General features: G+C 46.6%; 1 protein-coding gene across 1 annotated transcript; it reads left to right on the top strand.

The window, feature by feature from the left end:
* The first annotated feature begins 13,900 nt into the window (after positions 1 to 13,900).
* On the top strand, positions 13,901 to 54,096 carry Chmp4b (charged multivesicular body protein 4B). The gene is made up of 5 exons (XM_028775279.1): positions 13,901 to 14,230; positions 48,938 to 49,115; positions 50,726 to 50,840; positions 52,020 to 52,146; positions 53,254 to 54,096. Exons 1-5 carry the CDS (start codon positions 14,041 to 14,043, stop codon positions 53,316 to 53,318), a joined length of 675 nt encoding a protein of 224 aa, XP_028631112.1. The 5' UTR covers positions 13,901 to 14,040; the 3' UTR covers positions 53,319 to 54,096.
* Positions 54,097 to 55,760: the final 1,664 nt, after the last annotated feature.

Genomic DNA, 55,760 nt, shown 5'->3' with positions numbered 1-55,760 from the left:
GAGGTTTATACTTGTGTGTGGAACTTTAGAATCCTGGGCCTTCCCCCTATGCTCTGAATTCCCTAGATAGACGTCCCTACCCTGCCGGGCAGTGGTGGCGCACTCCTTTAATAATCCCAGCACTGGGGAGGCAGAGGCAGGTGGATCTCTGAGTTCGAGGCCAGCCTGGTCTTCAGAGTGAGTTCCAGGACAGCCAGGACTACACAGAGAAACCCTGTCTCGAGAAAACAACAACAACAACAAAAAAAGTCCTTCTCCCCATGTCCCTACTACCTCCAGTGGTCCTCTCCAGTCCAGATGGTCCAGGTGAGAGGCAAGCCAGACCATTGAGAGGTAGGAGGAGAAAAGGGTCCTAAATTCATGTTCCCCCTTTTCTCTTTACAGCCATCCTCTGGGCCACATTGTTTCTGTTATAGAAGGAGAAACTGAGGCCCAGAAGGACCAGGGCAGGGCACAGTAGAGTTGACTATTTGATCTGAGTTTTCTAGAAGCCTGGCATGATCCCCAGACCTCTGTGTTAAGTCCCAAGACTGGAGCTTGGAGCCACACCCGACTTCCCACATGCTTAAGGGGGTTAGGGGGTTACAAGAGGGACAAAGCCAGTGTGTCCCTGTTTGCAAAAGAGGCAGAGGACTGGTGGGGACAGGAATTCCTGAAGGAGAGGACGTTTGAGCCTTTGGTTTACTTGGATGGATGGATGGATGGATGGATGGATGGATGGATGGATGACTGACTTTCTGAGACAAGGCTTCACTCTGTATCTCAGGCTAGCCTAGAACTAACTATATAGTCCAGCCTGGCTTCAAACTCCTGAAAGTCATCTTATTGCAACCTCCTAAGTGTGACATTGAGGAGGCAGGTATGAAGTCTAGGGCTGGTGAATGGCCCAGGGTGACTAAACATTGTGGAAGGTGACATGGCTGGTTCTTTAAGCCTTCATGAGATGACACGACTAAGCTGTTCCTGCCACATAGTCTCAGTCTGTCAGGTGAGTGCTGTTGCTTTCCTGAGTGTGCAGCTGAGCAAGAAGAGGCACAGAAAGGCAGAGCTCTTTGGCCAAGCTCACAGAGCCAGTAAGTTGCATAGCCAGGAGTCAGCCAGCGTGGCCCGTCTGCACATGCTCCGAGCCTCCGAGCCACGTTGTGCTCCTGAAGTATGGGTTGGTGGTGAGTGAGAGAGGACCTTGGGTATTAAGGGATGTGGCTTTCATTCTCTACATACCAAGGAGTCATAGGAGGCAGAAAACCTGGCTTTAGACTGAAGCTTGGACATTGAAGGAGATGTTAACACCTCTGTATCCACACACCACTCGAGTTCTGTTCCCACCGGATGTGCACTCTCCTGTGGACGTTTGCTGGGAATCATGGGAAGTTGCATACTTGGCCATAAGCTTGGTTGGTATTGTTCCAAGCACTCAAGTTAGGAACTGCTTCTAATCCAGTTTTGCCGCTGAGATAGGGCAATGGGGGTATCAAGGGTTATCAGGCCAAAACCATGTGGCAGATAGTGTCAGAGGCAGGTCACAGAATAAGGCAATAGGACTGGGGAGGGGGGGGCTGGACAGCGTTGGAGTCTGACTGGCACACATACTCCTAGGCTAGCAGATAGGAGACTGAGCTCTGGAGAAAGAAAAGCTGTTCTTCAAGCATCATAGAGAATTGGTGTCAGGGGATCCAGCGTGGCTTGAAGAGCCCCAGGTTGCTGGACAGTGTAGTGTTAAGAGGCTGAGCATCCAGGTCCCACCCTAATCCAGAAAGACTGGCATCGGACAGGGCCGTGTTTGAATCCTGGCTCCGTCCCTTCCGGACTGTGAAGAATGCTTCTGAATCTCAGCTTCCCCGTTAGTGGGAAGAGCAGTGTCCTACGTGATGAGCTGATGCCGTAATTCAGGGGAATAAAGCAGGTAAACTGGAGAGCACAAATGGTGGGTTGAATCCAGTTGACAGACAGGCGTTCACCATGTTAGAAAAAGAGAAAAAAGACAGAAGGAGTTGCTGGGTGGTTGTGGCGCACGCCTTTAATCCCAGCACTTGGGAGGCAGAGGCAGGCGGATTTCTGAGTTTGAGGCCAGCCTGGTCTACAGAGTGCCAGGGCTATACAGAGAAACCCTGTCTCGGGGGAAAAAAAAAGACAGAAGGTATGGCTTAGGGGTAGACCATTTGTCTCACATGAATAGGGTCCCAGGTTCAATCCTCACCACTGCCAAATAAAGGTAAATAAATTAGTAAATACTCCCCCGGGGGCGGTGCACAGGTATAATGCTAGGACTCTGGAACCTGAGGCAGGGAGATACAAATTTGAGGTCAACTTGGATACTGAGTAAGTACACCTCCAATCTGAGCTATATAGCAAGAGCGTGTTCCAAATAGGCTTGATGTGGATGCTTTCGTTTGTTTGTTTTTTGAGACAGGGTTTCTCTGTGTAGCCCTGGCTGTCCTGGTGCTGATTGCTAAAGACCCGGCTGTCGAACTCATAGACATCCATCTGCCTCTGTCTTCCAAGTGCTGGGATTAGAAGAATGTGCTACCACTGTTCAGCAATGGCATATGCTTTAATCCTAGCACTCAGGGGACAGAGGTAGGCAGATCTCTAAGTTCAAAGCCAGCCAGGGCTATATATTTAGCCAGACATAGGTTGTTGTTTTCTTGGGGTTTTAGTTTGTTTGTTTGTTTGGTTTTTTTTGTTGTTGTTGTTTTTTTGGTTTTTCAAGACAGGGTTTCTCTGTGTAGTCCTGGCTGTTCTGGAACTCACTCTGTAGACCAGGCTGACCTTGATCTCAGAAATCCACCTGCCTCTGCCTCCCAAGTGCTGAGATTATTAAAGGAGTGCACCCAGCGGGTGTTTTTTGTTAAAAAACAAAACCAACCAACCAACAAAAAACAAACATAAAAGTATTACTAGTAGCCTGGTGTGGTAGCTCATACCTTTAATTTTAGCACTTGGGAGGCAGAGGCAAGTGAATCTATGTGAGTTTGAGGCCAGCCTGGTCTACATAGTGAGTTAGCCAGTGCTATATTTGTGAGCATCTGCCTCAAAGGTGGAAGAGGAGGAGGAGGAAGAAGAAGAGGGTGAAGAGAAGGGAAAGAAAAGAAGGAAGGGAGAGGGAGAGGAGGGAGGGCTGGCTGGAAGTGCTTTCTTAAAAAATGGGAAGCTCGGGATTCAATCCCCAGTACCGCATTAAACCAAGTGGTGGCGCACACGTGTAATCCCAATGTGGGTAGTGAAGGCAAGAGGTTGAGTACATTGAGATGGAAGCCAGCCTGGGATACATGAGACCCCGTCTCCAAATAATAAATGTCAAATTGTGAAATTAAAATAAACTGCAAATAAAATTAAAATGATGGTAAAAAGGCACTACGTTGGGCAAGCACGATAGACGTCTTTAAACCAGGAACGAGGCAAGGGTTCATTTCAGCGCGACCCCAGCGGGATACGGGAGGGCGGGCCAGAGCAACGCAGCAGGAAAAAGATGCGTTAGGTGCTCGCGAGGGGGCTCAGCACCTGCCGCGTGGTAAAAAGAGAGAACCACCCCCTGACAACCACACATTTGCAATCCTGTGTGCATGTGCACACACGTAAATAAATGAAACGAGAAAGAATTGCTCCAAGGCTTAGAAAGGGTAATGTAATCCCTAAACAATGAGACGGATACATACATTCTGTTCTTCAGTAGCAATTTAAAAAGCAGTTTTCGACAGGCAGTGGCGATGCACACCTTTAATTCCAGCCCTTGGGGGGGCAGAGGCAGGCTCGGATCTCTGTGAGTTCCAGGCCTGTCTGGTCTGGCTACACAGAGAAGCCCTGTCTCAGAAAAACAACTAAACAAACAAACAAAAAGCAAAAAGAAAGACAAAATAAAATTTAAATGTGGGCATGTCACTTAGAAATCTGGGTTTCGCTGGGCGGTGGTGATGCATGCCTTTAATCCCAGCACTTGGGAGGCAGAGGCAGGTGGATTTCTGAGTTCAAGGCTAGCCTGATCTACAGAGTGAGTTCCAGGACAGCCAGGGATACACAGAGAAACCCTGTCTCAAAAGAAAAAAAGAAAAAAGAAAAGAAAAAAGAAAGAAAAAAGAAATGTGGGTTTCTAGGGTAACGGGATTGGGTTATCTGACACAGTGGCTGCATATATGTAAATGTGTGGTGTGTAAATACAAATTACCCTTGACCCTGCTATTCCCTGCTGTGTCCCTGGCACGCCAACGGAGTGTTAGCTGCAGTTTACTATATAGAAGTATTTCTAAATTCCCAGGTCTTAAAAGGGACAGCATAAAAAACCAAACAAACAAAAAACAGCAAGGGATCCAGAAAGAGCCATCGGAGCCCCTCCTCCCTCCCGCAATGTCTCCTCCTAGCTTCTGGCTCACCAGGTAGTCAAAGACGACTGACCTTTTGCTTCTCCAGTCTCCACCTTTGCGTGCTAGGATTACAGTGAGAGCCACCACACACCCAGCCCCACGTGGCTTCTGATGTTCTGTGCTCAGTTTATAATTTATTTCTCTGTGGACCTGTAAGCTTGCGCGCCCCCCTCCCCTCCCCTCCCCCCTCCTCCCACCCTTTCCTAGCTGTCCATCAGCCTCAGCCTCTAAACTGGCCTCAGGTACTTACTCTCTTAAAACATAAATAGATATTAGTTTCAGCATTTGAGAGGCAGTGTGTGTACTCACTGTGAGTTCGAGGCCACCCCAGTCTACACAGTGAGCTCCAGGACAGCCAGGGCTACATAGTAAGGCTGTCTCACAACGATTTATTTTTACTATTAAACTGCATATGTATGGTGTGTCTATGTGGGTGTGTCATGCCATGGTCCGTGTGTAGAGGTCAGAGGACTGCTTCTGAGAGTCAGTTCTCTCCTTCCGCTGGGACCCAGGGATTGAATTTAGGATGTCAGGCTTAGCAGTAAGCACTTTTACCCACTGAGCAATATGGATTTCCTAGTTTCTTTGTGCTTCATTTCTGCTCTCTCCTTTTCCCTTTTTCTCCCTCTCCTTTTATTCTTCCTGTCCCTCCTGCCAGAAACATCCTGAACTTAGAATCGCTCAGTTCCCTTTGAACTGGCAGCAATCCTGCTGCCTTGCTTTCCCCAAGGGTAGCGATGACTGCCACACCCCACTGGCCTCCGTTTCTTTAGCAGCAAATTTAGAGGGTAGAATTGATCTACTTAGTGCCACGTTTTGTGCTTTGTACCTTACTTACATGGTACTAGATTTTTTATTTGGGGGCTTGCAAGATAGTGTAAGAACCCATGAAGAGGACCCCCAACTCAAGTCCCGATCAGCGCACACCCAAGGAGACACAAGAGACTGACTTGATGCAAAATAGCAAAAGGCAGTTTACTAACAAGGGCCCTTGGATCGAAACTCATCCCACGCAGGGGAGAGAATTTCGATGACGACCCCAGGAAGTTTAGAACTTTTATAGGGGGAGGCACAAGGGGGAAGGGAAAAGCAGGAAATTCTGGCGCGGTTACATATGATTGGATATTTTTTTTTTTTTTTGGTTTTTCGAGACAGGGTTTCTCTGTATAGCCTTGGCTGTCCTGGAACTCACTCTGTAGACCAGGCTGGCCTCGAACTCAGAAATCTGCCTGTCTCTGTCTCCCAAGTGCTGGGATTAAAGGCGTGCGCCACCACCACCCGGCTGGATATTTCAAACATCAGCACTTTGCGTAAGCAATCATTTTGACAGGCTGGATGGCCCACTATTTTTGACCATGAAGCCTCAGACCTTCTAGGATAAACACCAGGTGGCCCATTACTCACTTGGGCATGTTTAGACTGGTCAAGATATGTCTTTGGTTGTTTCTATATTTCTGGCCACCTCGTCCCTAGAGGGGCTTGATATTTTTATTATGGCTATTCTCAGCAAGCTCAGCAAGCCGTCCTGCGGTCTTTGCCAAGTTGTTTTAATTTTTACTCTTACAATAGATTAGTGGCTAAGAGCACTTGCTGCTTGTCTTAGGTTGCTGCAAGGAAACACCAAGATCAAAGGCAAGTTGGGGCCGGGCAGTGGTGGCGCATGCCTTTAATCCCAGCACTTGGGAGGCAGAGGCAGGCGGATTTGAGGCCAGCCTGGTCTACAGAGTGAGTTCCAGGACAGCCAGGGCTATACAGAGAAACCCTGTCTCGAAAAACCAAAAAAAAAAAAAGCAAGTTGGGGAGGAAAGAGTTTATTCTGCTTACATTTCCACATAGATGTTCATCACCAAAGGTGACGGGCAGGAATCTGGAGGCAGGAGATGAAGCAGAGGCGCTGAGGGGTGCTGCTTATTGGCTTGCTCCTTGTGACTTACTCAGCCTGGTTTTTTGTTTGTTTGTTTTCAAGACAGAGTTTTTCTATGTAGCCCTAGCTGTCCTGGAATCACTTTGTAAACAAGGCTGGCCTCGAACTCACAGAGATCTACCTGCCTACAGATTGTTGTGATTAAAGGTATGCACCACTACGTCTAACTCAGCCTGCTTTCTTATAGAACACAGGACCACAAGCCCAAGGATAGCACCACCCACAATGGGCTGAGCCCTCCCCATTGATAACTAACTGAGAAAATTACTTACAGCTGTATCTCTGGAAGTATTTCCTCAACTGAGACTCCTTCCTCTCTGACGGCTTGAGCTTGTGTCAAGTCTGATAAGCTATTTCTCTCCCCTGGGCAATGAGCCAATTCAAGCTGGATTAGATTAGATTAAGTTCGAGTTTATTGGGAAGCTGCTCTTGGGTGGGTTCATCTGCCCAAGATCCATCGGAGTCACCATGAAAAGGAGAGAGGAGAGGGGTAAGAGTAAGAGAGAGAACATGTGTGCAGAGAGAGATGAGAAGGAGAAGAGAGTTGGAGAAGACCAAAATGTCTGGGTTATGTAGGAAGGAGCTTCTGGGGCAAGGGCAGTGCAGCCCCTGGGCTGGAAAATTCAGGGTTGAGGGAAGGGTGTGCCAGGTAGGGTCTGGGGAATGCTGGGAGAACCTGGAGGCCATCTGCTTTGGTATGTGAAATATGCACCTCAGCACCCTGTGCCGGGATCTGAAACCAAGCAAGGTCAGCGGACAAAGCCAGCCAGTACAGCTGCTTTAGCGGAGAGCTTCGGTTTGCTCTCAGCACTTACAACTATCACAGCCATTGCCAGTTCTAGGAGATTGCAGAGCTAACTCCAGTTCCAGGTGATCTAACACCCTCTTGTGGTGTCTGTGAGCACCAGGCACACACATAGTGCACATACACACATTCAGACACTCATACACATAAAATCTTTTTATATATAAACTTTTTGTTATTTTGAGACAGGGTCTCTCTGCATAGCTCTGGTTTTCCTGGATCTCACTATGTAGATCAGGCTGGCCTCAGACTTACACTACTATGCCAGTTGTTCTAAGAACAAGTCTGTGTAGGAGGTCTCCTCTGTTAGCATTCCTTCTAGGCTCTGTCCAACAGTTACCTGGCAATAGCCAGGTTGGCTTGGCTTGCTATAAAAGGGGTTGTTTGGCCCCTCCTTGCTCTCTCTGACCCTTCTCTCTCACTGACCCCTTTCTTTCTCCCTCTCTCCCCTTCCCCCTCTCTCTCCACGTGTTCCTGGCCTGCTTCTCTTCTCCTCTCCTCTCCTCTCCTCTCCTCTCCTCTCCTCTCCTCTCCTCTCCTCTTCTTTCTCTCTCTCTCTCTCTCTCTGCCTCTACTTCCTCTCAACTTCCCTTCCCATGTCCCTAAATAAACTCTATTCTACTCTATACCCCTTTACCTCAGTAATACCTCAGCATGGGCCTGCTGAGGCACCCCTCCCACCTCACCATGCTCTACAAAAACATATCCTGGCTTCTTTTTATAAAACACAACATCCTCCATCAATCCCAATCTAACAAAAGGCAAAGACTTTTGCTCATAGACATAACTACGGTGCCTAGAACTGCCCAGGAATCCTTCAGTCAATATCTGTGGAATGAACAACACACTTTAAAAGAACAAGATTCAGGCTGCCTGTCCTCTAATCTTACCACAGGACAGCTAAGAGTGACTTTCCCCAGGTAGACTGTGCTACGTGGGCTGAGACATCGTCTGAGAAAGGAAACTTCAGTTGCCTAAAAGTAGAGCAGAGATTGTCTGGGAAAATGACTGAAGCGATAGCTTAGGAGTCCCAGCTCACAGAGCAGGTCTGGGTGGCCTAGGAGAACAGGTCGGGCCAGTCTTGCCTGCCCCAGGGAAGGAGGAGTGAAGGCTTCTGATATGGGTGCTCCCAACCCCCCCACAGCTTCAAGCTTGCCCTCGTTCTCAGGGCCTTAAGAGGTTCATGGAGGAGGGTAGGGTCTGCACTCAGAGTTAAGGGTCTGACCTTCTCTGGGGGTGTTTGGAGTTCGTTTAAGAGCTCAAGCCCTGAGACAGGCAACCGAAGCCCTTGTTCTTTCTCCAGTCACAGAGAGTGTACTGTGCCTGAGAAGGAAGGGGGTCTCTTCCAAAGTCTCACTGGGGCCAGATTGTTGTTACCTCTGTCCTTTCTTTAAGCCTAGCTTTGCAGAGAAGTCCTGAACACAGTGATCTGTATGATCCTTTGCGGAGGTAAAGAATGAACACGGTAAATACATCAATTGTGTGGTTTGTTGTTATAAAGTAGAAAGGAACAAAAAAGGGAGTGTGTGGAGGGAGGTGCCTGGGGGGGGGGGGAGGCAGGGAGGCTCATCCACATCACCAAGGGAAGCTCCGTGTGTGTGTGTGTGTGTGTGTGTGTGTGTGTACACGTGCGTGTGTGCCTGAGAGAGACAGAGAGAGAGCGCCTGAGTCTTTAGTGCAGCCTAGATAGATATATACCATATATAGAAAAAGTTTTGTTTATATATGTATGTCTATGTGCCTGTGGAGGACGGGGAGGGCCTCACATCCCTCTGCAATCACCGCTGGTTGTGAACTGCTGTTCACATGGTGAACATGGGTGTTGGGAACCGAATTCTGTCTTTTGCAAGAACAGCAGATGTTCGAACCTCTGAGCCATCTCTCCAGCCCCTTTTAGGAGTTTTTGCTTCACTGGGGATTCTGTCCAGGACCTTGGGCATATTAGACAATGATCCTTCCACTGAGCCACACTCCAACCTCAAAGTGGTTTGGTTTTGAGATGGGAGTCTCATGTAGCCCAAGCTGGCCTTGAACTCGATATATGGACAAGAGTGGATTTGAACTCCTTATCTTCCTTCCTTGGCCTCCTGAGTGCTGGGATTAGAGATATACATCGCTCTGCTTAGTTCTTGTTTCGAATTTCCTTTTGAGCCTTCGTTGATTACCATGCACAGAATGCAGGGAGTGAGGATGGAGAGGGGACAGTCTGTGTGTGTGTGTGTGTGTGTGTGTATGTGTGTGTGGTGTATCAGGTTCCTGTGGTACCTTAACAAGTGACAACAGACAGAGTGGCTTCAGCAATATGACATGTTTTGGTATAGTTTTGGAGATCAGAAGCTCATAATGCTTCTTGTTAAAGTCAAGGGTTGTGTTAATACCAGGGACTTTAGGGGAGGACAAATCTATTCATTGCTTTTCTGTCTTAAAAGCAAAAATTGAATTTTATTTATGTGTGTGGGTATGAACTCAGGTCCTCTGGCTTGGCCACAAGTGACTTAACTTACTGAGCAAGCACATCTCTGAATTCCTTTTTTTTTAAGGCAGAGTTTCTCTGTGTAGCCGTGGCTGTCCTGGAACTCACTCTGTAGACCAGGCTGGCCTCGAACTCACAGAAATCTGCCTACTCCTGCCTCCTGAGTGCTGAGATTGAAAACATGTGTCACCACCACCTGAGTTTTTCTGGATTCTTAAAGTCAGCATTTCTCGGCTTGGCCTGGCTTCATCTTCAAAGTCAGGAGGAGCGTCTTGTGTTCCTATCCTCCCTGTAATCACACCGTGTCTAACTGGATAATCCAGAATACCACTCCTCTCAAAACCTTTAGAGAACATTCTGGAGATAGGTATCTTTAGAAAGTTATTGTGGGACACACTTTAGGGTCTACTGCAATAGTCCAAGCAAGAGGTGATGGTGACCTGTCGTGGAGTAACAGCAGTGAAGAATGTGACAAGCGGTGGGGGTCTGGATTGCTTTGAGGGCTGAGCCCATAGAATGTTCTAAGGGGTTGAATATAGATCTTAGTCCATAGTAGAGCCCACCATAGTGGGGAGGGTATGGGTGTCTCTAGGCAAAGGTCATCTACTGGAGCCTGTGGGCCCATCCAGTGTGCTGTCACTTGGTTTACAGAGACTCAGTTGAACCCACCATTGCTTCAAAAAGAGGTCCCCTCCAGCACACATCTGACTCTCATCCCTCAGGTCCTACTGGATCACGTCTGTCCTATCCCCATCCCAACTCTCCAGGGAGGTCATTTCCACCATCATCCTTTGAGATGAGATCTCACTGTGTAGCCCTGTGAGACCTAGAACTCATTTTGTAGACAGGCTAGCCTCAAACTCAGAGAAATGACTGCCTCTGACTCCTGAGTGCTGGGATTAAGGATATAACCCAGCATACCTGGCTATATAAATTATTTTGGATGCGAAAGAAAAAGTTTTGTAGGGTCTGGGGATTGGTTTAGCTTAGTGGGATAGTGTTTTCTCAGCATATGGAAGGCCTCAAGTTCAATCCCTAGCACTGAAAATAATAAAGAAAAAAGCTATTCAGCTGGGCATGGTGGTTCATGTCTTTAATTCCAGCACTTGAGAGATGAAGGCAGAGAGATTGCCATGAGTTTTTGTGCCCGGGTCCTTTTGTTCAGGGTAACCCATGTTGTGGTCATTGTTTTCACAAGACTTTAAGTAAAAAAGATTCTTTGATTATATGGGTGTTTTGCATAGATGTACTATTTGTATTACATGTGCATCTGGTGTCTGAGGAAGTCAGAAGAGGGTGTTGGATCTCCTGGGGCTGGGGTTGCAGTTATAAGCCATCCGCACCACATGGGTGCTAGGAACTGAGCGTGGGAGAGCAGCCAGTGCTCTAGCCCTGTTTTTGACATAGCTTTTACAGAGGTGTTCATAGTTAAGAAAATTTTCAAAAGGACACACATTTGACCCAAAGGTCAGAACAATGGAACCCAACCGTCCCGTCCCAGTATTTAACCAATGTACTCTGTGAGTCTTGCTGTGGCAGGTAAATCCTCAGACAAGATGGCAGCTATCCGTGTGTCAGTGTGATGTATTCCGTATCCTAGGCAGACATCATGGATGTCTCGGTTTTTCTCCTTCTCCTCTTCTTCCTCCTCTTCCTCCTTCTCCTTCATCTTCTTTTTGAGAGAGACAGAACTTTGCTATGAAGGCCACATTATCCTGGAACTCATGGTCTCCTGTGTCATCCACTATAGACAGACACAGCACCCTTTTAAAAACAAAAGTCCCAGTACAGGTTCAAATTCTTTTTTTTTTTTTTTTTTTGGTTTTTCGAGACAGGGTTTCTCTGTATAGCCCGGGCTGTCCTGGAACTCACTCTGTAGACCAGGCTGGCCTCGAACTCAGAAATCCGCCTGCCTCTGCCTCCCGAGTGCTGGGATTAAAGGCGTGCGCCACCACCGCCCGGCCAGGTTCAAATTCTTCCCCAGAGACAGATGCCAATTGTGTGGGAAGAGTACTTAGGTTAAATCTGAGTTTTCTGCTAGAACCCCACCATGACTTTCTAGACTCCTAGAGTGTCTTACTATTATTGTGCTCAAAAGCAACTTGCGGAAGAAATGGTTTACTTGACTTATACTCTCATGTCGTTGTTCATCATGAAAGGAGGTCAGGACAGGGGCTCAAACAGCAGGACCTGGAGGCAGGAACTGATGCAGAGGCCGTGGAGTAACGCTGATCACTAGCTTGCTTCCTCATGGCTTGCTCAGCTTGCCTTGTTACAGACCCCAGGACCACCAACCCACGGGTGGCCTCACTCACAATAGGCTGGGCCCTTCCCCACTGACCATTAATTAAAATTAATGGTCCGGGCTTGTCTGCAGCTGGATCTTATGGAGGGATTTTCTCAGCAAATTCTCCCTCTTCTCAGATGACCCCAACTTGCTAGGACACAAAAACTCTGCTGTCAGCCAGTTTAGCTCGACAGCAGTGCTAGACTAGTCGTGAGGCCTGTGGCATCTGCCTGCCTGTTCATAGGTTTTAAGGACCATGGCAAATGCTCTGCTCTGACTGCCAGAGAGCAGTATGACTCAAAAAGTGGTGAAGGGGGCAGACAGCTTAGATCCAAATGGCTTGTGCCATCATCATCATTTTGCTTCACAGATGGATTCTATTTTTTTTTTAACTTTTAAAAAACATTACAAAATTTCTATTAGAGAACAGATACAAATGTGACTTGCCACTCATGGTGCTATAAACACAGCCCCTCAGCTAAAGGTTAAGTTTCGTGGATCCCAGCTTAGCTTTGAACTTGTTATGTAGCAGAGAATTGGGCTCTGTTATGAAGCAGACCTTGGGCACCAGACTTCTTGCCTCTGCTTCAAAGTGGTGAGAATACAGGCATGTGTGCTAGGGCCCCCTTCTGGTCCAGTAACAACCGACGGTCAGGAACACATACAGCAGAAGACTCCAGAGCCCGAGGCAGAACGAGGATATGTTTGATGCTAGCCAGGGCTATCTAAGAAGACCTTGTCTTGGGCTGGAGAGATGGCTCAGTGGTTAAGAGCACCATCTGATCTTCCAGAGGTCCTGAGTTCAATTCCCAGCAACCACATGGTGGCTCACAACCATCTGTAATGAGATCTGATGCTCTCTTCTGGTGTGTCTGAAGACAGCAACAGTGTACTCACATACATAAAATAAATAAATCTGAAGAAGAAGAGGAAGAAGAAGACCTTGTCTTACAACAAAACAGAAATTGACATAGGTCCTCCTAAAAGAGTCTATGAGTGATTTTTTTTTTTTTTCTGGTGACTAATGTCTAGCCAAGGCTGACCTGGAACTCACTCTGTGGTCCAGGTAGGACTCCTGGCCATTCTCTTATCTCTGCCTCTCAAGATCTGAGATTACAGGCAAGAATTGCCAAGCCCTGATTAAAATTCACATCTTTCTTTGAGTGCCCACAGCCTGCTGGGCACTCATCCTTTATATTTCTCACTCACAAATGTTTTTAAGAGGACCTGTGTGGCAATTTCAAATTTACAGTTTTGGAAAGTAAGAGGAAGTAACTGTCCAAATGAATATTCGAGGCTGATTTTGAAGCTTTGCTGTTGGATTCCACTGCCCAGGTGGTTAGTCTAGCTTAGGTTTCAGAAGGTCTCTTAGGTGAATAAATAGAATGGCACCTCATCCAAGTAGAGAGAACCGACTGGGGCTGGTAAAGTAAACTAGTTACGCAGTCAGCTTCCTGGGCTTGATTTGATTCACTTACATATAAATCAGGAACAGCATAGACCCAATTCTTCAGAAGCAGAGACAGGGCAGTCTCTGCTTCTTAGGAAGTTCAAGGCCAGCCTAGGCTACATGAAACTCTGGCTCCAAAACAGACACACAGAATAGGAACAGCATTATCTGTCATAAATTGCTTATGAGAATCGAATGTGATTATGCATGTAAAGCACGATGTTCCAGAGATCCTAGAATATGAGCGATGTTATTATCACTATTGCTTCAGGTGCTGGGAATTAGGTCCAGGGTTCTATCACGGAGCAGCACAACAAATTCCTCTTTTTGTAATAGTTATTCCTCCTCCTGTTCTTCCGCCGCTACAGAAGACATTCCAAAGAGACTACATTTTCCAGCATGCCACATCGCCCTTTGACCTCTGCGAGACTAAAAAGGTGCGCCACCGTACGCCAGGAGCCGGAAAACTCAGACTCCCGGCATGCAGAGCGCGGTCCTCCCTTAGACTCGAGGGGCTGCGGGCGCGTGGTGCTCTGGGAGCTGTAGTCAGCGGCGCGTTGCCCTGACGCCGGCTGGGCCCGGGCGTGGGGGCCTGTGGGAGGTGGCGCGGCCGGGCCCAGCTGCGGGGCGGAGGTGGAGGCGAGGCCTGCGGCTGCGGGGAGCGGCAGGCCGGGAGTGGGCGCGGGAGCCGAGCCGAGCCGAGCCGGAGTGGGCGCCGGAGGCCGGCGCGGCGAGCAGCAACCATGTCGGTGTTCGGAAAGCTGTTCGGGGCTGGAGGGGGTAAGGCGGGCAAGGGCGGCCCGACCCCCCAGGAGGCCATACAGCGGCTTCGGGACACGGAGGAGATGCTAAGCAAGAAGCAGGAGTTCTTGGAGAAGAAGATCGAACAGGAGCTGACGGCTGCCAAGAAACACGGCACCAAAAATAAGCGCGGTGAGGCGACCTGGGCCCCATCAGACTCTCTACTGGCTCTCCTAAGGCTCCCCAGGCCCGGACTCCACTTTGTCTAACTCGTTTCAGAGTCTCTTTCGACTCTGGAACTCTCCGGCTAGACTTCTTTCATTGCCTATCCGAGCCAGGGATCCCTTTCCATCTGACTCCTGGGTCTCCTTGAGCCGGCTCACTTCCATCATAAGACTCACTTCAAACTCTCCCTACCCTGTCAGGCCTCTTCTGACCCAGATCTCACAGCACTTTAACTCCGTGCTCAGTCTGTTCCACTCCATTGTATTCTTTTCTCTTTGGCCTCAGCCATCTTCCCAGCCACTGCCTCCACCCCCACCTTGGTTCATCTCTTTGCCCCACCCTATCATTTATGTGTTTCTTGGTCCACCTCTGCCCTCTCCTGAGCCCTTGGTGGCGTCTGAGCTGCCTTCTGCCTCTGACTTAGGAGTCTTCTTGAAAAGCCTCCTTTCTGGAGAGAAAAGAGAATTGGGGAGTGAGGAGACCCTCTGATCCCTGCTCGCTCTGTTCACTTGTTGAGTGTACTTGAACAAGTTTGAGTTCCACATCCACCAGCTAGGATCTGGCCTCTGTGAGACCTAAGATGTCGATAGCTCTGTGATTTTCAGAGCTTCCGTGTTGTGTTGTAAGCCTAACCCCCTGTGACTCACCACTTCCCTGTTCCTCCTGAACTAGAAATGACGAGGACTCTGCCTCCGTTGGCCCAGGCCTGTTGTTGATTGGTACTTGAAAGCTTCTTTGCTTCCTGTTTCGAGGCTGTCTAGGAAGTACCTTGTAGTTTTCCGAAGTGAGATGAATGTGAAAATGTGTGAATGACTGTACAGAAGGTCAAAATGCTCTGTGTGTTTTTGTCACAGTAATGTGAGCATGAATCATCGAATGACAGTTCTTCCCTTGAGAGTGGGCCAAAGGTGAGAAAAAAGTGTGTGTGTGTGGGGGGGGAGGAGGTTAGAAATCATGCAAACAAGTATTTAACCCAGAAGGTTACCAGCGAAATTTGTTCTGGGATTGTGAATTCTAACGGATTTACCCTCCTGAGAGTGTTTATAATATCCAGTAGATAGTAGGGGCTTAACTAACATGGTAAGCATTTGCTTGATTTTGTCTCATGATAGCCTGTCTTGAGGATGCTCCCTTACCAATATAATAGCAAACATTCTGGAAATCCTGAACACCCAGGGCATCCAGTCTTATTCATAGAGGGATACCAAACAGTGTCCACTTTAAAGAAAAGGTACTAGCTGTGCATGTTCTGAAGGCCTGTGAGCCCAGACTGGGAGATAGAGGCAGGAGGGGCAAGGTCATCCTTGTTTACAGAGCAATTTCAAGGCCAACCTGGCCAGCCAGAGAGGCATTGTCTCAAAAAGAGAGATGGTGTGGACAGGCAGACACTAAATGAAGAAACTAACTGTTTTGGCCATGTTAGTGATGAGCACTAGTGAGAACTAAAAAGCTGGTTCATAGTGAGCAGCAGGGTGCTGGTTTGGTCGGATGGTCAGGGTAACATCTTTGAGAAGTTAAAGTTTGAACTGAGGCCTTTTGAAGGACCCAGCTTGGGGGCTTTTTCTTGGCTGGAAGAATAGCATGGGAATGGCTGGAAAGTTGTCAAGACTGAAGAGGTTGGACGATTTCTGTATCTTTCTCGTGGTTGAGTGGTTGACGGAGAGTGAGGGAAGCCAAGGGAGGGGTGGACCTTGAATGCTAACAGAGTTTGGATTCTAAGTAGATGGAACGATTTTGAAGGGTATTCTGAAGCAAGTCCTAATTATTGGTAAGAGTTTTAAGCACCTGGCTGCTGTCTGGGAAGTTGCAGGCATCAGTGGACTGGACACCAGTTAGAGCTGTGGAGATGGAGAACAGGACTGTGTTCACTAATCAGCCCTTTTCTCTGACAACTGCCTTAATCAGGACCCTCTCTTCACCAGTGGTAATTAGAATCATGGGTTTTGCCAGTCTGCATGTTGGAAGCTTGTTTTTTCACCGTAGAGTAGAGGAGGGGCTCACCGTGCATCCTCTCCCGCCCCACAGACTCTGAGCACATTGTCTGCCGTACAGTAAGAGATCAGTAACTCAAGTCTCTGTCCAAGCTAGCTTAGTTTCTGTGGTCGTGGAGGTGACCGAACTGCCTTTCCAGACGCTGTAGAGAGACAGCTGACACACTGTGGAGAAGTGACTCAGTTGTAAAAAAAAAAAAAATGTTCAAAGTTCTCTGTCTTTTTGAGTTTGCCTGTGAGGACAGGAGCTGCTGCAAGCTTCCCTTCTTTCTATTGCCTTGAGGGCTGATGGTTATATTCTTGTCCTAGGACCTAACCACTTCCTCAGACGGTGCTGTGAGGTTTTACTACCACCACGTGCACACCATTCATTTCCCGACCTACTGCTGGCTGGGACTCTTGAGTGTCAGATGAGAAAACTTTGCCTGTCTTCCTGGGAGATGTCAGGATTGGGAATGTGGGGGTGGGAAGGGCCAGGAGTAATTTTAGAAGTCAGTGGTGAAGTGTGTTTAGACAGTTGAGGTTACAGGGGGAAGTTCTTGTTTGGAGGGGAGGAAGGGAGGGAGGCTCTGCAGTGGAAGGAGATTGAGGTAGGTCATAGAGGGTTTAGTGTGTTCCAGAGCAGCTCAAATGCCTCCCAGCTGGAGTCTGGGACAGGACAGGCTTTAAGTTATCTTGGAGACTGGCTGGTAGCCTTCGGATCTTACTCTGGACATGTTGAAGAGCCTTTGGTGCTTCTTTTATAGTAGAAGATCTTATCTATTTGGGCTTTTAAAGAACATTCCAGAAGCAATATAAGCTAAGCTGTGTAAACTGACCAGGGAGGGTCGGAGGTAGGAATTCAGTAACATAAAGACAGAATCTTAAAGACCCAGGTTTGAGTTGTAGCTTCCTTACTGACTAGCTGTGTGCTTGGGCAGGTTATTCTGTGACTTCCGCTCCTCTATAAGTCCTAGCATCAGCAGTACAGGATCAGGTATGCTGTGCATGCAAAGTTCTTAGCACAAAGCTTGCCATATGGGAAAGGATCAGTACTTGCTTGACATTATCATTACACAGGTACTAGCAGATGGGAATAAAGGCCCAGCACAGACATACGAAAAATGGACAAAGAAATACATATCTAGCCGGGCGGTGGTGGCGCACGCCTTTAATCCCAGCACTTGGGAGGCAGAGGCAGGCAGAGGCCAGCCTGGTCTACAGAGTGAGTTCCAGGACAGTCAGGACTACACAGAGAAACCCTGTCTCGAAAAACCAAAAAAAAAAAAGAAAAAAGAAAAAGGAAAAGAAATACATACTTAAGACCCGAAAAGGAGAGTTAGAAGAGACTTGGTGATTTTTTGGGATTATTGGAGTGAGCAGGACGGAGAGAGGAGGAAGATCATTTCCCGGCTTTTAGCTGGGGCAGCTGGATGTGTGGTGATGCACGGATCAAGTCTGCATGTCATACTAGGATAATCCTTTGAAGTCTGTAAAGTGCTTTCTCATGAGTATTACAGCATCCAGAACGACTATGGCTCCGTGAGGTGGGGTTTTCCAGACATGTTCACAGCTGTATCCCCGGCAGCATCTGGATTACAGTTAATACTCAGTAGGTATTTAGATACGGATGAGTATTGGATGACTAAAACCAGTCTTGGGGCTGGAGAGATGGCTCAGTTGGTAAAGTACCTGCCACACAAGCATGAGGACCTGAGTTCAGATCTCCAGCACCCATGAGAAGGGGTAGCGGTGTATCCAGCCGTGACACAGCTCGGGTGAGGCAGAGACAGGCAGATCCTTTAGTTTAGTGGCCACTCAGCTTTTCTGAATGTTAGAGCTCCAGGTTCAGTGAGTGTGATCCTGTCTCCAAAAATAAAGTGGTTAATAGAAGCTATTCAACTTTGACCATTCAACATTGACCTAGCATTTATATACATGTGCATATATGTGTTCACACAACTATACACAGGTGTGCACAAAAAGTATTTGTTAGGTATATCTATATATCCCAGTGTAGGGGGAGGAAAATGAGGCTTATGAAGTGATGTATCTCAACTCAGAGACTGGTTGACCAGAGACAATATGTGTTCTGTTTACTTCTGTGATTGCCATGGGCATCATCATGGCTGACATTGTCCCTCCACTCAGTACATATGCAAGGTGTATGCAGGGTGTGGGGCTGAGAAGGGAAAAATTGAGTCAGCACCATACTCTACCCATCAGAATATGTATCTGAGTCCAGAAGCTATCTTGGAGGTGTACACATTACAAAGATGGTACACTGCCCCTTGAAAGGACAACATGGAAGCCAGATTGGATTATTTGCGGTGTGTCCCAGGTAGTAGCTCCAGTAAGATGAGGAGAGCAAAATTTGGGTCACATGTTTTTTCCAAGTTCCTTTACCTTTAAGCTATATATTCATTCTTATGTTCTCTGGTCGTAGTCCCCCTGCTCAGAGCTAAGAGTCAGACATGACCAGGATATGGCCCTTGCCATCCAGAAGTTTATCCTCATTTGAGATGGCTGAGGTGAGGATTACCTAAGATATACATGACAGAATGGGACACGTGGCACTTGTCTGATAAAGTTACCACTGATCACATTTGTATTGTTTCATTGTTAACAGGAACCAGCCTCGGGCTAGGCCTATGGACAAGAACTAACTTTTTGAGCACCTGTATAGTCAGTACTCTGTTAGTTTTCTAAGAAAGATGTTCAGATGTCTAAGGGTCTCTTCTCTTGTCCCCTCCCCCTTTTTCCCAACCATCTTAAAGAAATTTATTTACTAATTGTTTATGTGTATGTATGTATACCTTTGTGTGTATATGTGCACCACATGTGTGCATGTGCTCTGGAAGACTGGGAGGGCACTAAATCACTTGGAACTGGAGTTATAGGCAGTTGTAAGCTGCCTAATGTGGGTATTAGGAACCAGGAGGCACCGTTACCACTGAGTTATCTCTCTAGCTTCTTCATTAAAAATTAAATTTTATCATCATCATCATCATCATTATCAGGACACTCATGGCACAGCATATGTGTAAAGACTACCTTTAGGAGTTGTTCTCTGCCGCTACTTTTCTGTGAGTTCTGGAACTCAAACTCTGGTCATCAGGCTTGTGTAGCAAGCCCCATGCCTGCTGAGCCATCTTTTTTTTTTTTAATAATTTTTTTTTATTGTTTGTTGTTGTTGTTGTTTGTTTTGTTTTTTTTTTGAGATGGTTTCTCTGTGTAGCCCTGGCTGTCCTGGAACTCACTCTGTAGACCAGGCTAGCCTCGAACTCTCGAACTCAGAAATCTGCCTGCCTCTGCCTCCCAAGTGCTGGGATTAAAGACGTGTGCCACCACTACCTGGCTGCTGAGCCATCTTGCAGCTCCTTGTTTTATTTTATTTTTTTTTCAGGGTGAGTATAAGCAGTGCAAGGGTGGGCCTTGCTTTGTATAGCCCAGGTTACCCTTGAACTTGTGGCCATTTGCCTCAGCCTCTTGAGTACAGGGACTCTTGAGTTACAGGTGGGCATCACCAGATTTTTAGTTTTTAGTGTGCATGCTTGTGTGCGTGTGTGTGAGCGCTCACATACACACAGACCAAAGGACAGCTTGATAGAGTTGGTTCTCTCCTTCCTCCATGTGAGTAGGGCTGGGGGCTGGGGGATTGAACTTGGAGCCTGAGGCTTCCAGGCAAGTGCTCTCTTACCTTTTGAGCCATCTTACTGGCCCCATTTCTTTTTATGTCATGGAAGCTAATTAAGGAAGCATCTACCTTAGCTCGTTCAGATTTTCTTTTTTCTTACTTTAATAAAGAAGAAAAGAGTTTGTAGAAAGGGCCCTTTTTAGTTACAATTATACAGTGGAGACTGATGGTTACACCCTGTGTACATTTCTTTAGATTCACGGAGGCAAGTCATTTATTGTTAAGTTCTGCTGAGAATGTGTGACCAATGCAGAGGCCAGGAGCGTATGTGAAATCTATCTTCATTAAGTTCTACTCATTGCTCAGACAAAGGTGGCATTCTCACATTTAGTAAAGTCACTCTAGGTCATTAGCATATGGGAAGGCGTCTTACTAAATTAATTGGATAGTGAATGTGGCCTTTTGTCCTTGAAATCACGATATCAGGTTAAAAGCCAAGTATCTTTTTTTTTTGTTGTTGATGTTTTTGAGGCAGGGTTTCTCTGTGTAGCCCTGGCTGTCCTGGAACTCACTCTGTACACCAGGCTGGCCTCGAACTCAGAAATCCGCCTGCCTCTGCCTCCCAAGTGCTGGGATTAAAGGCATGCGCCACCACCGCCCGGCCAGGGTCACAGTATCTTGATAATGAGTCTACCTGCTGGACTGTCCATCCCAGAGGCCCTGGTGGAAAACTTGAAACCCACCCAAGGAACTGAGCAGTGGAATTCCCCTTAGTGACACTTTAGCTTCTTGTTTGAAGACACAGTTTTATTTATTTCTTAAGACAGATGGAGCATCAGAGAGACCCTGTGTTGACTGTTCAAACATACTGGTGTCTTTGATTCAAATGACCAAAATCTCTTTTTCTTAAGAAGATTATGTGCATGTGTGTGCGTACATTTGGATATGTGGAGGCCAGAGGTCAGCTTTGAGTGTCATTCCTCAGGAGCTGTTTACTTGGTGTCATGAGACAGGGTCTTTCACTTGGGCCAGCCAGGCCTGTAAGCCTCAAGGGTACTTCTCTTTCCACCTCTCCAGTGATGGTAGTTACAAATATACTTCCCCACTCCCAGCTTTGCTTCTGATGAGTGCTGGGACTCTTAAGTCAGGTCCTCATGCATGATCTTTCCAGGCAGAGATAGGGGCTGGGGGCTGAGCTCACAAGACAGTTGTCTACCTCTGCCTCCCGAGTGCTGATACTATAGGTGTGTGCCACCATGTACTGTTTATAAAAGAGTGAAAGAGTGGAATATAATGGCCTCTACCTGTAATCCCAGAACTTGGGAGGTGAAGGCAGAAGAGGTTCCCAGCTAGCTTTAGTGAGACTCTATTTTAAAAACAAACAAACAAACAAACAAACAAACATCAGAGAGAATATTCAAAAGCAACTTTAGTGCCCCGTGTGTGTGTGTGTGTGTGTGTGTGTGTGTGTGTGTGTGCGCGCGTGCTAGTACATGTGTTTGGTCCCTGCACTCAGGAGGCTGAAACAGGAGGATTTCCATGAGTTTGAAGCCAGCCTGGGCTATGTAGCTAGTTCCAGACCATCCTGGACTACATAGTAAAGTCCTGTCTTCAAAAAACCAAAACCAACAGCTGCTTTAGGTTAGTCATTGAGGATGGGTGATTGTATAGGTTAGTCATTGAAGATGGGTGATTATATAGGTTAATTGTCGAGCATGGATGATTATATTTGGAAGGGAAATCTGAGCACAGCAAGAGGAAGCAGCAGTCTTAGCTGGGTATGGTACTGGCCAGCTTCTAATGTAGTGTGCTCAAGTCAGCAGGCATTTATTGTGCTCCTTATAAAGGAGGGAGTCAGCATAGTGGTCCAGGTGGACAGTTCCATGTCTGCATGCAGCCTCCCTCTGACCAGCAGTCCCTTGATGTACTCCTCGAGTCTCATTTCCCTTTAAAAGGGGAATGCTGTAGCTTCCTTCACAGGGCTCTTTGTAGAAGTAAATCAGCAATATGCGCTTCCTAGCAGAAGGGCCAGCACTTGGAAGGGATGTGTTTTCTTCCATGGCTTTCCACTCATAGTCTTCAGTAAGGGTGTAAAGATAAAAAGGTTCTGCTGTCTCCCTCCTGTGTGTATTCATAACTGGGCAAGGGCAGTACACTCAGCTACAAGGAATCACGATGAAAGGCGAACCATAGTAAGTATATGGATGAAATCTTAGAGGAAAACAGCAGGAGAGATGAGTCTTCTCTGGGCTTGGCTGGTTCATTTCACCCATTCACCCATCCAGTGCCCAGATTCCCTTTGCAGTATTCCTGTCAAGTGGTTAACCTTCTGTTTGCAGGATTTGTGTTAGGAGCTCTGGCCTGTAGTATGATCTAGTGTGTCTTGGATAACTCTGAATGGGAGATTACGTCTCCTACCTGGCTGAGAGCTGTCTTCCTGCAGGGCCTACATTGTTGGATCAGGTTGGATGGTACTCCTGTAGGGAAGCAGCCTGGGCTGAAGTCACAAAGCTTGGGGTCTAATACCAGACAACTGTGGACTGGAAAACAGGTGCAGGTTTGGCATCCTCGCTCGGGCTGCAGAGGGCAGGTCTGATCTCAGTACCATGGCTGATGGAGAACAGTGGTGTTTATGTTTCAAGTCTGCACTTCTCTAGAACAGACACATATTTCTGTTCCTTCCCTGTTACCCTCTGTGGATGGTCACCCAGTCAGTGGTGGGTGCCACCGAGTATTCCAGCAGAGATCGGAGCAGCATAGCCCAGAGCTTGCAGGGTCATACCATTTGTTTAGGTATTTAGTACAAATTCTTGGGCCAGATAATTCCCTTATCATCAAGCCAGATCTTCCTTCTCTCAATAAACAATTATGTTTGTTTATTTGTATATGTGTTTTTGTGTGTGTACATTCGAGAAAGGGAGAGAGGGAGGGAGGGAGAGAGAATTTACACACACACATACACACACACACACACACACACACACACACACACACACACACCCTGGGACTAGAACTCAGGGGTTGTGTGCTGAGCATATGTTGAGTTAAATTCTTAGCCACTTTCCAGCCCTTTAAGGAGTCTTAGCTGAAGGATTGAAATTGACATAAACACCTGACTGGTTTGACTCTTCTGTAGCTGGAATTCCCAGCTCTACCTCCTCCCTCTTCCTCACAGGCCAAAGGAAAGCTGTACCTCTCTTTGGTTGTGATGTTTAGATCAACAGTTTAGTGATATGAGTTAGCAGTAAAGGTGCTGAGTTTTGGGTCAGAAGACCTGAGTTCACAAGTCTGCCTCTGCCTCTGCCTCTGCCTTTTGGTAATCTGGGATCCTGCCAAAATTTTCTCATCTTTATGAGCATTGACTTCTTCAACTACAAAACTCAGAATACAGTATTTTTATATATTCTTGGTATCCAATATAGTCTATGGGAACATCTGGGAGATTGTTAGAAATGCAGACTTGGAGGTGTCCTTCTTATGTAGTTCATTTGCTGCTTGAAGTTTGCGGTGCACACATGTGCACATTATGGCGCTTGTGTGGAGGTTAGAGGATGGCTTTGGGGAGTCATCTCTCACTCTCCTCATTGGGCCTCGATCTCTGTTTCTGTGCTGCTCTGTGTACTTGCATACTGCAAGCTAGCAGGCTTGTGAGCTTCTGGCTACTGTGTTGTCTTCACCTTTATGAGATTACAGATGTTTACTACCACGTCTGGCTTTTTATGTGAGTCCTAGGGATTGGAACTGAAGTTGCTGGACTTGCATGGCGAGCCTTTGTTTTGTTTTATTTTATTTTATTTTTTTTTGGTTTTTCAAGACAGGGTTTCTCTGTGTAGCCCTGGCTGTCCTGGAACTCACTCTGTACACCAGGCTGGCCTCGAACTCAGAAATCTGCCTGCCTCTGCCTCCCAAGTGCTGGGACTAAAAGGCGTGCGCCACCACTGCCCGGCCACGGCGAGCACTTCTTACTCATGATCTATCTTGCTTGCTTTGTGGGGTTTTTGTTGTTGTTGTTTGATTTTGAGGCAGAGTCTCACTTAGTAGCATAGGCTGACCTTGAATTGGAAATTCTCCTTCCTTAGTCTCCCCAGTCCTGGGATTACTGATTTGTGCCATCAAGTCTGGAAAGCTTAAGGGGTTTCAAAACCAATTTGTGTATCCTACATCTTGGGGCACTTTGATGTTGCCATTTCCTTTTGAGATTGCACTCTTGCTGCTCAGCTGACCTGAACGCCTGGTCTTTGCTTCTGCTTCCCACACGCTAGGACTACAGGCATGTATCACCATGCCCAGTGATATTCCAAATCTTTTTGGTCTGAATACTTCATAGCTAGACATTTGTGTTTAATTTCAAGAGTCCTGTCTATTTTAAGTACTAACAACCGACTCTCATACCTTATGTATGTTAGCCAAGTACCCCACCCCTGAGCTACACTACACCCTTAGCCCTGTTTGGTTTTGAACTCTTGGTCTTTCTGCCTCTGTTTCTGGGGTGTTGGGATGACATACACCTGGTTTATGGGCGATGAGGATCAAACCCAGGGCCTTGTACATTACCCAAGCACTCTGCATGCCTAATCAACCCAAAAGGTCTTGTCTTTCTTCCTTCTTTCCTTCCTTCCTTTCCTCCCTTCAGTGCTACGCATTAAACTCAGTGTCTCAGATGGTAGGTGATTGATTCCTTTGAGGAACTACATCTCTAACCTTATCAGCTCTTTAAAATAGGGTTTCACTTAATTGTCTAGGCTATGCTTAAAGTTGTGATCCTCCTGCCTCAGACTCCCTGGGATTATAGGTCTGCACCATCAGGTTCTGTTCAGGTGTTCATTAAAAAGAAAGCAGCCAGTTCTAAAAAGAAAGTAGCCCAGAATTGGCTCCATCCCTATACTTGATGGATAAGCATGTTTTAGTTGGAGAGGTGTGTTAGATACTATCTTAGTTGCTAGGTAGATTGCAGGCAACAGTAGGTCACGTGGCTCCTGAGGAACTCAAAGTCTCCTTGAAGTGATAAACAGAAAGCCAGGGAGCAGTATGTTCTGTTCTAGAAGCATCTTCAGAAGTCTTGGTATACAGGGGTAGGAGCTAGATGGGAGGGGAGAAACCATCTAATTTATGTTTTATTAAATAGATATGGAGACTGATGGGATTTTAGTCAGAAAGGAACATTTAAATTTTTGAATTATCTTTGAATTAATAGAATTTTTATATATACTTTTAAAAGCCTATTTTTATTTTATATTTATGTCTGGATATTTTTATTGCATATACGTCTGTGCATGTGTGTAGTGCCCATGGAGGCTAGAAGAGGCTGTTAGATCTTCTAGAACCAGAGTTTCAGATGGTTATGAGCTGTTATATGGGTAGCAGAAACTGAACCTAGGTCCTCTGCAATTACTGGATCATCTCTCCAGCCCCAGTAGAAAAAATTTTTTTTAGACAGACAGACAGACAGACAGACAGACAGACAGACATGGTGGCTGGAGAGATGGCTCCACGGTTAAGAGCACTGATTGTTCTTCCAGAGGTCCTGAATTCAGTTCCCAGCAACCACATGGTGGTTCATAACCATCTATAATGGGGTCTGATCCCCTCTTCTGGAGTGTCCAAAGAGAGAACAGTGTACTTGTATACATAAAATAAATAAGTAATTCTTTAAAAAAAAAAAGACATAGATGTGTGTCCTGTGCTTTTTAAAAGCTGTGTCTTCATCAGATGCTCCAGTGATAGATGATGTAAGGATGGATCGATGTTTAACTCTGTTTAGTAATAAAAAATTAACATTGGGATCTATTTTAAGGCATTGCTTGTTCTAATGGTGAATTTACTTTTTTAATTCAGTTAGATCAATTAATAACAGTTTTTTTGCATCCTGCAAAAGGAAGTAGGATTTAAGACCCTAGGAATGGATTCTTTACTCTCTGTGTAAGCAAGAACTGTGGATTCTTTGTGATTCTAATAAGATCCAATAGTTGTAAACACAAAAACAGGACTTGTCTCTGTGTGGCCCTGCTGCTTTTCCCTTTTCAGACCCAGTGACTGAGGGGCTCTTTAGACAAAGCTACCTGACAGATGTTTGCTTGAGATTTCCCTACTAAAGTGAGACATTTCATCATCTTGATGTCCCAGGACTCATAGGACTTGGGGATAATGACTTGGGCAAGGCTGCCATTTAAAAACAAAAACAAAAACCAGACCAACAACATTGCTCTCTCTCTGTGTGTGCGTGCGCACATGCGTGTGCATGTGTGCGCCTGCCTGTCTGCCTGCCTGCCTGGTTGCTACTTGTGTGCTTGTGTGTGGGTACCTCTAGAGGCTAGAAGAGATACCTTGGAGCAGGAGTTACAGGCAATTGTGATCTACCTGATATAGGTGCTAGGGACTAAATTTGGGTCCTCTGTTAGAGCAGAAAGTGTTCCTAACCATTAAACATCTCTCCAGCCCCAAGGCTGACATTTAAAAGCTAAATGGTTGCTAATTTATTTCCTTTCTTCCCCTCCCCCCCCCCCCCCCCCCCCCCTTTTTTTTTTTTTTTTGAAATCGGTTTTTATTTTTATTTTTTTCCTTTTCTTTTTATACAGTGTCTCTCTACATAAAGTCCTACTAGAACTTACTATGTAGACCAGGCTGGCCTCTGCCTCTGGAGTACTAGGATTCTTTTTTTTTTTTTTTTTTTTTAAAGGAGACAATGGCTTTCATAACATTTTCCTACATATACATAATATCATACATCTACATAATATACATTACACAATGTCATACATATAATGTATTTTATTTGTTTATTTTATGTATGTGAGTACACTGTAGCTGTATCCAGACACACCAGAAGAGGGCATCAGATCCCATTACAGGTAGTTGTGAGCCACCATGTGGTTGCTGGGAATTGAACTCAGGACCTCTGGAAGAGCAGTCAGTGCTCTTAACCTCTGAGCCATCTCTCCAGCCCCAGTACTAGGATTCTTAATTTTTTTCTCAAGTGGATCCTTTGACTCTGGAGCATTTCTCCCATTAGAATTTGCATACAAGTAGCACATTGGCACTGATTGAGTGGCAAGTCTGGAGTTTGACGGTCTGGGCATCAAGTTACAATGCTGATTCTGTGGCCACGTCTTAGGAAGGAGTTCTTATCTGCCGGCCTGCTGTTCAGTTTGTTGCTCCTAGAGAAAACAGCTTGTGCTTTGCAGATTTGATCACTGTTTTGGTCTTTTCAACAACCCCATACATTGCACAGTGTCTCCCATTTTAGAGATGAGAAAGCTGAGACTTGGATTATATAAACTACTGCTACTGACTCAGGGCTGCCTGGCTTGGGCATTCTGAAGTAGACTGCATCACAGAGGCTCTGGTATCTTTGATGTTTTCATAAGACTAGAACTTTATCTCCTTGAACACTCAAATTATCAATATAATTGGGAATGAATTTTTTATAATAGTCCCTTCACAGCGTCAGCACCTACAGGCAATACTGGGTTTTATAGCATCCAAAGTATTGTCATATATGTAAAGTAAATAGAACAGATCAAACCCAGGGTATTGAGCCCAGAGCCTTGCACATGCTAGGCAAATGCTGTACTACTGAGCCATCAGGGTGTGATTTTTATTTTATCTGTCTGTCTATTTATATCTATTTGTTGGGACGGAGTCTCACTGTATAATATCACTCGGGTGGCTTGAAACTGCCATGTATATCAGGCTAGCCTTGAACTCACAGATACCTGCTTGCCTCTGCCTCCTGAGTACTGGGATTAAAGCTACACACCATTATGCCCAGCCTAGGTTGTGATTTTTAGCCTGATTATGCAGAAGAAGAAGAAACTGTCTCAGGCAATGCTCTTAATCACTGAGCTGTCTCTCTAGCCCCAGCTGGGACCCTTTAAAAAGTTGGATGACCCATTTCTAAATTAAAAATTAAAATGATCAGGAATAGCCAAGTGATAATAGTTGTACTTTTAGTACTGATAGATACTAAATAAATGCAGGTACAGAGTTTCCCAGCCAGTACCCAGTGAACATCCCTTGGAATGTATCTGACCTAACAGTGGGGAGTGGGCAGGCAGATGCTTGTATAAAGGTGACTCAGTTATCAGTGTAGGCAGTGATTGTGAGCACAGTGAGATCAGTGGAGTCCTGACTGAACCAACCCTGTGGGCTTAAGTAATTTGTACCCAGAGACTGGAGAGCACAGTGGGCCTGAAACCATGAACTGTCTCCACACTTGAAATGGAAATCTCTACACTCTGGAATACAAAGTCAGCAGGCTACCCAAGAGTCCTCAGTGCAGCTCTTTCAGCTGCTGTACACTAGGGTGTTTGTGATGAAAGAAGAGGCCTTTGGCTGGAAATAGGCTTCAAGTTCCTAGCATTAGTTGGTAAATGGTATACAAATCTAAAAGGGGTTTGAAATAATGGCCTTGAACTTGAGAATATGATTCTAGGGCTGCTCATCTCAAAACACTCAGCTTCTCTGACAAGAACCATTATTCTTAGTTCAGAGGTAAGAAGCAGAGAGGCCAGGCCACACAAATCATCCCAGAAAAAGAGCCAGCCATTACTAGGACAGGGGCTCCTGGATGGCATCCCAGGGTGGGCTGTTTGTTTCTGTTAGATGATGATGGCAAAGAAAAGAGGCTGGCAGTTTAAAGTTCCACCCAGCTCTGCAAACATTTTGAGCACACTGTGAAACTGTCTGCACGGGGCCATCTGGGACCCAGTTGTTATTCTCTAGAAGCGTCCAGCTATCTCTCAAATAAGGCACACTCCCATTGGCATTCAGTCACAGTCAGAGTATGGCAGGAGAAGGACTTCAAACTGGGAATCAGACGATTCCAGGGAGTATGTGTTTGTGGGGTGTTTCTGAGCTGGGTGTTGGTAGATGTATGGGGTGTAAAAGAATGAAAGAGTAGGACCATTCCAGGTAGAGATAGATGTGGAAGCAGAGTGCAGAGATTAGCATGTGCCCGCCATCTGTTCCCTGGGAGATGTCTGGAGGGTGATGAGAGTTATGGCCTGGAAAGGCAGGCCACAATCTGCCTCAGAAAGTTCTAGATGCTAAGTCAGAGAACCTGAATTGTGTTGGATTTGTGTCCTGTACATACTGAAGGCACTTTCTATACCCAGAGAGTGTGTGGGGACCACAGTTACCTCTCAGTAGCTTTTTATCCATCATCGCCTGTGAGGATAGCTAGGCTGGGAGCTGCTTGCTTTCTTGTAAGGGAAGTCCCAGCCATTTACATTTTCTCGTGACTTTGCCCTGGTTTTGTGCCCAGCACATTCTGGGCAGTTGAACAGAGGCAGAGTAGCTTTTCCCCCTTCTCTGAAGCTATTTCAGGTGACATGGCAAAGTAAGCAGGCTAATCCTTGCTGCTTAAACTGCCTTGATGCACCCTCATTAGCCAGCAGGCTCATGGCTTCCTGGTATGTTGTATAGCTCACTTTCAGCTACCTGGCTTATCCAGTTCATTGTGATCTTCAGAATTATTTAATTATGGGCTCAGAAATCACTTAGTGGTTTGGTTTGGTGGTGGTGGTGATAGTGGTGGTTGTTTTTTTTCCCAAAATAGTTTTTCTCTGTATAGCCCTAGCTGTCCTGGAACTCTGTAGACCAGGCTGGCCTCGAACTCAAGAGATCTACTAGCTTCTGCCTCCTGAGCACAGGGATTATAGGTGTGCACCACCACCAGTGAATCACTTAGTGTTTAAGGGCATTTGGTGGTGTTCAAGTTAATCCAAACCTAGTTCCCAGTACTTGGTAGCTCACAATCTCCTGTAACTTCAGCACACACACACACACACACACACACACACACACACAAATAAAAATAGTAAAAATAAAGCCAGGTGTTCTGGTGTACGCCTTTAATCTCAACACTTGAGAAGTAGAGGCAGGCAGATCGGTGATTTTGAAGCCAGCCTGATTTACATAGGAAGTTCTAGGGCAGCCAGGGTACATGGATAAATCCTGTCACTAAATAAGTAAGTAAATTAAAAAAAAAAAAAAAAGAATGGACCTGGGGTAGTGGCTGATGACGCCTTTAATTCCAACAGGGCAGGTGGAGCTCTGAGTTTGAGGCTAGTCTGGTCTATAGAGCAAGTACCAGGACAGGACAGCCATGGCTATATGGAGAAACCTTGTCTCAAAGAAACAAACAAACAAACAAAAAGTATATATATTATTTTGCATGTGTGTTCTTGTCTACATGTGTATATTTAACTGTGCGGATTGTGTGTGTGCCTGGCGGTCATGGAGGCCAACAGGTGTTGGATCCTCTGGAATTGGTGTTACAGGTGGGTGTGAGCCGCTGTGTGGGTGCTGGGAACTGAGTCTGCATCTTCTGCAGGAGCAACAAGTACACTTAACCATTAAGCCATCCTTCTAACCCTTTAAAAATTACTTAATTTTTCTTGTACCTTTATTTTTGATCCAAGTCAAGGTAGTTGCTTCTCTTAGATGAAATAACCTCTATTTCTGAAACTCTACATTTCCAATTCACTACAGACTTTTATCTCATTCACAAAAATGTCTGGGAACCTAGCTTTCTATGTTTCCAGCCCCTGAGTACTTCCTGTATCGCTCACTGAGGTCAGAGCCTTGGAGCCTCAAGTTACTGTGCCTCAGGTTCTGATTCTAATACTGGGTATCTTTGGGCAAGTGCCTTCTCACCGTGGGGCCTTTATTTTCTCAATAAAGGAAGATAAATTAAATGAGTGCTGAGGCTCCTTCATGCTCTACCATTCTCAGACTCAGCAAGAGCCACATTAGTGTAACCTCCAGAGAGCCAGGATTTGCTCCTAGCTGTTTGGCCTTGTGAAAAGATGAAGTAACTCAGCCTCCATTCTGTCGGCTGACAGTTGAGTCAGTACAGCCCTGCACATTGGAAAGTCGAGGGCAGCCACAGGCTGTTTTGTAGCAGGTGCTGAGCCTCTTCCATTTTGATTCTCTGATTTAAAGGCTAGAGCTGTTCCCCTGAGCCTGGATCCAGGCAACAGCACAGATTTGGGAGGGCATTTCCCCTGGCTCCCAAGCTTTTTTTTGAATCTGTAACAGGCTAGCCATTTGGTAAATCAAACACAGATTTTCATTTGGTCTGAGCAGCCTCAGGTCTTACTGAACAGAAAGCCAACAGTGATGAGTTTAGCGCTATGGATGCATCTCTTGACAGGATTTTACTTTTTCACTGACCCACCTGTGAGCTCAGCAGGTATAGAGGATTTGTCTCCTGTGTACGGATAACAGAAAAAGGGACCAGTTGTTAGAGATTTCCCTGCCTTGGATGTTTCTAATGAAATACTCTAATATAGAGTGGTGATGAGACACCACCTCTACTGGGGATGTTGGGGAGAGACTCGGGCTTTTCTCCAAAAGCCTTGGTGTTCGGTGTAAGTCCTAGCCACCACCATGAGCAGCTAAGCCTCTTAATATGGAAAACGTTTACCCTCTGCTTCTAAATTAGGATCCTAAAACCTCAAGTCCCAACTAGTGCCCGTTCTAGCAGCTCTCTTTATCAACCTGAACAGTACATTCTTGTCTTCTAAGATGGTTTGGAAAGTCAGAGAACTCGAACTCTTCTTGTCATACCCCAGGATATCCCAGGCCTAAGAGGCTTGGTGACTTGTTAACAGTGACAGCTCACTGCAGACACACTAGCAATGGAACCCACGGTGCCTCTTGTTGTTCCAGTGAGTTCTTCTGCCTGGGTGTTTTCTGACAGACAGACTAGCACTGTGTTCCCTACCCTGCCAGGATTGTTTTCAAATTAAAGTTGCTGCAGAAAGCCAGCTAACAGAAGAGATGCAATGAACAGTTGCTATTTGGGGGTTTGTTTTCTTTGGAGTTGTAAGTGGCTGTGGATGGGTTGGTGGACTGGCACAGCCTGGGTGGAGGACCACACACCCAGGGGCTGCTGCTGTTCCATCTCTACCTTGGGACAAGGCTGAGGAGGCACTGGCTTTCCCTCTGGCACACGCCCTCCCGTGCAGAGGGTCAGACGAACTCTCCCTTCTAACTCTTTTTTTTTTTTTTTTTTTTGGTTTTTGTTTTTTTCGAGACAGGGTTTCTCTGTGTAGCCCTGGCTGTCCTGGAACTCACTCTGTAGACCAGGCTGGCTTCGAACTCAGAAATCCACCTGCCTCTTCTAACTCTTGATTGGGAGGATTTAGAGACCTAAGAAAAAAGTTGGCATAGCGTATATAGTAGTTTTCTTTTTTTTTTTTTTTTGTTTTGTTTTGTTTTTCGAGACAGGGTTTCTCTGTATAGCCCGGGCTGTCCTGGAACTCACTCTGTAGACCAGGCTGGCCTCGAACTCAGAAATCCGCCTGCCTCTGCCTCCCGAGTGCTGGGATTAAAGGCGTGCGCCACCACCGCCCGGCGTAGTAGTTTTCTTTTTTAATTTTTAAAAATGATCATTTTTTTTAAATTTCATGTGCATTTGGTATTTTGCCAGCATGTGTGTTTGTATGAGGGCCGTGGATCTCCTGGAACTGGAGTTACCAGACAGTTATGAGCTGCCATGTGGGTGCTGTGAATTTGAACCATCTCATCTTTCCAACCGTGTGCGTGTGTGTTTGTGCTAGTGTTATAATGAAAATGTACATTATTTATAGTAAAGCAGATGAAACCGAAGAGTAGACTCTTTCCCCCCTTTAAGCTGTCTTGACCTCCTAGCCAGCCACTTAGGACACGGGAGGAGATCCACAGGTGTTTCTTACACTCTTGCAGTGCAGGCTGCTAGGTGTTGTAGGGAGCTCAGAAATGATTAATGCTGTTGTCTTAGACTTCTAGCCTGTGGGTTGTGACTACAGTCCAATGGAGGAATCCAGAAGGGCTGAGAGGTTCTACATGAAGGGTTGGTTACCTCTTGTTGTGAGTTAAGTTAGGAATTTATGTAGACATGGGTATTATCCCCCCTTACAACCCCCTGCCCCAAGTCCTTTCATTATTTGTAGATACTTTCCCACTTCAGCCTCTTTCAGCTGGTTCTTTTTCCCCTTAGATAAAATAATAATATTTTTTTTACAGGTATGAGTACTTTACCTGCATGTACGTCTGTGCACCACGTGCATGTGGTGCCCGTGGAGGCCAAAAGAGGGCTTTGCAGTCCCTGAAGTCAGTGCTCTGAGTCACTGAGCCATTTCTTTGGCCTGCCAGCTGGTTCTTTGCACTCTGGTGCTCTATGAAGTGCAGGCTCTGTCTCAGGGCTGTGTTGTTTCTCCACCTTGCCTTCCTCTGGCAAGTCGGCGGGCACAACAGCATTCAGCCCCTCTTCTCTCGGCCCCAGGCTCCCAGACGCTGACTTCTCTCTCTAGGTCTTCAGACTGTGAGACCGCTTATCTGAGATAATTTTGGTTTGAATGTCTCTGCTTTCTTTCGATACTTTAAAACAAAGTTTTCTTTTTTCTTAAGTGAAAAAAAGACCCAAGAGCAACTTGGGCCAGAAGATCCAGTTTTTTGAAATACAGTGGAAGTTTTAACTGCTGACAGGGTATATGGCTTTGTGGTCAGTGGGAGTAAAGAAGGCAACTAGATTTCCTGGTGACCCATGTTTTAAAAGGCTCCTGAGGTGGAGTCAGTGCGGGAGGCAGCAGCCTGGGCTGCCCGAAAACTGCCACCTTATCTAGGCACACATGTAGGCGGTAGATAGAGAAGACGGGTAATGGCTCCATCTGGCTGAACGTTACTCAGGTTCTAATGAGTCCCCAACTCTTAGAAATAAAAAGACCAAGTAGCCATTCCATTTTACAGACAAGAGAACTAAGACTTGTGGCCAGAGCCAGATTTCAAGTCATGAATTGGGAGAGAGTGGTACCGAGGAGTGGGGTGGATAACATGGCAGGTGTATCCCTTCTGTCTTAGTCAGGGTTTTACTGCTGTGAACAGACACTGAGACCAAGGCAACTCTTATAAAAACAACATTTAATTGGGGCTGGCTTACAGATTCAGAGGTTCAGTCCATTATCATAAGGGCAGGAGCATAGCAGTGTCCAGGCAGGCATGGTGCAGCAGGAGCTGAGAGTTCTGCATCTTCTTCCAAAGGCAAACAGGGAGCCTAGCTTCCAGGAAGCTAGGAAGAGGGTCTTAAAACTCATGCCCACAGTGACACACCTTCTTCAAGGCTACACCTCCAAATAGTGCCACTCTGTGGGCCAAACATACACAAACCACTACACCTCTACTTCCAGAATTTGGAGTCAGGAATAGCCAAGTGCTGAGGCTGTAGGGCAGGCAAGGACGACTGTCAGTTATCTGAGAGGCAGGCTCAGGGAGCCATGGCCATACCATCTGAAATGAAAGATTACAAATGGCTGGAGGATGTTCATGGCTCGTCTGTCGACTGAGCCTCATCTCCAGCCACTGGCTGTGTTTTAGTTGTGGTTAAAATGTATATAACACAGAAGATAAAACTCGTCGTTTTAGCAGGTAGTAAGTGTTCAGCTCTGTGACATAAAGTACACTTACACTGTTAAACTGCTGTTTCCTCTTTTTATTTTTATTTTCTAAAACTTGTTATGTGTTTGGCATTTTGCCTGCATGTATGTCTGTGAGGGTGTCAAGTCCTCTAGAACTGGAGTTACAGATAATTGTGAACTGCTGTATGGGTTCTGGGAATTGGACTTGGGTCAATTGGAAGTACAGTCAGTGCTTTTAACTGCAGAGCCATCTCTCCAATTCCTGTGTTTACTTTTTTTTTTTAATTTTGAAATTTTTACTTTATTTTACTTTTACATATATGAATACTTTGCCTTCTTGTGCACATGTGTGCCATGTGCATGTCTGGTGCCCAGGCAGGCCAAAAGAGGGCGTTAGCTCCTCTGGGACTGTCATTACAGATGGATGTCAGGCACCATGTAGATGCTGAGAATTGAACCCGTGTCTGTTGGAAGAGCAGCCAGTGATCTAGAAAGCTGAGCCATCTCTCTAGTCCCTCTGTTTATTAAGTAAAACTGTTCTTATGTTTGATGCCTTCCTGTTTTTAAGATGAGTTGCTTCTCAAAATGGGACGCAGTAGTGAAAGGTTCTGGAGTTAGAGGAACTGAGCTGGAGTTTAGGCACCATCACTGGCTAAGTGCAATTGTTTTGGTTTTCCCTTGACATAGGGGCTCATTACCCCAGGCAGACTTGGAACTTCCCGAGGATGGCCTTGAATCAAGAGAGCCTTCTGGTCGGGCGGTGGTGGTGCACACCTTTAATCCCAGCACTTGGGAGGCAGAGGCAGGCGGATTTCTGAGTTCGAGGCCAGCCTGGTCTACAGAGTGAGTTCCAGAACAGCCCGGGCTACACAGAGAAACCCTGGCTCGGAAAAAAACAAAAAAAAAAACAAAACCAAAAAACAACAACAAAAAAGAGAGTCTTCTGCTTCCACCTCCTGAGTATGGGGACTGCAAGCAGAGGCACTGCTACTCTTGTTACAGGTACTGGCATTGGTTACTCCACAGCAAAAGGGTTTACTGACTCGCATGGCTGTGAGAAAGGGCAAGGTGGGGCTGGGCTCTCTTCTGCCAGTTACCACCATTCTCTTGACTCCCTTGTAAGTCTAGTCATTGTCTAGCTGGCCAGTATGGTTTATAGTTTTGTTCCTGGAAATTCCTCCTACCTCTTAATCTCCCATCGCAGTTAGAAAACTCAAAGAGGATTCTGATTGGGTGCTAGATTCATGTGTTCATGACTAGCCAATCACTACAAACCGAAGCTTGTGAGGTCTGTGGATAACAGGCCTACCCCACCCTGTGATAGGGAAGCGGTCTGATTGCAGACTGGGCCGTTAAGGGCTTTAAGCTCGTAGGAAACTGTTGTCCATCTCATCTCTCCTGTTTCCAGATCTGGCATATTGCCCTGCTCAGGTTTTCCCTCCTAGCTCAAGCAGGGCGTGTAGGGAAGGCAGGAGGCCCTGGTTCTGCTCCTAGGCCCCCTCCTTCAGTGGTTACCAGTCCGGATCTGCGCTTCCAGCCCAGGGCTTCAACTTCCTATGCATGAGTGTATGTCTCTGAGCACTTGCTGTGTACCAGGGACCCTGAGGAAGTGGGACATTGCCTGCCCCTCAGTGTACATATTCTAGTTAAGCTGTATGCAGAATAAAAGGAAGACAAGCATCAGGACTCTGAGGTTTTGCCCTATTTTTGTATGGACCAAGCAAGCACAGGCTGCCTTCCCAGGAGAAAGTCCCCACCCCATCCCCAGCCCCCTGCTTCGCCTGCAGCCATTTGGACAGGGGACTGTGTCTGTGCTTTCCCTGTGACTGGGTGACTCGGATGGACGAGCTAGCTTGAGATCTTGCTTCACTCTTCTAACAGTTGTACACACCGGAAGCCTTTTTTGCTGACATTCCGCTGTCCTTACTTCCACACAAGCGTTCCCAGCCCCCAGCGCTCGCTCGGTTGTTAGCTCAGTTTCCAGGGTGCTCGCGCTCATGCTTGCTCAGGCAGAGGGGGGCTTCTGTTGGCATGGATTCAGCTGGAAGCAGAGAAAGAGAAGCCAGTTGGAAGAGAAACAGTACATCCCAGCCTGGGAACGGAAACCATGGGCCGGTAGTTTGTTTCTGTCCCAGTCCAGGCTAGTCACCCAGGATAAGGGCATTTAGCCCAGGCCTGACTTGTAAGAAGAGCGGGTGCTTGCTGGCTTCTTTCTTTCCTGTCTTTTATGTCTTTTACGGTTTTCTCTTTTCTTTCTTTTCTTTTCTCTCCTTCCTTCCTTCCTTTTTTGAGAGAGAGAGAGAGAGAGAGAGAGAGAGAGAGAGAGAGAGAGAGAGAGAGAAAGAGAAAGAAAGAGTGAGTTTCTCTGTGTAGCCCTGGCTATCCTAGAATTTACTCTGTAGACCAGGCTGGCCTTGAACTCACAGAGCTCCATCTGGCCCTGCCTTCCAAGTACTGGGATTAAAGTTGTGTGCCACCTGGCCCAGCCACCACACTCTTTTTAAAAGCATTTTCTTAGCCTTGCCTTGCTGTGGTGGTGTTTGATCACTGCAGTTGGAACCAAGATAACAATTACTTTAAATTCTCTTACTTATAACTTGTTTTCTGTGAGGAATTTGTGTCGTAATTATGTTTGTTTTTTCTTTTGGCTGCTTTAAAGTTTTTTTTTTTTTTTTTTTTTGCTTATCTCTGTTTTGAGCACCAGTTTTTTTTTTTTCTTTTTTTTAATTTTTTTTTTTTTAGAGACAGGGTTTCTCTGTATAGCCTTGGCTGTCCTGGAACTCACTCTGTAGACCAGGCTGGCCTCGAACTCAGAAATCCACCTGCCTCTGCCTCCCAAGTGCTGGGATTAAAGGTGTGCCGCCACCACTGCACGGCAAGCACTTTTATTTTTTTATGCTTTGAGATAGGGGTGTGTGTGTGGGCGTGTGTGTATACATTATTTTTTGAAAGTTTTTTTCACCTAGTACCAGGTTTGTTCCTTTTCAGCTAGTTTTTGCTGTTGTGTGTTCATGTTTACCAGTCTCTCCCTGCAGTAGGAATCCTCTTGTAGACCTGTCTAATAATTTAAATCTCTAGTAGCTCAGTTTGATTACGAAGTACCTTCTGTGACTGTAATATTTGAACATAGAGCATAGGTAAACCTGGTTGTTGTTGTTGTTGTTGAGACAGAGTCTTGTTGTCTAAAGTGTTTACTGGCCTGATACTTAATGATATAGCACAGTCTACTTAAACTTGAAGCAATCCTGTCTCAGCTTCTCAAGTGCTAAGATTATAGGTATGACTGGGTTGTAACAGTTATAATTATCTTAGTGTCCTGGCTGTGGTTGTGGATATCCTTGGTTGTTAGGGTGATTGCCTCAAATGTAGGAAGGCTGGGTTATTACCTCAGAATTATATATTACTTCAGAATTATATAAACTAGATATAGTGGTTCTGCCCGTAATCCACCTGTATCCTAGTATACAGAAGGTAGCTGCAGGAAGAGCAGAAGTTCAAGGTCATCCTTAGTTATCTGATGAGTTTGAGGGTAGCCTGGGGTATCTAAGACCCCAGGCTGGAGAGATGGCTCAGTGATCAAGAGCACTTTGGCATAGGACCCAGGTTCGATTCTCAGCACCCATATGGCAGCTCACACCTGTCTGTAACTGTAATTCTAAGGGATCTGGTGCTCTTCTGACCTTTGCAGGCTCCTGCATGCACGGGTGCACATACACAGACAAACACACATTTAAGTATATACATAAATACATAAAAATAAAACAAATAAATAACAAAAAATAAAAAAAAACCCACTCTCAAAACAAAAGTGTCTTCCAGTTCTTGTGTCTGTGCTTATGCTAGATTACTTTGTAATTTGCTAAGGTATTTCTGTATATTATGGTTATTACCCCAACTTTTGTACATAATCAGAAACTTTTGGTTGACTGGTAAGTGTAAACTTTTCCTTGTTCGATACTATATTTCTGTATTCCTGTAGAAGTTTTTTCTTGGGAACTGTTTGTCCTTTTAAAGTCTGTTGGGAATGGCTGAGCAAATGCCAGCACTCAGGAGTCTGAGGTGTAAGGCTTGTGAGTGTGGCTAGCCTGAACTCCATGTTGAGGGCTTATCTTAAAAACCCCACAGTGGGTGTTTGTATGGCTGTAATATAACCCAGCACTTGGGTTACGCAGAAGGGGAGCTCAAGGTAGTTCTGGGCTACTTGAGAACCCCTTAAACTTGAAAAGAAATGGCTAGGGATGGGGGTATAGTTTGGTGCTAGAACATGTATGAGGTACTGGGTTCAGTTACTAGTACATGGAGGAGAAAAAAAAGAGCAAAGAAAGCTGTGGCAGGGGAAAAAAGAAAGCTCTCGGGGGAGGGGTTCAGAGAGGTCGGCAGTGCTGGAAGTGTGAGTGAGAAGTCCAGGAGGGATCTGTCTCACCTCGCTCCTTCCAGTGTCAACTGTGGCCAGCACTAAATCTGTGTGCTGACTTCCTCTGCCCAGCTGGAGTCTGATCTTTTCCAGACACAGGTTGTGAAACCAGTCAAGACGAGAGGCTGCTAATACCTCACATGTGATTATGTGACATAATCAGGAAGTAGTGTGTGAGTGTTAACTACATTTCAGGATGATACACATTTATCAGGAGAGTTTTATCTTTGTGTTTGTTTTAGTTAGTGGAAATCTCAGAACTTTGTGAGCTCCTATATCGCTTAAGTTGGAGGAAGACTCAGGGAGAGAATATCTGTTCTCCACTCCCATGCCTTTCCTGGGGAGGCGAGGCCTTGAGATGGGGGGTCCTACTTGTGACATATTTTGGTGATGGCACAGTCGGAGCCAGATGCCACTTACAGGACCACAGGGTGTGTTGCAGGTGCTCTCGGGAGCCAAGTGTCCCTCAGAGATCAGAGAGCGTTGTGTTTTCCATTCAGAACATTGTACCTAGATTCTTCCTGTGTGTTACCTTTAATGCTGTGACCTCTAGCAAGGTCTTGAGCTTGTTTTCAGTTGTACATAGCCTTAACTGCCTGAAGGCAGGCTGTTTCCTCCAGAGGTAAGCGACTGTTCAGAATTGTCAGGGAGCGGATGGGCTGTCGTGAACTGGAAGGTACATGCCTCTTTTAAAGCTGGGCATGGATAGTGCCCACCTGTAACCCCAGGGTTTAGAGGACTCTGAGGCAAGGGGGATCGAGAATTCAAGGCCAGAAACTTAGTTTCTGTAGTGAGGCCGTGCCGAAAAATAATCAGTGATAGATGGAAAAGTAACTGCTGGCTGCTGCTTCGCTCTAACAGACTGGTGCCAGGCTGCAGAGTGGGCTCCATGTTGCTAGATATTTAGATTTGCAGAGGGAGTGCCAAATGTGAATTTTGGGGTAAAATACATAAATGTAAATTTACTTATTAAGACCTTTTGTCTGTTTTTTATTTTATTTTTTTAAGACAGGGTCTCATGTAAGTTAGCTGATGCTAAGCCTCCCGTGTAGCTGAGGGTGACCTTGAACTTCTGGTCTTTACTGCTCCTACCTCCCAAGTTCGGAGATTACAGGTGTGAGTTGCATAGCAAGCATTTGTCTGTTTATTTTTATGAATTTGTTTTTCTTCCTTGAGGTTAGGTCTCACTTTTGAAGTTCACACTGGCCTTCAAGTCAAAATCTTTCTTCCTCAGACTTAAGAGTGCTGGGAGAACCGCCTTGTAGCACTGCATCTGGCTCTGACACATTTTAATTAAGGCCTGGAATAGCCAAGACCTGTTCGTGGGCTGTACAGGTTCTCAGTTTAAACGTCTGAACGTTGTTGTTTAAGTGGAATTCAGTGTGGCTGGTAAAGGAAAGGACCTTGGCTTTAGGTAGAGTCTCAACAGTCAGGGATAGGCTACTTTCTTTCCTAAGATCTTAGCTCTCTGTCCTGTCCAGAGTTATCACCAAGGCTACTTCTTGGTTGCCAATGTCTAGGAAGTGAACTCCCTTTGGGTCAGGTATATGTGGCTCAGTGGAGAGCACTTGACTAGCACATACATGTCCCCAAACTCAAGAACAATAACAAAAAGCCCTACTTCTTCCTGCCCAGACAGAACCCTGATGTAGCAGAGCCACGTGAAAACATTAGCCACCCTATTAGGAGTAGGAGATGTCTGCCACACTGGCCTCTGAACCCTTTCCTTTGGTGGGTGATTTCCCTCTGCCTCTCCTTTGTGTCTTTGGCCATTGCTTATCACAGTCTAGAGCAGTCTCCTTTTACTGTCTCTGCCCCTTCCTCCAGGTGTAGTCACAGGATAGCCAGGCCCACTGTCCCTTAATGAACCACTGGACCTTGTGGTTTCAGAGTTGAAGGAATCCCAGTGAGAAGTGACATGGAGAGAAGTGTGTGGGCAAGTGGCAGTTTGAGAACAAAGCTCTTCCCTCCCAGAGCAGAGGTCAGTTTAGACCCTTGGGAAGGGTAAGAGGATTGAGGGTAGTGATGACAGGCAAGGATGAGACCCAGCCTAGCTGGTCATCCACTGCCTCCATGCCACACAGAAAAGTGGGCTCTGCCTGTGGGGAGGCATACAGGAGCACACCTTCATTACCTTGATGCTTGCACAGAGGCCCCTTGTTAGCCTGGCTCAGGTCACTAACCTATTTGGAGAGATGCTAATGTGCTGGGGTTTAGCATATAATTTTTTTTTTAACCAACCTACTGAGAAGTAATTTTTTTGTCTAGTCAGGGAATTTTACTGCTTGCTGTCTTGGATTGCCAGATGGTAGTTTCTGGGCAGACTGAGTCTCCCCTGACGTCTTGGTGCCAGACTTTCAGAGTCTGGGTGCAGAAGGCAAAGCGATGGCTGAATCAGAAACAGGCAGCTGCCTGTCTTTCTCCACAGAGATAGTCAGGCGGCCTGATTTTGATTCTCTGCCTGCTACTTTTTTTTTTTTTTTACTATTACACTGATTTGTGTGTATGTGCACATGGGCACTCACATGCCAGTGTGCCGGTATCGGTCAGGACACCCTGTATGGACGGTTCTCCTGTTAGCATCTGGGTCTCAGAGACTGAACTCCTGTTGTCAGGCTTAGTAGTAAGCATCTTTTTTTTTTTTTTTTTTTTTTCTGTTTTTCGAGACAGTGTTTCTCTGTGTAGCCCTGGCTGTCCTGGAACTCACTCTGTAGACCAGGCTGGCCTCAAACTCAGAAATCCGCCTGCCTCTGCCTCCCAAGTGCTGGGATTAAAGGTGTGCGCCACCACCGCCCAACCAGAGTGGTCTGTTAACTTGGCCTGCTCTTGCTCAGCATCAGGGCCAGAGTCCATCTGGTAGCCAGCCCCATGATCCCTTTATGTCCTAGTGATAGTTGACTTTAGCCAAGGGTTGGGAGTGCTTATGCTGGCATTGGCAAGAGTGATAAGATGTTTTTGTATGTGATGCGTGTGTGGGCGTGGGTCCGGATGTGTGCTGGTGCAGGCTGGCGCGTGCTGGTGTGGGTGCCCAGGTATGTGGAGGCCAGAGATCAGTGTCAGGTCTCTTCCTTAGTTTTTGAGGCGGGGTCCTCAGTGAACCTAGCGTTGACTGATTCAGCTAAGCTACTTGGCCATGATCTCCAAGGACCCACCACCCTCCATCTCTGCAGCCCTAGGCTACAGGTGTACGCATCTGGAGTTTTATGTGCTTGCTGGGTACAGAGCCCAGCTACTCATGCTTATGCAGAAAGAACTTTGTTTTTTTCCAAGCTGTAAGGTTTGTCTGGGTTTTGTTTTTCAAGACAGGGTTTTTCTATATAGCATTGGCTGTCCTGGAACTCTCTGTAGACCAGGCTGGCCTCCAACTCACAGAGATTCACCTGCCTCTGCCTCCCAAGTACTGGGGTTAAAGACGTGCACCACTACTCCTCAGGGCCAAGCTATGTTTTACAAATATTGACATGTCTATGTCTGTGTATGCACATGTATACTGTTTTGATTTTTTTTTTAATCGTGGGGCTGATGATTATATTTTCCTGTTAAAATAGGCTCTGGCCAGAAGTTCTACAGTTACACATGCCAGTGACAGTTTTCTGAGCACTTACTACATGTCAGACTCTGTGCTCAGCGTGTCACATACGATCTAATTTTGACCAGTACAATAACCTCTTGAGATTGGTGTTGTCACCATGAGGATTAGTGAGGCCAATTGGCTCAGTGTGATAATAGTGAGGCTGGACCAGGAAGCTGGCCACCATTGTCTTAACATGCTGTAAGCCGGCAGATCCTGTCTGCGAGACCATGCTGGCTTTTCCTCCAGTTTTACACAGAGCACACAGTGTGCCATTTCAGTGCCTCTGGGTGGTTCAGCATTCTGTAAGGTTGTTAATTGTGAGGCTTATTTCTTTCCTCTTTGTCTGTGTTAAACAGATAAGAGGCTCTTTTTCCTCTAGAATCTCCTTTGCAGAGAGTACTGTACTCACTGTGTGTTTGCTGATGAAGTCAGCAGGGTTTTGGACTCCCATTTCCTGGTCATATGCAAGTACTTATTTTACCATCTCTCAATGGAGTGCATTAGCTCCAGGCCATGGAGAGCAAATTAGGGGAGCAGGGAGGTACATCACGAGAATGAGGCTGCTTGGAAACACGTGCCTGTGCTTCTGGCCTGAACTCCCCAGCTGTGGGAATAAATACAGTGATGTCAGGATATCATCCCATGGCTGGTGCGAGTCTGAAACAAAGCAGCCTGTCTGGGCTTTAAAGGTATATTTTGGCTTCTGAAATTTAAAAAAAAAAAAAGTTGCATTTGTTAGAGAGGGAGATCAACTTGAAGGGAAGGAGTCTGTCTTTCCACCGTATGAGTCCTCTCGACCTAAGTCAGACCGTCAGGCTGTTGCCTGCTGACCAATCCCACTGTCACTGGACCTGGCTTCTGAGGAGTTTTGTGTTCACTTAAAGCCCAAGCTGGTCCTGCTGCCTCTATGCAGGGTCTGAGAATGAGAAGTGACCCAGTCTGACGGGGCTGCAGCACCTACTCAGACAAAATATCCCTGACCTTGGTCAAATGATAACTCTGTGTTTTTATCTGATTTGTTTTCTTCAAACAGGGCCTTATTCTGTTACCCAGGCCAGCATGGGATCACATATGTAAGCCACTATGACTGGCTTCTTTTTTTTCCTGAGGACTTAGGAGAACAAGCTGTGTTGTTTTTCAGTTCTTCCATGGGTCAGCAGAAATCTTAAATAAGATTTGCAAAGGGCAGAATTTAGGACCAAGGTGAGGGGAGCTGGGGATGGTTCCACAGGTAAGAACCGTTCTGGCCGAGGTCCAGAGCTCAGTTCCCAGCACTCACTCACCCTGGGCACATCCCACCACCTTATCTCCAGTCCAGGGGATCCAACACCCGCCTCTAGCTAGCTAATAGAAGAGAGTGTGGGCTTTGGATAACTGGATTTTGACTTTCGTGTTTTGTCTTGCTCTCATACATAGGACAGATGACAGATGAACCCCTGCCCTGCTTTCAGTAAGACAGCCAGTCCTCTGATTTCTAGCTGTGGTCTCCTAGCTCAGGGTTCTCAGAAAATCTTCCATTTGCAGCACAGTGCGGCAAGAACCCTTCAAAGACTGCTGGAGTTGATGAAGCAAGCCTTCTTAGCTGCCTGTGGCTCGCTGCATTTCTGGGGAAATACCCTCTGGAGTGTGCTGGTGTTTGTTGTGTGGTTTGTGCTGATTGGGAAAGAAGTGCACACACCCCTCCCCCCACCGCATCGTACTTTCCTGGGTGTAGATCCTAACTTTTGGAGGGACTGCAGACACTGCCATTCATTATATGAGAGCTGGTTCCTGAACCCCCCTTTTCCATGCTGAGGCTCTCAGCCCATGGGGAGTGTGTAGGCATGCTCTCTCCACATCAAGTGAGACGCTTTGGGCCGTCTCACCTGTACTGAGTGTGGAGTCATCAGAGCAGGTGGACCTCTCTTCTTCAGGAGAATCTAGTTGACCTTGGCCTAGAAGAAAGGAAGTCCTCTCTAGTTGTTCCAAACTGACACAATCCAATGTGGTCATTGGCGGATGCCTTGTAGAAGAGGTTTCTAGTCCTGGGTGAATGCTTCTCCACCAGTCGCTCTGCTTCTTAGGGTATCTCTTGCATGCTGTCTTCTAAATAGCTGTTAGGAGGTCTAATGAAGCAACTGTCTGGAGACCAATGTTTATTTCAACATGGTTGCAGTTGCTTTTGCTTCAGCTTTCAGAGCCAATAAAGCTGGTTATTAGATTCTGTAATTGCTGCTGTAATTACTCTGTTGGAACTGGCAAAGGCATAATTAAATATGGAGATTTCACAGACTTTTTCTCATCTGAAAGCACCCTCTTAAACTTCTGTTAGTAGGGTTAAATTTAGGCTATTAGAGCCAGTGTGTTTATATATGACCCTGAGCTCTGTAGCAGAAGATGGACTTCTTGGATGCTTCCTCTCTGAAGACTTGGCTCTGATGAACAGCTGTTCCTTAGCCTCCAACTTGTTTCTTTAATCCAACCATCCAGAATTTGGAGAGGCTGGCAAGCCATTACAAGCCAGTTTGTATTTATTTATGTAAATACTGGGCTTCGGCTGTATGGACTTTGGCTATGTAGAAAAGCGAGTCTGGTTGGAAATCTGGTTAGAGCTGGGTTTGGTGGCTCATACCTATAATCCCGTCAGCACCTGAGAGGCTGAGACAGGGTGATTGCTGAGAGTTCGGGGCCAAACTGGACTATTATTGAATTCCAAGCTAGCCTGAGCTATGGTATAAGTTGTCTCAGACTCCCTACCTCAAATAGCTACCCAGGTGGAATGAAGGGAGTTTTCCTTGGCAGTGTTCAGAAAGAAGCATCATTGGGCCATGGAACACCAGGTTCCCCAGGTCCCCTCCACTGAGCTCCCACGTCTGTGAGGTGTAGGAAGTGAAGTGGGTGATACCTGTGTTTGCACATGTTCTTGTGGGCCAGTGCTGACCAAATGGGTTGCTTTATTTGCAAAACATATTTGGGGGGTTTCTCTGAGTGTACCCTTTCTTCCGTAGCTATCAGGTAATTGAAAAATACAGAGGTTAGATGGGATAGGAAAGAAAAAAAACATCCACAGTCCCTGCCATACACCAGCCTGAGGAGCTCACTGCTTTCTAGGCTAAGCTTCATAAGCTTGCAGAAGGAGGGTGACCCTGGAGGCTAGGGTGTTTGCTGGGGACCTTTCCGTAGTTTTTGCATACTTACCTTATAGTGAGGGGCTTGCAAGAGATCCTGTTGTATGAACCAAGAGGACAGAGAGAAGTGTACCCCACCGGAAGACTCCTATATAGAATATATATCTCCCTCCAGTTACACTGATAAACTTAATTGTAAGTGGACAGTATCATTAAATAAAAAGTGCATTTAGTATACCTTACATAGCTACCTTAAATGTTAGGATAGGACCATTCGTATATGAAAACACAATAAAATACATGAACTTAAAGATTCAACTTGGCATATATTAAGTATCTGCATACTAGTCCTTGTGTTAGTTGTTGGTCTGCAAAGATGGGTAGAACCATTTAGGAATTACTTGAAGTCACTTTTGAGTTTGTGGTATTGGCGAACAGTAGGCACAAGTTGGGAGTGGCTGAGTTGTTCCCTCTGCACATAACAGAAGATGACCCTGGAGAGTGTTTCCCCCTTTTTGCCCCCAGGTCTTCCTGTTAGGCTGGGATCTGGAGTTTCTATACCATGACAGGCAGGATGCTGGAGGATTGAGTGACATAAGAAATAACTACCACACAAACAGCCTTTTAGATGCCAGAATGTTCTGTAGCCGCGCGTGTGTGCACACGTGTCCACATTTGTCTGTCTGTCCATCTGTTCCTGTCCCTTGGTACTAGAGATTAAACAGGTACTCAGCCATGGAGCTATATTCCTGACTCTTTTGTAGATAAATTCTATTCTCATGTGAGCCCTGAGTCCTGGGGATGGCTAGGAGGTAGAATCTGAGAAAGGAGCATCTGTGAAATGTCAGGCCTTCCCTGAGCAGGCCTGACCTCACTGGATGACGGGATAGGGTTTCTGTCACAAGGGAAGTAGCCCTAGTCATGGATGGCTTTAAGGGCCTCTCTCAGGGTAACTTCTTGCTGCTGTGGTTGTTGAAGATGGCAGTTCCAGCCAGGTACTAGGGTTCCCAGGACTACACTTATGGTGTAAATCCATCCCTTGCCTAGGCAGGACTCTGAGGGTAGATAGAAGCTGAAGTGTGGGCAGAGAGAGCTACGGAAAGTTTTTAAGCAGAAATGGTTGGATTTATTCTCCTTGGTCACTTGTTACTGGGCTGGGTGACTCCCTCCAGGGCAGGAGCCTTCTGTTTTGATTAGGTGGGAGGCTGAACAATGTGGCACAGCGCTGGCTTTGGATCCCACACCCTGTGTAAGTTCCTCCCTGGGGATCCGGGGCTGAGGAGCAGAACTGCTCTGAACTTCAGTTTCCTCGTCTGCTGAAACCTTGTAAGGTTGTTGTTCTGAGGCACTGACAGTGCACACGTGAGAATGTTCAACAAGGTGCTGTGTCGGCCTTCTCAGTTATTCTAATCGGATCCCGTAGCTTTTCAAACTGTACTGAGGGCAGTGCGTTGTTCTTCTTGTTTGTTTCAAGTTCTCAGAGTGCAGTGGTTCTCAGCCTTCCTAACGCTGCGACCCTTTAATGCAGTTCCTCATGCTGTGGTGACCCCCAACCAGAACATTTTTTTGAGGCTGCTTCATAACATATTTTGCTACTGTTATGAATTGTAAATGTCTGATATGTGATAGGTTGAGAATCACTGTTCTGTTCCTCTCTCTGAGGGAGTTGACTTCACTGCAGTGCTAGGGGTTGAGCCCAGGGCCTCGTGCGTGCCCTGACATTGGATTATGCCCTCAGTCTTTTTGTTTGTTTGTTTGTTTTCGAGACAGGATTTCTCTGTGTAGCCCTGGCTGTCCTGGAACTCACTCTGTAGACCAGGCTGGCCTTGAACTCAGAAATCCGCCTGCCTTTCCCCCCCCCAAGTGCTGGGATTAAAGGCGTGCACCACCACCGCCTGGCCTATGACCTCAGTCTTAATCAATTTAAAAGTTCTAATTATGCCTGGCATGATGGCATACACATCTAGCACTCAGGAGGCAGAGTTACGGGTAGTCAGATTTTTGGGTTTGAGGCCAGCCCAGTCTACAGAGCGAGTTCCAGGGCAGCCAGGGCTCCACAGAGAAAAACCGTCTCAAAAAAAACAAAAAAACAAAAAAACAAAAAAAAAAAAAAATTTTATGTCTTTTTTTTTTTTTTTTTTGAGGAGGCCAAACTATTGTTCTTGGTAAGTGGTTCTTAGGACAGATGCCTGGGCTGACAGTCATGTGTCTTCAGCCTCCAGCCATTGGGACACAGTGCTGCTATCTACAAAGATCTCAGTGGAGAAGTAAGTGCACAACAGAGTTATTTATAAATAAATAAATAAATAAATAAATAAATAACCAACCTTACAGTGTTTCAAGTAACTTTACAGTTCTCTCTTGGTGTTCGCAACTATCCCATGAAGCATGCGTCCTGCAGGCTGTAAGGTACACACTGGAAGTGGAAGGAATATGTTAACTTGTGTGACAAACAAAGAAACCACTTATGTAGAGCAGGTGATTGTGAGGTGCAGCCTGTGGAGATGGCATTGGTGCCCCTCCTGTATGAGGGAGCGTGCTTACAAGCCTGCACATAAATGCAGCTTCCCTGACCCGCCCAGTCCAACTGCTGCTCCTGCTAGAGCCTGCTGGGCTGCCTTTCTAGACTGTAAGGGGAAGGAGTCTGGGTTTCAGTGGGGAGATGCAGTTTGGTCCTAGCTCTGCCCTAGATAGATTGACCTTATTGACTCGCTTGTCTTGACTGGATCTCAGACAAAGTGATCTGTTTCTATACAGACTGAGAGCTAAGAAAGCAGAGGCCATCGATCTGACCAAATGGTCAAACTCCTTCCAGATTTGTCCATGGCAGGAGGCCCATCTAAAATTGTGTTGTGTGTTTCTTATTAGAGAATGGAGTACTCACCGACTCTAGGCATGTGGCTCTTGAGTTTTGTTCATTTAACTTCCAGACAGAAATTACTGGTCAGAGCACTGTGCTGTATGCTGTGCTCTCCTGCTGTCTTACTTTCAGAGCAGAACAGTTTACAGGATTGTTGGCTTTTGTATAGCATAACATTTTAACCCAAACTCATCTAGTATTTGCTACAGTCAATTGTTATTTTTGTCATTTAGTTGGTATGGAATGATGCTTTATAATAATTAGAGTTATGGTTTTTTGGATGTGATACCTGCTTTACTAATGTGCTAGGCCGCTCTGTGTGCTAAGACACTCTGTGCTAGGCCGCTCTGTATGCTAGGCCCTGTTCACTCCTCACAGTGAGTGTAGCAGGGAAACTAAGCCTCTCACCTCTGCCTGTGAGCTGTAGTTTGACTCTGAAACATGTTCTTACTCTGAGGGCCCGTCTGTACTTTGATTTTTGCAGCAGATGTGGTTCTCAGAGAATTTAAATTTGTGTGCTTCATCCTTGTCTGCATTGTGAGGCGTGTGAACTTTGTGTGTTTTCTTAGAACGTTGAATGTGCTCCTGGGTAGTTGTTACTAGCCATCTTACAGAGGCGGCTACAGCTGAGGCGTGTACTCTTGGGAGAGGGTTCTGTGTCCTCTCTAACATCATACCGTACCATGCACTCAAGTCTGCTCCCTCCCCTCTAGCTGCCCTGCAGGCTCTGAAGCGCAAGAAGAGGTATGAGAAGCAGCTGGCACAGATTGATGGCACCCTGTCAACCATCGAGTTCCAGCGGGAGGCCCTAGAGAATGCCAACACCAACACGGAGGTGCTCAAGAACATGGGCTATGCCGCCAAGGCCATGAAGGCTGCCCATGACAACATGTATGTGCTGCTGCTGGGTAGGGGTGTCTCCAGGGGAATGTTGCATGGTGTCACCCTCTTTGGAGCTTGAGTGGATTGTGCCACCTTTAGTTCCATATAGAGTTTAGGAAAGGAAAGGAAAGTTTTCTTGTTGTTTCACCTGGTTCTAGGTTACTGTGACAGGCAAAGTTTCAAGTTGGGAATGTCCTGAGAAGGTCTTCTCAGCCACCTCTGTTCATCAGATTGGAAAAGCCTGTGTCACAGAGAGGGAAGCCACCTGTGCTGCTGTATTCTGAGTGTGAACAGGACTGGGCCCTGGCATCTGTGCTTCCTCCTAGGGCTTTGAATCTATTCTGAGTCTACTCTGAGGATGGTTTTTGCCTCTCCCTTCTCTCAGGCTATGGCTGTGCTGTTCCTGCACTCTGCAGTCCTTCCTTCCCCAGGACAGTGACTTCTCTTGCAGCTGGCCTGAGGACTAGAGACCAGTCTGTTCTGCTTGGAAATGGCAGGGATCTTTCTAAGGAAAAACTGCACCTATTTTAGTTTTTTGACACTTTAGCCATCACAGAGGGGCGCTTGGAGCACTTGCTGCTTTGACTGCTCAGCCATGCTCTAGCATAGGGATCTGCAGAGTGCAGCCTCTGGCCTGCCCATGGCGGTTCCCCTCCTTTACCTACTGCCTGGAGCTGCTTTGCTCTAAAGCAGAGTCGAGTGTTAGCAGTCTCTATGAACCACATTAAAAGATTTGTTAGTGAGCTGGAAAAACCTGAAGCTCTTTGCTCTCAAGACAGGAGGTGCAGGAGCATTGCCATCCACAAGTGAGGTGTGGGAGCATTGCCCTCCACAGGTGAGGTGTGGGAGCATTGCCCTCCACAGGTGAGGTGCGGGAGGTGCTGCTCGGGCCACGGCCTCATCTCTTTAACCAAGGAGAGTAAGAGTGTGTGCAGACCATCCTGAATAACTGTGTGTGACACAGTGTGTCGAACTCCACACATTTGCCTTGCCTTTGGGACCTAATAGAGGGGCTAGTCAGGTGACTTGGCTATGTTTTCTGGTTTGCCCTCCTGTTCAGAGTTGCTTTGGGCGTTGAAGAAGAGGTCTTGGTGCAAGAGTTAAAAGTCCTGCAGTTGTCACCCTATTTGGAACTTGAGTGGATCTTACCTGATGTGTTTACAAATCCTGATGTGTGTTTGTGTGTGTGGGGGGGTGGCTTTGACTCCACCCATCTGCCAAGCCTCGTTTCCTTGGCTGTTGGACTAAGTGATGGCTAAGGGTACTTCCGTCCGCTTGATTCTTTGATTCTCAATTTTACATTTATTCTGAGTGTGAGTGCCCACACCTGTGTGGATGTGGGGGCGGGGGTGGTCAGAGGACAACTTTGTAGAGTCAGCTCTTTCCTTCCACCTTTATGTGGGCTCTAGAGTAAGAGCTGATGACCAGGCTTGTCCAGCAGGCACATAACTGATTGAGCTGTCTCACCAATTTTAAAGGGAAGGAGGAAGGCAGTAATAACGGGCCGTTTTCTAGAGGAGACTTGCTACTGTGTGCGAGAAGCAGATGGTATGTGGCAGGATTCACTCTGGGCTCAGACCAGTCCTGCTAATATGATAACGTGTCCATTTCATTTTCAGGGACATTGATAAAGTAGATGAGTTAATGCAGGACATTGCTGACCAGCAAGAACTTGCAGAGGAGATTTCCACAGCTATCTCCAAACCTGTGGGCTTTGGAGAAGAGTTTGATGAGGTGAGTGGCTCCAAGACAGTCATCTGTGTCTCTGGGTGACAGATTTCAGGCTCAGATACCAACAGGGCACAGTGTGCACATCCTTGGGTTCTGGATTTGTTTGTTTAGGTTTTTTGATCCAAGGTTTCTCTGTGTAGTCCTGACTGTCCTAGAACTCACTCTGTAGTCCAGGCTAGCCTCTGCCTGCCTCTGCCTCCCAAGTGCTAGGGACTAAAGGCATATGCCACCACCACTTGGCTGGATTCTGGACTTTAAAATAACAATTTTAATGTAGTTTATGCTTGGCATAGTGGCACATGTGTTTAATCCTAGCACTCAGGAGGCAGAGGCAGGGCCTCTGTGGTCCTGCAGAGGCCAAAGTGGTCTACATAGAGAGTTCCAGGGCATTCACAATGACAGTGAGATCTTATCTTAAAAACAAAAAGGAGTTCGAGGCCAGCCTGGTCTACAGAGTGAGTTCTAGGACAGCCAGGCTTACACAGAGAAACCCTGTCTCGAAAAACAAAAGCAAAAAACCAAAAACATAAAAACAAACAAACAAAAAAACCTAAAAGAAGAAGAAAGAAAACAGATAAATTTTATTTTATGTTTATGGCTATTTTGCCTGAATGTGTATCTGTACACAATTTGCATGCCCTGGAGGCTAGAAGGGGTTGTGGGCGCCCACTTGGTGGCCAGCGACTCTCTGTGACCCCAGCCCTAGAGGATCCATGCCTTCTGTTGGGGGCACTGCATGCACACAGCACACAGACACAAATGCCAGCAAAGCACCCAGACACTTAAACACTAACAAACAAAACGGGAAAGGAGCAGCTCTGGGCTGATGGTTCATCAAGTCCAGGCTTCTAATCCAGCAGCTTAGGAGTCTGGGCTGGAGGACAGCAAGCCTGAAGCACAGAGCATGGGCAGTTTCAGAACCTGTCCCAAAATTTCAAAAGGTAGACAAGGTTGAGTATATAGCTCAGTGGTAAAACACTTACCTAGCATATGTGGGGTTCTGGGTTCAGCACCTGATGCTTCTCTTGAAAAGGAATGAAAGAAAAGATACAGTCCTTCCCAGGAAGCTCATAGATGGGGCCCCAGATGTGTGTGCACACTAGTGATCCCCTCAGAAGGCTCACTGGGCATCAAGGGGAAGCGTGGCTGCTGGGAGTCTCACTTCCTTCCTTCCCTTTGCAGGATGAGCTCATGGCAGAGCTTGAGGAACTTGAACAAGAGGAGCTGGATAAGAATTTGTTGGAGATCAGTGGGCCCGAAACAGTCCCCCTACCAAATGTCCCCTCTGTAGCCCTACCATCCAAACCCGGTGAGTGTGCCCACAGTCAGGACACACCCTCGCGCATGTGAAGGGGGTGATCTCATGGTCAGTTGACTTCAGTCTGGGTTCTGAGCCAAAGAGCCTGTGTTGTGATGGCCACAGTGCCAGTGTCATATGTCTTTTCCTGGTGTCTCCAGAAAAGGATTCCCTAACCTCAGCACAGTGACATAGCCAGATCATTCTTGGGTGGCAGTGGGGCTGACTTCCCACCAGATGCCAGTAGCAGCCACCGCCACACAAAGGTGTATCAGCTACTGTGTCTCCAGGCACTTCATGTCCCGTGTGGGGTTGGGAGTGGGAATTAAAAGCCTCTGTTCTAGTGAGGGAGGTTAAAAGGATTAGAGGGAGGAGGAATGGGGGAACTGATATAATTGTTTTTTTAATTTTAAAAAGTTTGAAAAAGAGAAAAAAGGAGGCTCTGTTCTAAAATGATTTTTCTTACCACCAAAATGCAGGAACATTCTGGGCACTGTGCACTACTATTGGAACTTAAGTCTTGCCCCAGCTAGGACCCCATGCTGTTTGCTCTCAGGGAAGGAAGCAACTCTAGCTAGTTGGAGACCTGCTTCTGTAAAACCCTCATTTCCCTGCCTGCATTTTCTCCCTCTTCCCCTCCTCGAGTGTTCACTCCTCACAGAAATGCCCCACACAAAGCTCCCAGAAAGTCAGAACTGCCAATCTAGAGTGGAACAAAGGGCCTGTCAGCAGAGTGTGGGGGCATTTCCCTCCCCTCCCCCTCCTCCTTCCCTCTGCCATGGTAAAGAGGAAAGCCCCCTGGCTCTTCAGTGGCTCTTCAGCTGCTATTCGTCTGTCAGAGGCAGTCTAGCAAAGCATGGCTCCAGAAACTCCAAGTGGAGTCAGCTTGGCAAGGATGGCATCTCTTGGGAGGGATGCTCCCGTCTGCTTTACAGCTGAGGAACCCTCAGTGAGAAACAGTCCCACCTGCTGTGGGTCCCCTGCTCACCGCTGCTGTAGGCCTCAGCTGGCTACAGGACAGGGCCGTGTGTGTGTGTGTGTGTGTGTGTGTGTACACATAGTGGAGCATGCCTCCAGTTCCCAGCCAGGCTTCAGAAAGCATCTTTTCTGTGTCCACAGCCAAGAAGAAGGAAGAGGAAGACGACGACATGAAGGAATTGGAGAACTGGGCCGGATCCATGTAACTGTTCCAGCAGAGGCTGGGCCCAGACGGACTCTGGTGGCCTGTGCATCGGGCAGGCATGTGCGTGCGCAGGGCAGGCAGGACGCGGTGCAGGCAGCCTCCATCGCTCAGCTCTCACCCAAAGCAGTAGCCGCATCACTGCTCACTCTCGCATAGCACGGTCTGTGCCCAGGGGCGGGTGGGGGGAGGGGGCGGGTGGGAGGTGCCTGCTGTTTATAATGTTGAATTTCTGTAAAATAAACTGTATTTGCAAATCCAACACTGAGCTTCTGGACTACGCTAACCCCACTGCTGAGTCCTCCGTGGAGAGGGTCGGCCATTTGCAGTTGAAACGATCCGCGTCCTTTAAGTCAGCTGACTTGTCACACCTCTCTGTAAGACGTGTACAGTGCTGGCAGAAAAGTCGTTTTTTAAAAGCCATAGATAGGCTTTTCCTTGTTCTTAGCTGTAACAACACATCTGGTTTTGGCTCCCTCAAGGGCTGTGCTTCTGTTTGTCACCTGTGTACTGGCCCCGTGTCTACCACCTTGGCCCTTGTCACTCCTGCCCCCCTGGTCTTTTGGAGTTTGTGACACAGATCTGAAATGGATGTGTTCTCTTGTGAGCAAATCAGATTGTTAGAGTTAAACTGCAGCTCTCCGGTTTTCTAACCTAGCTCTAAGGTCCTCGTTGCTGTTTGTGATAATTGATACATAACTCATTGGAAACATGTGCATACATTTATATTCAGATGAGATTATGGTTTGCACTGTCTATTAAATATCTCGATTTAATTTTCATATTGCTGTTGTGTTCAGTCAATCTCTCACCTTCCTTGGGAGCTGACCCTTTCCAGGCCAGCTCTAGTCCAGGGTCGTGTGGGGAAACCTGAAGGGCTTGTGAAAGGCAGATCTTTCTTCTAGAAACCTCAAGACCGTGGAGGCCACAGCTGTGACCCCACTTAGCCTGGGACTGTCTAGGTCCACTTTCAGAGAGTTGGTTCTTGTGCAGCCCCAGAATCTTCCCTCCTGGTCTGCCAGCAGCACCTAAGGTGATGCCTGTGGGAGCCTCTGTCTGCTGGAAACCATGGCCCCATCAGGTGGTGTGTCCCCAGAACAGGAAACTGTGTTGGGCACTGACCAAGGACTGATGCACAGACGGTCCATTTGGGTCTGCTGAGTCACTGTGTGTTTTTGGCCCAACCCTTCCAGTCTGCATTTTTCTTTATTCTTGTACTCTCATGAGAAACTGACGGATGCTTTGGACGATGTCCTCCAGCCAAGTAGGGCTCCATGTGTTCCTTCTTCCTGGATGTCAAATTCAGGATTCAGAAGTCACTCCCACTCCCCTAGCTTCTCAGTGTCCTAAGATTAAAACCAATCTTGAGTTCACCATGGAATATTGTTATTTTCAGCGTGCCCAGATCAAGCTACCCACTCGCCTGTCTTAGTCGGTGTTCTATTTCATTTGAAGAGACACATGTCAACTTTTAAACATTTGATTGGGGACTTGCTTACAGTTTCAGAACTTGAGTCCATGACGGTCCTGGTGAGGAGCGTGGCAGCAGCAGGCAGGCAGGCGGTAGAGCAGTGGCTGAGAGCTCACATCTAATCTACAATTAGAGGCAGAGAGACTGGGCCCAGCATGGGCTTCTGAAACCTCAGAGCCTGCCACCTCCAGCAAGGCTGTGTCTCCTGATCTTTCTCCAGACACTTCTTCCAGCTGGGGACTGAGCATTCAAACCTAGGAAGGAGCTGATGGAAGCCGCTCCCGGCCACACCCCACAGTTCCCTAGTCTCATGGCCCTTCTATGAAGCAGCTTGATGGCTGAGTTGAAATTTCCTGATTTGGGAGAGACTGGGTTTGGCTAATGTCACAAGCTCTACTTGCCAGGGTCTCTCTGCCAACAGGACCAGGGCTCCCAAGCATCCTTTGATGTGGGGAAACCAGAGCAGCCTTTCTTGAGTCTTTCCAGCTGCCTAGGACTTCTCTCCCTAGGTCTGAGTGAGTGGAGCTTCTAGTCCCTCTCTGCTCTGACAGGCTCAGAGACTAGTCCAGGGCAGTGTCTGGACTCCCTCCAAGAAAAAGGTGTTTATTTCCACGAGACATTTACCGTGTGCCTGGGTCTATGGGGCATAGTGCTCACCAGTGTCTAGAAGTCTTTTGTGCTTAGGAAGTTCTCAGGCCTAAAAAGTTGTTATTCTACTAGATACTTTGGGTACAAGCAACAGAAGACAGCTAACACAGAGAAATGACACTTATTTTAAATGTATTCAGGTATTTTTTTTGACCTCCTACTCTGTGTAGGAACTTGGGTTTACATGCAACAGAGCACCTGCCCTTGAAGGGTCTTGCAGGTTGATCTCAGAACAGGAAGTCTTGATGAAGTGTTAGGATTCAGTGGCTCAGCTGTGTTCTCAAGAACAAAGCTCTTGCCAGTGTGGTGGTGCATAACTAATTCCAG

Source organism: Grammomys surdaster, unplaced genomic scaffold, assembly GCF_004785775.1.
Source record: "Grammomys surdaster isolate TR1022 unplaced genomic scaffold, NIH_TR_1.0 254, whole genome shotgun sequence".
Lineage (NCBI taxonomy): Eukaryota > Metazoa > Chordata > Mammalia > Rodentia > Muridae > Grammomys > Grammomys surdaster.
Note: the sequence above shows the minus strand (reverse complement) of the source record. Positions and strands in the feature narration are given on the sequence as shown.

Excerpts from the sequence above, each read along its gene's own strand:
- Chmp4b (XM_028775279.1), top strand. The coding sequence starts at position 14,041 with ATGTCGGTGTTCGGAAAGCTGTTCGGGGCTGGAGGGGGTAAGGCGGGC. Across the intron at positions 49,116-50,725 it reads AAGGCTGCCCATGACAACAT|GGACATTGATAAAGTAGATG; the intron begins GTATGTGCTGCT and ends TTTCATTTTCAG. Across the intron at positions 50,841-52,019 it reads TTGGAGAAGAGTTTGATGAG|GATGAGCTCATGGCAGAGCT; the intron begins GTGAGTGGCTCC and ends TTCCCTTTGCAG.